Here is a 72,089-nt window from a genome sequence, read left to right on the forward strand (position 1 = left end):
CAAATAAAAGAAATTGAGTGTAAAAATGCACTATATTGCCCCAGAAGAACAGTTAAATTGGAAAGTTTTGCTAAAATATTTTCCTTTATTCACTGAAAGTATTTTCTTGTGAAGTTCTGAGATTCCTCCGCTATCTGTCTCTCCCTTCATATTTACATGAAAGTTTTCTGGCTATATATTGCAAAAGGAAATGTGTCATTAAATGCTTTTCAAAGTGCCACTGCTGAGTGTGTTGGAAGTATTTTCTGTGCTCTTTGTGAATGACAGGCTGCACATCCCAGGCATCAGCTGCAGTTCATTAGTGCTACCACGGCAGCAAACCAGATGACTGTTCCACAGGGCTCTTCAAAGGCAGAGATAATCAGCCAGCTCTCACTGACGAAGGAAAAGATTATTCCTTCAGCTTTTTTTTCAGGAAAACCAGTTGTCAGCCCAGGAAAAGTAGAGTGAAAAATAGATTTCTAAGAAACATGGAAGCACTTACAAGAAACTTCTCTAAAGTGAAGAGTGGGGAATTTTTAGCTGAAAATTACTCTGGAAAAAAAAATCCATATTTTTCCTTGATTCTTTGATTTATAATTGGTGGAGTTTTTTAGGGAAATCTAACATGGGCTCAGGAGCACACAATACCTGGATAGAGGCTCTTTGCTTGCAGGAAGTAATATATATATTCTTCAAGTATACTTCAAGTTTCCTTATAGACTTCAAGTATATAAGGAAATACTTCAAGTATATACTTGAAGTATATACATGAAGTATATACTTCAAGTTTCCTCACAGGTATTCATGTTATGCACTTTATATTTGACTGGTCTGAGTGGGTTCATTATTACTGGAAGCTCAATTTCCTCTAACGGTTTCCTGCTTGACTAGATTTTCATCAACAGAAATTGAAACAGTATATTAAAGTCTTGCATGCACCACAGTATTTTCAGGTATGGATTGGGAAAGATAGGAGCAGAAGCCTCTTAGGTCTTGTTCACCTAGAACCATTCTGGAGATTAGTTATCCTTACACGAAAGAATAGGATATTCCTTATGAAAAAACAAACAAAATAAATCAACAAACAAACCAACCAAAAACCCCAAAACAAACCCCAAACCAAACAACCAAAAACCCTAGAAAAAGACATTTTTAAAAGGTACAGGGGAATGTTTAACCAAATGCTCAATTTGTTCTCTAAAAAAAAAATTGCCAATTTTAACCCTGACATCACAAATAGTTTCAGAAAGCCGTAGAACAGGCATAGAATGATGGAGAGGAGAGAAAACTGCTTCTCTGCCAAATCTCACTGCTAAGAGCTACAGAATGAGATGTGAACAGGTCCCTACAGAAGATATAAGTATAAACATGACTGGTTTCTGTATGCACTGCATAGCATCCCACATCTCCCGAGAGATGTCTGACAATCTGCCCCACAGTCCAGGACACTGGCAGCACCAAAGCAAATTTGTGCAGCCACATGATACCATAAAACTAAATGGACATTGAAAGAACAGGAGCATGCCACTTCTGGTAGCACGCTCCATTGAAAAAACAATAGGAATCCAAACATCTCTGGATCTTTCTGATGGACCTCAAACCTGAGCATCCAGCACTCCTACTATAAAATTCTCACATTTTCTTTGCTTCTTCCTTTCAATTTAGAGAGGTGAGGAATCAGGAATGCTCATAACAAACTATAAACTGCCAAGCAAAAACCTTGAGGCTGGATTGACACTGTCCACATTTCCTTTGTTTCTAAAGTCAGTTCACATAAGCTTGTGACAAGAGATTGCTCAGCTGCAGGAAGATTTGCAATTAGACATAATTAATACACTAAGAAATGCCCAAGACATTCTTGAATGGCTATCAGAGAGTGGCACATTTGACAAGACATCGAGTAAAGATGAACACAGACTCTTTGCAAGAAACCAGGGATCAAATTGGGTCCAAGCCCACAACATTTCTACTACTGGGAGCTTTCATCTCACACACAAAAATATATTTGTCCATACAGAAAGGGTTTCCAGCTCAAAGAATACCAGCACACAGTAAAAGAAAGAACCCCCCACCATAGATGATCACATCTAAAGGTATATCATCTGAAACATGAAAAACAAAGTTGCATTGGATGCTCATTCCTGCTAAGGAAAAATTAACTTCTAGCTGGACTGAGAATTGTCAAATCTCAGGCAAAATCTATTTTGTCCTTGACAAAAGACATTATTTCTTCAAGATGGAAAGCCTCTTTTTGACTATCCTTACTCTATTTACAATTTGAATCATTGTTTCACAGGAGTAGGTAAACTCTTCATTTCTACAGCAAGCAAAACATGGCATGAATAGATCAAACATGAGTTTGACACAATCCAAGTGAGAAGAATGCTTCCTACAATATATGAACAGAATCCTAGAACAGAAAAAAACCCAAACTTTTTAAAAAGTTATTTAAAATTTATATCTAACAAATCACTGCCTGCATTCAAATGACAACCAAGTATTGATTTTTTTTACCTTTTTCTTTTGTTGTTGTTTATCTTCTGTACATATTCCCATACAGTTCACTAGAGAATTGAACAATATATTGCAACAATGCAGAGCACTCAGCTGAAACAGCTGAGACAATGTTAGACTCCCTGTTAGCAAGCAGCTATTTTGCATCTAAAACCCCTGCTTATTACTGAGTTTTTTAGATCTTCCAGTGTTCTGATCCATTGCAAAAAGCAGAGATTCAGGCATCCTTTAGGTTTCTATGGGAGTTCATGCTCTTTGAGGGACTTTGCTGCATGCAATGCGTATGTGTAACCAAGCTAATACTGAAGATAAAGAACAAAATTTCGAGTAAATATAGTTTTGCATATAATTTTCATTTATTTGGCTTATATTTTGCCCTAGTATATTTATATTTATAGCCCTAGTTTTGTACATTTGAACAGAATAAGGTTACAGCTTATATTAATGAATAAAGTAAACAGGGTCAATTACATGCATACAAACCCTTAGCTAGTGTGCTGGTGGGTATGTTTGCAGGGCTTGGTGATGTTTTTTCTATTTATGGTAAGTAGATCTGTTCCAGGGCAGAGGTTTTACCACTTGTTTCTTCTTTTTCTCAGGTCACAGGCCTAAAATGGCACACTGTGGGAGTGCAACACATTTCTTATCGTGCATCACAAACCTTTGTTACTGCTAAGTTAATTTAAATATTTTAAAATAAGTCTCTCTGTTCCCAGAGGTTTCCATTTTCTGTAGGTGTTCCACCTTCTATGGAGGACACAGCCATAATTATCTTTCAAGATCTCCCATTAATACCATGTAAAGCACTGATTAATTGTGCAGCCCCAACCATAAAGAGAAATGCCAAGGTAAAACTTTATTCTTCCTTGTGGAAGGTATGAATCAATGATGATTTCTATGGTAGGTGGTAGATCCCTCACATGTAGCAGCCTGAAGGGGGCTGGTGCCCTCCCAAATGACAACTCTTGACCAAAAAAAAGCACAGGCATCCACTGAAAAAACGTTTCAGTGATTTTCTCAACAGACTTCCCCCCGTTCTCATCCATACTGCAGCATATGTAGTGTCTTCCCAGTGCTATTCCACTCCCTGTACTAGACATTTCCACATTTCTTTCAGCTGTGGACAGCCCCTCGCCAGGTCCCTGGCTCAGACAGGGCAAATTGCACTGCTCAGGACACAGGCAGAATTTCCATAGGAGATTTCCACAGAAGAGGCTCCCTCATGCAGGAGTGCTGGGCAGGGTCTGACTTTAAGCTGTGGGTCAGTGCAGGGACTGTGCCATGTGCTTGGCATGTGGGCCCTTCATGAATGATCAGTGACTCAAACAGTACCCACAGTAACAATGGTTATGATAATCCCATTGTGATTCATCACTTAATGCCAATGTAATCCACAGATGGCTTAACTTTTTAACTAAGGCCTCCAGCACTCAGCTGTTGTGATTGTGAATTGCTCCTTTTCTTTTTCAGGAAAAGTAATTGGGTGCGAGAGGGTGAAATTTTCATTGATCTGAACTTCAGGACAGAGAATTTGAAGGAACATCCCACGGTTTTGTGGTTATAAAACTTACTGCTTAACAGCTTCACTCTTTGAGAAGATTAATTCAATTGTGATCAAATCCAACCCCAAATGCTCTCATTCTCCCATCATTTCCTGCCTTCCATTTTTCACCCTTCTAATAAACTACTGCTTGCTTCCCAGGCTAAAAAAAAAAAAAAAAATAAAAAGCATCAGACAGATCCCTATCAAGGCTATAAAGACAAGAACAATGATTACAAAGTTCTCAGAGATGCTGTAGCTCTTTCCTGAAGACAAACACCTGACTTGGATCATCCTATCCACACACACAGGGTTGGTCAGGAAAACAAGGCATATTTGACCACAATAATTTTAATCAGTTACAATCAGACTAATTTTGATTATAAACAGTTCACAAGAAGGTGTCAGTTTCAAAAGTCTAATTAATTACAAATACACAGTGTAAAATAATAGTAATTTGATAATCCCATGCTGCTGTAATCATTACCCAGTGTTCCTTGTTCATTTTACACTCCCACAAAACAAGCATTTCCAAGCATCCCCTTCTAATGTACAAACATAAGGAGAACAAAAATTACATGTGGGAACCTTAACTAAATGACAGTAGAAGTAATCAAGCTGAAAACCATCTGCCATTACTGGCTGTGCAGTGAAGTTTGCTCTGAATACTACAGTGTGGGAGGCTCATCTTGTGGGCAGATAAAAAGGTATCCTGGCAAGGAGAGCCAGCAAATCCCAAACCTTCAAATGCACATCAGCGTCCTCCACCAACAACTGCATTGTGTGGCCTAAAGCCTGCCATCCCCTATGCTTCAGCTTCCTCAGACATGAAGACATTACCCACTATTTATATCAGCACAGTACCCAGCAGCTTTTTTCTTCAGCCACATGGAGCAGGGAACAGGCACTTCTCAGTTAAGCAGATGATTTTTTTGTCCTCTTGCTGCTGCTTTTTATGCTGCTCAGAAGTCCTGCCAGCACTAGGATCTTTGGAGCTGCTGCACTTTCACCTCTGATGTTTCCAGAAATTCAAGCATCTCAAGGTTCTGCTGTGGCTTTTTAAAGGGAAAGTAAAAACAGAAGTAGAGCTTCTCCTCCCCTGAGAAGTAATGAAAGCAACTCAGCTTTGCACATGCCTACAGGAAAAGGGGGCAAATATTACTGGTGCCAAATTGTCTTGCGAGAGGAAATCTGCCAAATACTGTCTGCTTCCAAAATTCCTCAGAGCTAGTGTCAGTCTCAGCCTGAGATAAGCAAGAAGCTATCTAGATTCAGAGCCTAAAAGCTACTTCACATTCTCTGTAGAATGGGCAGGTAACCCCCCCTCTCTTTTGCTCTTTCATCTGGCTTTCACTGCTGCCTTTCCTTATTCCTTCCCAATAAGAAATCAGGAGGAAAGTAGATCACTGACTTGGTTTGTCCTGCACCAGGACCTAGGGCCAGCTGGGTACGGTCTCATTTAAATAACAAAATGCTTCTTATAGAGAAGTTCTCTTTGTAAAGGCATTTGTCAAGGGAGTTAAGTGACACAAAGCATGTTTTCCAAATGGGTAAACTGAGGCATGGGCTACTGACATGTATGATAACCTACAGACCAGGAAAGGAATCTTCAATTCCCCTCAGATTTCTTGCCTCCCTCTAACAAAGATGGGCTGTTTTCTCAGATCTGCTGTCAGAATTCAAAATTCGTGGTTTGATCCACTAAACAACTTAGATCTCATAGTTTTTAGCATAAGCATTGCATAGCACTCCCTAACTTCTGGGCATCTCACCTACGGATAATAAATGCTCCCATTGCCAGGCAGCATTTAAAGGAAATGTTGGAGACGAGCTCTTTGTTTACAGCTTTGCATTTTCATGGAAATAGACTGGCATCTTCAGAGGAAATTAGTATTGTTCCCTTGGATTACAGCATGGAGCATCTATATTTATTCACAGGCTCCTGTTGTGCCCCATACCAAAGAGTTGATCCAGTGCAGCACTTCTGCCACCTCCAGTCAGCTCTTTTAACAGCAGATTTTAGGGTATGCATGGCAAATGCATGCCCTAAAAACAGCCCCCTCTCCCTCTGTAGGGCCCCCAAATTGAGGCTGGGGCCAAGGGACAGGGGAACTGCAAAGGCTAGGGAGAATACTCAGCTAAAAGGAAATGCTGAAGAAAAGGTGGGACTGGAAGGCCAGTCTGAAATATTACAGTTCCAGGAACAGGGTATTTCATTGTGTCTGACCATTTGTCTTCATTGAAACTGAAAGGGCTGAGCATTCACCTGCTAGAGGCTTGTACTGCTCCTTTCTCATGAAAAAAGTGCAAATGTCAGCACTTTCTTCCCTCAGTAGTTGAATTACAGCAGGAAAAATTTTCTAATGTTGTCTCTGCTCCCCTGAGGGAAATATGCTGTACTAGTGTGAGATGGTGTGGTCACTGTGAGACCCCGGCTAGAGAAGGGCTGGCCAACCTCATAATAAAGCAGGAACTGGCGGCCAAATCAGCACTTGGTGACTGTGAGTTCATCCCAATCCTCTTTTGGGGGCATCCACAGCTCTTCCTTCCCCCTCATCCCTGCATTTTTTACCCCCCCATCTCTTACCTCCCTTCCCCCATCTGCTACCTCTTACCTGTTTGCAGTCAGGAGGCAACAGCAGAGTCCCTACTGACTTGAAGGGAACCAGGAATTCATCTTTTTCAGCTACTTTTAAGTAGACTGCTGCTTTTTGTTCTAGTAAGACTGATGTTATTAGTAAAATCCAGTCAGAAATTTCTATTCTTTTCTACTCTGAGGGAATGTTTCTAAAATATTTACTTGCAGGATGTCAGAGAACAATACAGTGAGAAGCTTACTATTCAGCTATTTTCATTAAAGATTTTATCATCTGATCTTAGCCATACCCCCAAGTTCTAATTAGGAAATGGCTTTGACACAGAGCTTTAAAAATTGTCAAAGCAGCAGAGTTGGTGCTTTTGCCATTCTTGTTTGTGACTAAATACTTTCAATAGCTTTTTCAATCTCTTTTAAATATTGATCCTGAAATCTCCAAAGAGCTTAGCAGCAAAGCAAGGCTGCATCATTAAAGGCAATTGACTTACTATAATCTCTGGAGAGAGGAAAAAAAAAAAAAAAAAGATAAAATTTGAACCTAACACAGCACATGCAAGCAAATGTAAGTTTTGCTCTGTGGAGCCAAGACCATAGTGGGGCTTCTTCCCTTCAGAAGGATTAAATAGATGAACTGAGACCTGGTGTCCTGCGATCCATCCACCAAACATCCAAAATAATTTGTGGGGACAGCACGGGATTCACAACTGCCAGCACAACAGCATGGGAACTAATAGAAACAGCCCCACATATTGAAGCCTAAGAGAGGAAAAGATAGTTGTCATTCACTTCCATAAATACTCCCGGCATGGAATTTAGATTTCTGACCTGTCGTGAGGGAACTTCCATTGAAAATCTTTGTCTTCCTGGTTTTGTGAGAGCACTTGCACCAATACTTTTGTTGTTTACAACAGCTTCATTCACCTTCTCCAAGGCCTACCCCAGCAGGAGTGTTTTGTGCTTTCAGGACAAAGCAAACCAGGTGACAGCTGCTCCATGATCCCTTGCTGGGACTTGGGTGACAATTAAGTTACATTAAACCCCAAAGCAGGAAGGTGGGAATTGGAGAAGATATGGACATACAGTATTTTACTTCAGGTACCTCAAGAGGCAACTGGACACTTGAAAACCATTGTGGACCTTTTCCTATATGATTTATTTATTTTTAAATCTCAAGTTAGTATCACATCATTATCACTACCTTACCCACAAAAACAGAAAAATATTTTAAGAAACAGGATATACTTTTGTGATCAAAGGGAAAATAACCTGCTTTATTTTTAAACCAAATTTCTTGAAGCAAGATAAGGTCCTGGAGTTGAATGTCATAATTAAAAAGATTTGGTCAGAATTAAACCACACCTAAAATCCTGGTTTTTCAATGTGGAGAAGTCACTTAGTGCAGGTACTTAAAATGGTGATGATGTAACAGCTTTCTACAACACATTCACACAATCCAAATTTTGGGGAGTAGAAAAGAAAAGCTGTGGAATGAAGCACTAGAGGTTTTCATAAGGAGATAGCTCATTACCCATTTTCCACACCTCACATGTTGTTCACTGGCATTTTGTGTTATTTAACAAGCCTGACATTTGTGCCCATGCAAATTGCCACTCTGGCCTTTGAACATTCAGTATTCAGTGTGTCCTTCTTCTGCTATTACAATTGCTTAGAAATGTGCTCGCTTTATTATTTTTTTCAAGAAAAGTTGAAACTGCATCTGAGGAAAATTGTTGCTAATGCTCATCTCAGCACTGGCATCATTGGCAAAGCTGAGATCAAGCTGTGGAAACATTATGATAGACATGGTTTATGCCTAAAATATGACACTTGCTTTTTTGGCCACCATTTCATATTTCACCCAAATTACTGAAAGTAAATCAACAACTGCCAGAGACTGTAAACTCTCAGGAATGAAAAGCTGCCAGTTTGCTAGATAGTGAGGTTGGCTGTTGCTGCAAAAGCTGAAGGTAGGGCTGGGATCTGTTTGTGGCACAGCTTGAGTATCTGGAATGGACACAAAAAAGTCTTGCTGGGGCCCTGGGCAGCAGAACAGCAAGCACGGCTCTGAGGCACTTTCCTTCAGGTTACACTTCTTTCTCTGGGAATGTCCTGCAGGGGCCAGGCTACAGTGCCACAGGCTTCAGAACATAGAATGTGGATTTGTTTCACAAGTCAGGCCTCCCAGCCTATGCCTCTGTTCCAGGCAAGAAAGGAGCAGCAGCACTGTGCATCAGGAACAGCAGCTACTGCTTTACACATCTGTAAGTCAGGCACAGGCATGGGGTGTGTCAGCCACAGCAGCCTTCTGCACAGCTTTTCTTTCCTCACATGCCCAGATGCTCAGTTCTCAACATAAGGTCTCAAGTAAGGATTAGGATGAAGTCCAAAGTAACTTTGGCAGTTGAAGACATCGAATACCCAATTACACAGCTAGTCAAACCCCTACTGACCCTTTTACAGCATGGCACCTTGACCGGTTATGATTGAAAAGCTTTATCCACATCATCAATTTTGGAAAGGTCTCAGATTGCATTAAAGCACAACTCAGAAGAAAACCTCACACTATACACTTACACAGGAATTTCAGAAAATTATTTGGAAAAATCATACAGACTCTTCTGCGACTGACCCTGCATTTTACAAAGATGTTTTTAGCTAAGAAAGTTCCTCAAAGAAATATTTGCCTATTAAAAAAAAAAAATCAATGTAGATTTTTTGTCTTTCCTAACAGTTGGCAGCACCTAGCCTTTGTTCCCAAAGACAATGCTGCCCTCTTCTGGCATCCTTGATTACACACAACGTTCTCGATAAAGTTCTTCAGCAAGGTAAAAAAGCATTTTTTAAGGATATGCTACTTTTGACTCTGTGGAAAATAGACACGTCAGGTTTTGAGAAAAACAAACTAAAACAAGCAAAGTGCCACAAATAACAAACTTTGGTTTTCAGGCTGTTGATCTAAAAAGGGCTCTACTGTTAAGAGAGTACTGAAAGTCAATCATATAGAACTTTTTAAACGGGGTGCAAAGAGTACAAAAGGAGTGCTTTACAATGTTGCTTTTATTGACTGCAGCAAAAAATCATACTGTGTCATTCAGTAAAGTGAAAAACTAAAGGCCGAGACAAACAATAAGGTTAGAAAAATTTAAACCAGTTATTTAAAGTGGTTAAAACACAGAGCAGAATCTCCTTACAAGCTAACATATACAAAGCCTATGGATTTTACAGGGAAAAAAATGGTAAATGGCAGAAATTAAAGATTTTTAAAGAGGAATCAAAATTTTCAGCTAATTTTATGATATAAGCTGCTCTGTTTATTTTTTATCACTGTCACTGTTTATTTACCAATAACTTTCCCATACAAATTATTCCTGCTCCTGTTTCAACCCTGAAAAAATGCTTTTTGATCACTGAGTCAAGATATGAGAGCTTGTTTTCATGCTTGTGTAGTTCTGCCTCATATGTCTAGTACTGACATGGCAGGACAAACATGTCAGTCTCTCTGGTTGACCTGTTGTCTATAGGTAAGCATGCACTCATTCATGCTTGTGTGGCCTAAGCCTAGTTTTATATAGGTAAGAGTAACACACCGCTATTGTAAAAAAAAAAAAAAAACAAAAAAAAACAAAAAACAAACAAAAAAAAAAACCCAAAAAAAAAACCACCACTATTTATCATTCTCACATGATGCTGTAGTGCGGAAAATGGAGCCCTGGTCTGAGAGCAGAAATATGGAAAAATGGAGACACAGCAAACAGCAAGGTGTGGACCACCCTTGGTGCTGGAGATTCTAGACCTATGCACAGGTCTAGGTCAGTTTTAAAAATATGCAAACCCAAAACTTGAAACAAAATACAGTATCTAACATATGCAGATTATCACAAAAAGATAATGAATATCCAGCTTGAATACAAGCTAGAGATGCAGAACAACGAATGAAGATGCAAAAAGCACATTATCCAACATACAAATTACTTCTTACCCTGGTCCCAGCAGGGTAAGAAGGAACCATCAATGTGAACAAAACATTCTGTCCATGAAAGACGGCAGAGGTGCAGAACGCTGTGTTACCCTCTCTAGCTGTGGATCTAAAACTCAAAGGAAACACAAAGGGATAAGCATAACTCCAAGAGGAGGAAGAAAAATGAAGAGCATGTGCTACAGTCTTAATTGCATTATTGTAATATCAGGAACTGCAATTTAATCTTCATACCTATTTGCCTGCAAGGAACATTTTTGTTTGTTGTATTTTCTGAGACCCCCAACAAAGGGGAGGAATGATGAATCTGACTCCATGTTCTTAGAGGGCTAATTTATCATTTTATTATCTGTATTATATAAAAGAATACTATAGTAAACTATATGAAAGAATAGAGAAAGGATACGGACAGAAGGCTAAAAGATACTAATGAAAACTCGTGACTTTCTCTTCAGAGTCCAACACAGCTTGGCCCCAACTGGCCATTAAAGTCAAAACAATTCACAGCAGAAACCAATGGAACAATCACCTGTTGGGGAACAATGGCCAAACACATTCCAAAGCAGCAAAATACAGGAGAAGCAAATCAGCTAATTATTGTTTTCATTTTTCTCTGAGGCTTCTCAACTTCCCAGGAGAAGAATCCTGAGCAGAGATTTTTCAGAAAATACGATGGTGACGTTTGTTTGTAGAGATCATCCAAAGAAGCAGTAGAGCAGCAGGAAACCCTAACAAATTATTTTTCAGCCAAGATTAAAAGGCTACCAAAAGGGAAAGGAAATGCATATAAAACAAAAACCACCAGCATTTATTGTGTACTGATACCTATAGTTCTGCTATCTTCTCTTTATGCTAAAATCATGGCCAGTCATGAATGCACGAAAATGTGACAGAAAACAATGCAGTGCCTTTGCTTCTTTCTAGCATGCAAGTATTTTGCAAAATATCCTAGCAAGGTATTACGTAAATTCCTTGCTTGCAGTAGAAGAAGACAGAGCTTTAAAAAGGATGTGCAAGCTCCCTCTGCTCCCCTGACAATTCTCTTTAAAATATCACAGAAAACAAAGGATGACAGAAAACTCTAGCAAGAAAATTTTACCATCACGCTGATAAGCACTGATAAATCAGAGTTAGATTCTTGCTTCCATACTGGCCATAAACGTGGTACAAGCCTTGGGGCTAAACAAGCCAGCTTTACTTGAACATAGTAATTCAACAAGTTGACAAGTACACTGTGAAGCCACAGAAGAGAGACAGACACTGATCAAGCCAGTTATCTAAATTTTACTGAAGTTGTTTTACTAAAACATCACAGAACCCACACACCTTTAAAGCCTCACTGTTCCAGTTACACTCCAATGACCTTCTCAGAACAAGTTTATGGAAAATGCCTCATACATGATTCAAGTGTTGTCAAAGTAAGTAGCAGCTCATTAAAGTGAAGTTTAGTATATACACCTCTAAGAAGAACACAGAACACCACTCCTTCATCTTTTATAATTGAATAGTAAATCACAAAGCCTTCCGTTTTACTCAATTACATGAATGATGGAAGGCGACACTTTTGAGGACATATGGATAAATATTTAATGAGCTAAAAGAGCTTTAATCAGAACATAGCACATTTGATTACATTCCCTATTTGTTTTCAAACTGGCAGGCAAAAATGCATTTTAAAAAGTGCTTTAGAGAAAAAGAATACAGGATTAAAAAAAAAAAAAAAAACACCAAAAAAACCCAAAACCAAAAAACCTCCCGACTTAAGTTGCCTGTAACTGAACAAGCAACAGTGGTCAGCCAAGCACAGCTGTTTAGGCCCACAGCAATGAAAACTACTCATTTCAAGCTTTTGGGAGGCAGCTGCTCAGTTTTTCCTGAATGACATGGGATTAAAAACTCACATCTTTTGAAAAGACTGCACTGGTCTTGGATCCTTGTCCAGACCAAAGAAGATAAACCCCCCTGAAGTTCCAATTCATCACACCTTTCCTTACAGTCATCACAATCATAAGCTGCTCGCCAGCCTACCTGACTTACCTTGAATCTTTCCTCTAACTGGCAATAAAATAAAGCCGCATCAAGGAGTTGCAGAAGGAAGTGTGACTCACTGGTTGCTCACCACCCTTGCAGCTCTTATCTCCAAGTTTTCCTTATTTGTTTTGACCCAGATAATTGCTCAGTTGAGGATTAAAAAAAATTCGGTATTTAGGAAAAAAAACTTGGAAACGTTCTTCAGTATATAGCTCAAGTTTAGCTTCCGGGCTCTCCTGAGGAAACTCTCCACATGAGTAATTCAAAAGTAGTGCTAGGACCAAAACAGCTTTCCCCATTTCATGAATAACATCTCATCTTTCAACCTTGGCAAAAATTCACAATTTAGTGAGAATATATACTTCTGAAATTCAAGAACAGCCTTTATTAAGAGATTACTGACCTAATTATGAAACAACTTGTACCTGAATTTCCAAATAACTGAATATACTTCCACAGAAACACAGAAATTCAAGCAAGCAGAAACCACAAAAAACCATTTTATTGCAACAATGTCCCCATCATCAAGTGAGATGGCAGAAATTAAATTTTAATTAATTTTGCATTTCTACCTTTTTATTTATGTAAATATAAATTCAAGAGTGTAAAATAAATCCACATATAAAACACAGAGGAAACATTCTCTTTCAGTGACTCCAAAAAAAAACTTACATACTGAAGATTCATGACAAGTCATCCACTGTCCACTTTTCCAAGTATACAGGCATGAAAGAATGCAGAAATTTATTCTCAAAAAGCATCCTGTATAAAGTCCTTGAAGTACTTAAGTAATATTTAGTAATTTCATTCTTGAGCTCATGGATGTAGATTCCAAGAAAGAAGACAAACATCTCAAACTTCAGATAATTTAACCTCCATCTAAAATAACCCATTTAAAACAAGATTATGTTCAATTCTTATAGCTGAAGCATCACAATTACTTTATTAGTATCATTATTTTGGAAAACTATTTTTATAAGGTTTTAAAATAAAGTCAGAATATTTATTTTAAATAATTTTGCTTACTTATACGGTAAATATATTGCGGAAAGTAACTCCACATGCTGGTACAACAGGCCTTCATGAAATTCCATTTAAACATTACTATGATGTACCTTAAAAACAGGGACTACAGCATGAAATGCACCAAAAAGAGTCAGTGTCATGGGACTGTCTGACCTTCCTTCTCAGATGCAACAAAATGATAATGTATTTTGAAATAAATATTGGACTGCTAGATGATATGAATACAAGCTGGTTATAAATATTTGGAATAAGAACATTTACTGCTTTAGAAATGTGTGATTATTTTGTTCATTGTTTTACACAAAAAGAAGTGTCACCAGTATTATAAAATGTATCATGGGGGATATTTCAATGGGAATGTTTTTCATTGGGTCTAACAAGCATACATTTCCTATGATTGTGGTTTTTAATATGTATCACATGCCAAGTTCTTAATAAACTTTTTACCCTCATGGTTAGGTTACAACAGAAGGAAGTAATTAAGATGGTAAAAGAAAAGTTAAAAATGAGAACTGCAAATAACTTCACAACTAGAAGAGAAAAAAAAATCACTGAAGGATTTAAATCAGCACTATTGTGGGTCCCCACAGTTGCACTGCTACTCTTAGGTTTCCAAAAGATGCCTATGATTTTATAAATATTTTTGTGCTAAGAGCCATGCTCAGAAACAAAATATAGGCTGGCACAAGTCTACCTTCTTGGAGATGCATGTTAAGTATAAAATTCACTTACTAAAGTGCATTTGCTGAACAAATTCTAAGTTCTACTATTATAGCTATCCCAGTAAGCAATACAAACTAAACTTTGTTGAAATTCTACCTCTACTTAAAAGCAGTAAATATAGATGACTGAAATCTAAATTACAATCTGTAATTACCAAACTCTTTTTGACTCAATGCTGTGAGCCCTAGAAATAAATGTAGTGTCCTATACTTCCCACAAATGAGGAATTGCCTCTAGTTAGAAATACTGACAGTGTAGAATGGAGTTAAGTACAAGCAGAGCTGAAGTAAGCATTGCTTTGCTTCTTATTCAATAGGGTGTTTCTTTAAGGCTCTGAGAGAAGCTGTTAGTTGTCGCAAGATCTTTTGGCAAAAGATAAACGCAGAAGTAGCAGGGTCATCTGACATTTCAGAACTTGTATTTTCATATTTCACTAAAGCCAGCTCATTCAGTGTCTGTGTACATTTATTGCACTTGTGTTGTTGGAATACTCTATACCAACATAGTAATAATGATTGCAACAAAGCCATAGTAAAATAAACTTTTAAAGGGTCTGATTTGGACATTAGAAGGTAAGTGTCTACATGTTTAAAATGTTTCCCTAATACTAATAAATACAGACAAATTGCTCATCAAGTCAGATGCACATGTTTACCAATTATTTAGCATATATAAAATTTCACTCATCCTTTTATCAATACAAATCTGTTAGGGATCAAAAAAAGACTTACCATGCAAAATATTGATTAGTGCTGCATAATGGAATATATATTTCTATCAGAGTTAAAACAGCATTTTCAAAATTTAAAGAAAAATAGACTTTTAAAAAGGGATTCTACTGTCGAATGCAAGTCTTCCTTGTAGCAAAGACAAGATAGACACAAGTTACCATTTATCGCTGTACTTCAGTCTTGATGAAAGACTAATAATAATTTGTCCACCTACTTCTTAATAAATGCTACATTTTCAAGAATAAAGGAACTATCAGTAGGCATTATTTCTACTTAAAACAAGTTATTTTTCTCTGTAATAGGTCAAGTATGCTTTTAAAGATTCGGGTAATGGTAGACTCATAATTTTCTCTCTCAACAGATTTCGAGGAGGCTCTTCTGGCTTCAAGGCCTCACTGTGATCTTTATCCTCCTCCTCTTTGTTATCATCTTCCATTCTTTCATCTTCTTCACTATCTGGAGGCTGAGGAATGAGCTGATTACCAACAAACACATAGGTGTTAATCCTGCGTCTACGACATCTCCTGCGTTTGCGTTTTGGAGGAGCCTTCTGAGCAATACCCTTGGCTTTCATCTCCTCGTTTATGAAGTTTCTAAGAGTGCGTCTGATATATATCCGAGCTAGGTCCTGGAGGTTCCTAACAGCACATGGAGCTAAAATGAAAGAAAAGTAAGTTGTACTAAGTGAAATTTCTCTCTAGCAAAGAAACCCCAAACTAGTTGCAAGACAGTGAGACTAATTTTCAAAGACAATTCAATTGAAATTTTAGTAAATGATACAGTATGCAAATGATAAAAGGTTAGATAGTATCACCTTGACCCTGTGGCACAGTCCAGGAAAGAAAAGGTCTTTTAACATATGTGCAAGAGAAGCAGTAAGCATGAACAGATCACTAATAAATTTTAAAAATTATACAAGTACTGTCATTTTTTTCACCTGGCATGTCTCGGCACCTACTGCTACCACTGTTAAGATCCTGCTGTGGGAAAACAATTTCTAGCCCTGTGCCATATTTGTTCAAGGTCTTCCGCTCTCTTCCTACTGAATATAACTGATGAGGGAGGGACATATCTAATTCACAGGTGACAAACCAGATAAGCCACCTGTATCTTTGTAGCAGAAGAATAATCAAATTATTCAAGTCCTAAAAGGAGAAAAAACAAGTGGAAAAAAAAGCCAAAGGGGGAGAAGAAAAAAAACCTCCCATTTCTTTAGTATAACATCAGTTCAAAATTCAAGAACAAAACCCAATCTAACCATCCAGAACATGTTTATAAGTTCAGGTTAAAAAAAACCGTGATTGCAGATTGTATGCCAATTACAACAAATGCACGCATTTTTTAATGAGAAGAACAGGATGCAAAATTTTAGATATTTACTGCCCATGTATTTCCACTTGTCTACAACCAGGGTACTGCATCCTAACCTCTAACCACATTGATAAAATAAACTTTTTAACACCACCTCTGTAGTTTTCTACCAAAAAAAAAGACTCTGAGAATGGCTGACAGGTATTTTACATATATGAGTTATTTTAGTCTGTTTATGTAACACTACACATGTGTCAGAATGAATGTAAGGGTTGTCCAAAGTATGGCACAGACTCCATGTTTACTTTGTAATGACATCTACAAACTCTGGCTAAAGTTTACAGAAGAAGCATGTTGACTACTTTTAACTTTTAAGATAAATAAAATAAAACACTCCTTTTTATAGCCCCTGCCCCTTCCACGTACACCCAACACACCCAGAAGAACACTTTCTCTTTATTTTTAACTTTTTAAATAAAACCAGATCCACCTGAACAGTGGAAAGAAGCCTATCTCACTAATCTCATTTTACTAATGAGATTCCTAATCTCATTTCTCAGTGCGACTTCAAGCCTCTAACTCTTTTTTCTTTTAAATGTGAACAATAATACATCTGGTTATTTCTTCCTCTTCTCACTGAAATTTCATTTTGAAATTATACCACAGGAAACAGATTTCTTGTACTACCATTCAGCTCTGACTGTCCATGGTCTGCACTCCTCATTCTGAAAATTTAGGAATGTTGATAAAAAATCCGCTTTTATTCCAGGGAATTAGACTGTATAAAATCATTGCAAAGTCAGACTAGCCCCCTCTGAATTTCATTGTTCGATATAACACAACCTATGCATTATGGATGGAACAGAGGAAAAAATAATCTTGAATTAGCAAATTAATTTCAGGAAATGACTTCTGAGGGCTCAAACCAAGAATTAAAACAACAAAAATTATTTATTTATGCATAGGAATAGATTACATAAAGGCAGTGATCTTTATATTTTGCATTAAAAAATTAAAAGTACCTATCATAGCAATCTCACACTCAAAGTTAATAGCCAGATCAGCAGTTACAGGCAATTCAAACTGACACAACATCCTGAACTCCTGAAGGGCTTGTATCAGTTTCACAGTTAAAACATGTTATCTTTTGGGCTCTTTGTTGGGTTTAATCGAATTTCCCACATGCTACCATAGCTCTCTGTCTTCTACTCCTAGCCCTGACACGTCTGACAGAAAATTTCAACCCTACACTTTTCTTTGCCAGCTTTGTCTCCTTTCCTGTTATCATCCTATCTTACCATTTGGCAAGAGGTGTACTTCCAAATATCTAAATACTTCCAAATATCTAAATACTTTCTAAATATCTTTAGTACCTCTGTTTAAAGCACTACAGCTAGAAAGCCAATCCCGGTGACTAATAACAAACAGCTAGGTATGACTATATCCACTGCACACAGACATAAAGCACACTTGGGCTTATTAATATCCTATCATACCACAGTTTAGGATCTCTTCCTTCCATTTCAGGGGGAAGAGGGAAAAAAAAAATTCTGGTAGACCACAAGAAAGTTAGCACTGTGAAGGACATTAATATTAGCTGGTTATTTTATCTATACCACTGTAATAGAGAAGCTGAACTTAAAGGAAAAGGTGACTAGAAAAGAAGCTGGAAGCATTCTATCACTTAAATTATTTACTTAAAATCAGAATATTAACTGTGAAGCAACACAGACCACACACCAGGAGCACAAAAACCTATCAGTGAGCAATTGCTTTGCTAAATGGAATGTTTCTACAGCACAGCCTCTCAGCTTCCAGACCTCCAGCATCAGGCACTGTAACATCCCTGCAAGCCAAAGGGAGGGAGCACAAACTTACGCAGTCCTACAGTGTCATGTTTGCCGTTGTCATTTCTGTTTGGTTGCACTAGTGGAGCAAACGAAACAGCAAGGATATTCTTACTTTCCCATGTGTTCTGTCCTGTTCTCAAGATCTGTGTTAGCTGCAAAACAAAACCGATAGAAGTTAGTGGTTACAATTTTGTCATAGTCAATACTATTCAGGTTGGTTTCAAACACACTGCTATTTTGTTTTGCTTCAAAATTAATGAATTAAGGCTGTTTTATGAAAAAAAGGGACTTTGATAATCCTTGAAATATCACCTGGTCACTAGAGTACTAAATAAGGGTCTTTTGTAATGGGAAGAGATGCAGCTGGAAAACTAAGGCCCTAAGGTAAAAACTAAGGTAAGTTTTGTTTTTTCTCATTTTTCCAAAAGATCAAAGAATACTTTAGATTGGAAGCAACCTCTGGAGTCCTACCCTCCTCCTTGAACAGGGCCAGTTTCTAAGTTAAATCAGAAGATTTTCCGATTAAGTGAAAAAAGATGTAGGACTCAGATTGCCCACCTGTCTAGGTAACCTGCTACAGTGTTCTACCATTCTTAATATGAAAAACCGTCTTCCTTATTTGCAGACAGAAAGCTCCCTTGTTGCCAATTTGTAATGCTCTTTCAATATGCTGTGCACCTGTGAGAACTGGACTCCTGTCTACCAGGTAAATTCTCCACCCCTTCAGGAATGAAACATTTCCTTGGTGTCTTCCCGCAAGGTAAAAATACACAGTTTTAATTTCTCTCTTAATTTGTGTCTACCAAAAGTAGTTGAATTCTATCAATTTCAACTGACAGTATCCTAGCTGAATAAATGATGGAATTATTTATAGAACAGAATCATGCAGGCTATGCTTAAATTCCGTTGGTATTTTAAGAAAGCAGATCAACAACGTGAGAATTCTTTTTTGAAAGTAAAGTAACTAACATGCTTATCAACAAGCATTTTAGTAATTATTTGTCTTTAGGAGGACATCAACTTAAGTCACATGATGTGCCTTTTTCAATTTCCTTATCAGAAAAACAGGGAGAATAATACTTACCATTGAGAAGCCTTTTGAGGTCTAAGAATGAAAAGTGATAAAAGCGCGAAGTATTATTAAAATAATATGCCCCTGTCTGAAAAGCATTACATCTAACATGGAAAAGCAACACTGAAAACTGCTGTGAATACAAACATATTTTTCCTTTGTTTTTTTCCTCCCCTTGCAATGTCTCACTAGTCACAGTTATTTTGTATTCTTTGAAATCAATTCTCCTGGTTTAGAGATGGTTTCTTTGCTTTGAAGTACTGACTGAAAATGTCTGTGTAGCAGGGAGATTTCAAAGCAGTTCTGGTATAACACAAAGGAAATAGCATGAATCAGACTGTTAAAAGCAGGATATTAATGCTTTCCTATAAATTTAAGGGACAAAAAAGTTCAAGACTTTATTAGAAGATTAGTATCTGCTAAACTGCAACAATCCATTGAATCAAGGTATCATTTGTTGAATGTTAACTTAGTCAAATATATATTCAAAAGCATTCTTTAAATTACATATTACTCATACTAGAAGATAAGAAAGGGGAAATTGTCACTAAAGTCACCTGATCTTCTATAGGCATTACTAAAATGCCTCCAACTTTCAATAAAATTTTCATGTAGTTTTCATGGTCTTTCTGGACTCCAGCTCCACAGTAAATCCGGTCATACTGATGACTGTCTGAGGCTATTTCCAAACAATTACCAACCACAAAGGCAGGTTCACAGAACTCAAACCTAAAGGGAAGAAAAAAAGAGAGGACACATTTCAAATTAGGATTTTTAAGAAAAGCCAGTCCAGATAAAGACAGGAAAATATATTTTGTATCTTCCCTTATATCATGAAGAATGATTAGCATACATAATTTAAAAGTTAGTATTAAGACATTACTTTGAAAGTAATCTGTTTTTTTTCTGTCACATCAGGGACCACTGAAGGAAAACTCTTGCAGTTACAGTTATGTATTATGCAAAATAGAGAAAGCTTCAAAACATCACCTTCCTAACTACAAGCAAGTAGATTCATTTGAAGAAATATTAAGCTGACACAATAGCTTAATATTTCTTCAGATGAATAAGCTATATGGTACAACTGCTACTAAAACAGTATGTTCATCAACAATAAGCAATATCCATTTCAATGTTGAATAAACATTAAAAAGTTTCATTTCCTAGGAGCTCCCCTCCATCTTCTATCAGTTAGGGTCTATTTAAAGGCTCTTGTTCCTCTGCCTCCCAATTTTCCACCTTGAGCCCAATCCACTTTTCCCCAAAAAGTAATTCAATAGAAAAGTCTGACTTTTTTTGACAACACTCAAAGCAAAAAATAAAAGATTTTTTTATCTCAGAAACATCTCATTTTCTTCAGTAAATGGAAATAATACAACTGCATTTTAATGGGCCAAAATTTATAACACAAGTTGAAAGGACTGTAGGTGTTCGCTGTCACTGCATAAAATACCAAAGGAAAAATGTACAGGGCAGTACTTTATTGCTAAAGCTGCATATATTTGCCACAACACTTATTTTCTGACATTTTTTAAATCTCTGAAGCATGTTACTGCTTTAGCTGTTAAGACCATAATAAAATCTACCATTTCGCAAAAGAATTCATTGAGCGAATAACTGTACATCTTCCCCAAGCACTTTATATGTAAGAGGAGAGGCTACAAAGTAGGTCATAGAAAGGATTTATGATTTTCTTTGAAAAAAAATATTACATAAAACCTAACACCCTTGTTGCTGCATGAAAAAGTTCATAAACTTCATCTGGCAGTATTAAAGTCCAATGCATCTCAAACAGCATCCAGAAGGAATGAATTTTTCTTGCGACTTCAAATACATGGAGCCATTTTATGAACTTTATGGCTGATTGTCAATGGAAAATAATTTTTCTTTTTGCTCGGCTAGCATTAGCAAATCCCAGTACAATACCTGACAACATTCAAATCAATATTTTTTCAGTTACAGTAAAGTTGGCAGCTTTCACTGCTTAGGGATGAAGCCTGTAAGGCTTGGCTGACTTTCTGATCTAGAGCACTGCCATTAACAAATCAAGAAATTGAAATTTTTGCTGGAAGTATATTTTTCTCTCCAAGATGGGATACACTATCTTGAAAATACTCCAATGCTTCTTTCTTTGACTAGTCCAGACTGACCCCAGACTATTTTTACAACTACTGCATGGTTCTCTGTCATGCACTTCTTGTGGTCAACAGTCCATGTTTTCTCTTCCAAACCCATAGGGAGGGGGAAAAAAAGAAAAGAAAGCTACAAACAACACTGGCCAATTGAAGACAAAAAAGGCAGATGGAAGTGGAGTAGGGATAAATTGCCTTGTTGCACAAGCCGATAAGGTGAAGCTAGACCAGCCAGAACCATGGCTGAAATAATTCCGGATTAACACAGAAAGATCTAGAAATACATTAGATAAGGCAGAAATTGAAATCCAAGACACTGATCAATCTGCTGAAGAAGCAAATCTCATTCCGTAAGCACATGGGCTATCATGTTCCTTCCCACATTTTCTACATTCCACATACAGGTCAAACAGGCAGTTTATGCTATAGTTTTCATTTCAGATTGCCTACACTTTAAATCAAGCATTAAAATATCAATTTAATTTGAAAGTTTGAGCAAAGTACTTTTGTGGGCTTAACAATTAAATGAGGAAGGGGAAGGGGGCAGGTAGAGAGTGATTATGGTACTTTTCCAAAAGGCAGTTTTAAATCTTGACACAGTCCTTGGTTAGTTTTAGAAAAATGAAGATGGCCTCCCTGCCTGCCTGCCCACCTCCATGACTTTCACAGCTTCTTACCTTCTCAGAATGCTCCTTTAAAAACTACCAAATTTATTACCAGATAATCCTGTTTCCTCTACTAGAAACCACCCTAAAAGCTCATGAATACACTTATCACACCCTCTAAAATTAAAGAGGAACACCAAACTATCCAAGGAATACAAGACACAAGAAAACTCCATGAAACATTCCCCAGACACAAAATATACATGACCTGACGACAAAAAGAAAAAGCTAGTCTTTACTACTAAAAGCTGAAGATAATTTGTCATTTCGCTCTGCAGCTTGCAATCAGAAGAGCAGAAAGTCCAAATAAAGACATAGAAGCAACTTAATACACTTGTAAGATGGGTTAAGCACTAGAGACCAACTCTGTCTATAGGCACTTCAGATTGTCTGGACTGTGCTCCAGACAATAATAATAGCTCCTCCACGCTATTAGCAGAGTTTTGTGAAGACACGAAGCCCATGACCACAACAGCTGCTCATTTTTTATTCCATTTACTTCAAAAAATACCTTCTTCCTCCACACAGTTTTTCAGTTAGTTTCAACCCAGTCTGTCAACAGGTGGTCTTCCTGACAGACTCATTTCTTGCAGCAAAACTAAACACTTCAGGGACTAGGTTACATGCAATTTCTTAAGACACCCCTTTAATCCGTGTCTGATGAAAAATGAGATCTAATCAGAATCAGCTCACCTGCTGTGCAATGCTCACCCCCAGCTGGCCTGAACTGGTATGCTAGCTGCTGGTCTGCTGCTAGTTCACAAACTGCCACATGTAATTCCCTGTTACCCAGAAAGGTAAAAGTAGATGGTAGAAGAAATGGGAGGAAAAGGTGATAAACTGTCTCTGGTAACAGCAACATGCCTGCTTAAAAGCCCATCCCTCTTCATTTTGCTTCACACAAAATTATTCAGAAATAACTGTTTCATGTGTTAGGGTACTAACAGTGACTCATACCGGATATACCAGAAATACAAGAAAAGCATACTGCTTTCCTGCTTAGTAGAGCACCACGGACTTTTCATGGACTAGTTGAGTTGTAGAACAGTGAATCTTGCCCCTCCACACTCCCATGAAACATAGAACTCTCTAGTGATACAGCAAGACTCTTTCCCAGATCCCTGAATCTTAAGATGATTTTGATTATATGCACACCTCTGAATCAGAAAGAGCTGATAAAGATATATACCTTTTTCTTGTATTTCCAATCCAGTAATAAGAGATGACCTTTGAACACAGACTGAAGTATAATTCTGAAAATTCTTTCTGCTAAGTTGCCTACATAATTTTTTTAAAAAGTAAAATTTAAGTTGGTTTTACTCAGGTATGAGAGTTGGTTTTACTCAGGTATGGTATATGCGACCCCATCAACTGATCAGGAAATTATTTAAAACTTAAATACAAAGGTTCTACAAATACAAGGAAGTATCTGGTATTTAAAATACCTACCAGGCACATCACAAGCATGTTAGTCTTACAGTGGCAAAGTAGTATCAACCATGTTAGGTCAAGTTCCCTTTTATAACAATCAACCTCCAATTGTTTTACTGCTAATTGTCAATACATCCAGATAGTTTCTTTTATTCCTATCGCATCTGGGGTATCAATACAGAGCAGATACTACACTTCATTCTGTGTTACATGGAGCTATCTTTTATTAATATTGATGAAAATAAAATTGCTTATTGCTTCAACATGCAGTATTGACAAACATGCACTATAACTATCAAGAAGAGCTAATATTTAACTTAAACATTATGTTTATTTCCAAGCTGAAATGCAACAAAAAATTGCCAAATGTTCTTTAATGTTTGCTCACCTCTACCATGTGACCAGGGTGGCTTTACTGAGATTATATTAGTAACATGAAAAAAACTATTTCACACACCAGACAACAAAAAGTAGGGAAAAAAGTGCTGAAACTATCTGGAAAAGTTTAGTCACTTCAGGTTCTTCAGCTGAATCTGCTGTCTTGATTGCAAGAGAACCAACAGAAAAAAACACAGAAATTAAGAGTTCCCATTACAGACAACATGGCAACAGAAAATCTCTGTTTAAATAAACACTTGCCACAGAATCAATTTAAGCACACACATATCACATGTAGTAATGGCCCAAGATAACCAAGCAGTTTCAAGCATGTAAGACTTTTGCATGGAATGGGCATTTCAAGTTTAAGGCAAAGGTACTTTAAAGAAAAAAAAAAAAAAAGCAATCCCGTAGAATTTAAAGTTTTTGCCTTTGCTGTAGAAACTTAAGAAAATTATCAAGTAATAGATTGTAACTGCCCATGTTTTTAAGTTAGATTCCCTATACTTAGCAACACAGCAAAGTATTACTACTGTAATAAAATAAACAACCATTTAAAACCTTTACAGCAAAGATCTAAGTTGGTTGCTCTTGTATCCATATCCACCAATCTAGTATGTGTGTCATAGCAAAATACTAAATAATGAAGCTGGAGAGTGTAACACTTACCTACCATAGTAGCTGGGATTTTTTACAAGGGGATTCACTGGTTGGTCCTAATATGACACCTACCCATGAACCCTACCTTTAATTACTTCCAGCTCTAAATATGTACAGGACACTTCTTGGGCCAAGCTCTTCTACCTATACAACCTCCATGAATGCAGGATGTTATGCTGATGCCTTGTGAAGACGAAACTAGGGTGCAAGAAGCTACGGATTGTCTCCTTTTTTGGTGTTTTAAGGGGTAAAGATACTTGATTTTTGTTAAAAAAAAGAACAATGTCAATAACATTGGAGAAAAATATCAAGTAGTTTGAAGGAAAAAAAAACCACAAACCTGTCAGCATCCACAGATTTGTATCTGAAGGAAACAGTAAAATATATTACAAGATTTAAAAAAGCAATATGGGGGAACCACTTAATTTTTTTTTTCTACAAGAATTATTTAGTTCTTAAAACTAGCACCACTCCATCTACATTTTACACCTCTCAACTACTATATTCACATCAAAATATCATCTGACAGTACATTTCCGCCTATCCCCATAATTACTAACCACACATCTCTCAGCTTACTGTTTACAGCCCTTATAGAAAGAAAATCCATGTCAGCATGAATTTAGTGTGCTTTTTTCCCCATCCATACACATTCCCTTTAGTTGGTCAACTCAAAGCTCTAAAAAGCCTGAATTCATATTCAGTACCATCAATCTGCTTTAAGTAATTCCCCTCCAATGTGAAATTTATTTAAATTTATTTAAATTTAGGGCACAAAGGATTACCATTCAACTTTAATAATGTATAAGAAAAGGTTGGCAAATTGTTAACATTTGTCATGTGAACTACCGTGACACTACATTAGAAGAAAGAATTTCACACAAGTCTTTGTGGGGAAAAAAAAAATCCCAAAACAACATATCTTAATAAATATTTCAAAACAGAATAGACAATCCAGCGTAACAACTCATGGAATTAGCTTTATATCAGACTACCCTTAAACCATTAAAAATATTAATAACCAGACATTGAAATGAATCTGCAAAATGCATAGAGTCTGAAAATTTGTGATAAAACATTAAACAATTTTCCTTACTGTGATGAGGAAGTAACACTTTTTTCCCATATACTAATACACTTTTGCCCTAGTTCCAATATACTGCTGACCATAGATTCCAAAAATGGGAAGTGTGGAAAGAAGAAAACAAAATCTCCACCAGTTTTGGCACATCTGCTGGTGAAGAGAATCAAACCCAAAAACTGGTGTGTAAAGCTACACAACATTTAACCTAGAAAGGTGTGGCTTCTTTGTGCAGTCGCATTAAGAATACAATCTCAGAGCCTCCTTTATATCAAACAACAATTTCCTAAATCAGTAATCTTACTCCAAGCACTCCTAGAACCTAATGTTTAAACACTGATGTATTCACTGAAAGAAACTTTAAAGAAGTTTTAAAATAATTTAGTAAATTTTTCAGGTTTCAAAACTTTTCTTCTTTGAAAACAACAGATGAATAGTCATATGGCTTTATGTGATATACCATGCCACAAGAACATGCAACAGATTAATGAAATACTTTTTGATTTCTATTTGTCTCTCTCATTTCACTTGACTGCAAAAGTGCTTTAGAGCTAACACCAGTCAGATGTAAAGGTAAACAATTTTTAGAGAGTGTTAATTCTTCTCCTATGAAGTGGGGCAGAATCAGGCCAAGATGGCAAGCTCTTTCCACCTTTTCTCAAGCTTTTTCTCCATTGCTCATTCTATCTTATTTAAGTATTTTTCCAAGCTCTCTGAACTAGTCTTTGGTTCCTGCATAAATTCACATTCATGTATTTCTAGCATGTTTTGCTGAAAAGTTACACACATTTCACCCACTAGTATTGTGGATATCTTTTGCATGAATACTAGAAATATTAGAAAACAAACAAATTAAAATATTAAATCTTTGAAAACCTCTCATTGTAGACTTCAATTTAAGTCCTCCACATCCAATTGCAACAGTAACTTTAATCAGCATTACAGTAACAGCCAAAAGTGATGCTGGCAAAATTTCTATTAAATACTTTTGTCCTGGACATTATTTCAGCTTCCAGGCAATGCTATAGGAATAGCGGGAAATCTGTATCTCTACCTCACTTGTCATTTTTCCATCTCTGAATAAAACTGTCTTGCTTCTTAGCTATCTTGTTCATAATTTCTGCTATTTTGATCAGTTTCATTGAGTGGACCAAAGCACATTATTCAATTACTTCTGAAGAAGTCGTCAAACTTCTTAAAGTCAAAGTTCTTAAAAATACTTATGACTCATGACACTCTTCCTTCAACACAGATTTACAAAATTTAACCTTAATAATATAACTTCATTATATTATATCTAAAATTTGGTAGTAAAATGAAAAGTAATACTGAAGGAATACTTTTCAGCAATTCCACAGAGAATATTAGGAAAAGTGAATGGGCATAGGGAAACAAGAAAAAATTTGTCATTTCAGTTTATTGTAAAGGCCCTATGATACCCATGGAAAAAGTCTAGAGAAAGATCTGCCTGTTAAGAAAAACCAGAAAAGTATTTTCTTTCTATTTTTACTGAAGCACAAAATTATTTCATAAGTTGAAAAAATCATATTTTCTACTGTGGATTTTTGTGAAACAACAGCTTTTATAGGAGCCATATACCAAAAATGCGTATTGTCACCACTTGTTTTAACGTAAGAAAAAATATAAGTACTATCAAAACGTAGACATAAGAGATTTCCAAGGGCAGTGTCTACTACAGGATTTATATTTAAAAGGTATTTCATTAGTTGTCAGGGCAAGAATATCTATTTTTGTTACTATCAAATACTTGGAAAATGTAGATTTAGGTCCTTCCCAGGTAAGAGCAGATTCAATTGTCTTTGGAGCCTTCTGGTTTGCAAGGTAAAGAACAAGAAGTAGTATTTCCCTCGCACCTCAAAATAAATAAAATGACTGTGTTTCAAGCCCCTATTTTCCTTCCCTTTTTGTTTAACATAACCTCTGGCATCAAAGAATTCCACTGCCTGTGTTGCTCTGATTAGATTAAATCTCAACAAGAATTCACTCACCACTAAAATAGCATTATTTACACTATCTGAAATTAAGTTAACAGTAAGATTTAAACTGAGAAAGTCATCAGTAAGTTTTGGAGACAGTTTGCTTTTTCCTGCTTAGATTTTTACTGCAATCACTAGCCAGCTAACCAGCAAGAAGGAGCTCTATTTTTCTTTGTGTGTAAACCAGGGAATCACCTTTCAAATCCAATTTAATTTAAAAAGTGAGCCTTTAGAGTCCTACCATTTCAATGAAGTAAGTGAGCCTTACATTTCAATGAAGAAAAACATTCTACTAGAAGATGTTCTTTAATGCCAACACAATCTCCTACAGGACTTCAGGAAGAAGCTTCACCCGTAACAGTTATCCCAGAATTAGTACTAGGGTTCTTGTCACTTACCATTGAAGTGGATTCTTTTGATCCTGAGAAGGGTTGGTGATTTTCTTTCACAGCAGGGACTTCACCAGCTTACCCAGGTTTGGGTTTTGATAGGGTGCTAGAAGATGGGCAACCTAGCCTTGCCCTGTGGCTCTCTCTCCAAGCTGGATATTCTAGGTCTAGAAGTTGAATGGGAGCAGAAAAGACAACACATTCCCCTTCAATAAACAGGTGAAGCGGGGCCTGGTACTTGAACATATGTGTTTTAGATAGAGCCTTCTTAAGGAATGATTCATTTCCCCTTAATTGGCATGCACTCTTTGAAGGCTTAAAGAATGAAAGAGAGCCTTACATGTATTTCAGACACAAAGAATTTTCTTTAGTCTATACCTAAAATCTTTGTACCTCAACCATCATGACACTTTTGGATGTTTTCAAGAAAGAACTTCTCCTTTGTTTTTACGAGCAAACATACATCATCAAGTAAACCAAGGCAGCATTTTATCTTTCAGAACGCACAACTCCACCTCCATTTAGAGGAAAAATGTTTTTATAGATTGGTGGGATATGGATACAGATACAAGCAATTACTGAAATTATTTGAAACAGGTATCTGAGAACTCTTCTTCTGATGAATTATTCCAGAGGCCAAAACTGAGATAAGAACAGCTATCAGAGGCAGATAGCCCTCCCTTTAGGCTGAGTCTCAAATCCTTCTGGACATGCTAATTTTATATACTGTCAGGTTTCTGGTGAAGTAACTTACCTGAATCATAGAAATATAAACTTGTAATTGTACTTAAACAACATTACTATCAGATATCAAAAAACAAGTTAAACTGTATCACACAGCACTGGAACATTCTCCCATATAAATGGCATAAAATAAATATTCCACCTTTTTTTATTAGGCAAGAACCCACCTAAATCATCACGACCCAGCTCCACACAGAAGTCAGATGCAAAACCATCTGCCTATTACTCCAAGCAAAGGAACAAAGTTACAAAGTGTTTATTTATGATCCAAGCTGAAGCTTTCCAAGTACCTACCCAAAAGTTCAAAGTTGTGGTTTGTGTTCCAAAAGTAGAATGCTTAGAACACTCAAATCAGAATGCAGAACTTAAAACACTAAAGAAAGAATCCAGGGAAGTGGCAAAACAAAGCTTAACTGAACTTCCCACTTGCATAACTCCGTAATAGCCAGGAACACACACATCATAGTCTCTGTGCTCTTTACGTCCCCTGGGTACCTTGTTGGAGGCTGCTGGTCAAGTGAAAGTTATTTTTCACACACACATTCACTGAGACAACTAACTTCATTCATACCAGTCTGCCATGTAATCTATTTTTAAACAGTAAGGACTCCTGCTTGGAATACACCAGTGTTCAGCAGCAGACAGATACCACACACCTCTTCCCTGGGTGGTCTTTCAGCCAAATACTAAGCTGACCAAAGTAGTAGTTAAGTTCAGATGGTGCAGTCCCATAACTGGATAAAAATCTTTCACTTATAAACGAAGATGCAGGAAAAAGTTACTGAAACAAGAAGCAAAACCAGACTTACTGAGTCAGAAAACATTACTTTGAGAGTCAGCTTAAAATTCAAGATATGGTATTAATACTTACAAGTAAAAACAAATACAAACAACAGAAAAAAAAGCCCATACATCATCTTCATTAACTACATTAAAATACAGAATATTTACAAAAAAAGCAACCAGCCAGAATCAGATATGCAGACAACTTGGGAATTTCCCCCCAAAACACAAAATCCAACTAGACAACCATTACTGTATCAGTTGAAGTGCAGCTATTACAGGCAGATTACTGTCAAAAAGCACTCTGACAGAGGTATAATTTTTGTTGTGCTGGTGAGGAGAGTCCTATTTCTTTGAAACACATACAACACTGACATTTACTTACATCATGTTTAACAAATTTGTTTCATCTCAAGTTCTTGCACGTTTTGAAGTTAACCAATCCCCCCAGTGTTCTGCTATTCATTTACTAAACTATACCAATCAAATTTCATTTCAATGATGACAAAACTTCATTGCTACCCCAATTTCCTTTAATTTCTGTACATAAACCTATCATCTGATTGGTAAGACATGTCAATCAAAACCAGCTTTTGTATGTCTTGTACAGACACCTACAGTAATGCACAAGTACAGGTATGTGCCAGGATTCATTAGCGAGCAGGTACATCTAACTTACCACAGCCATTAATGCAGTATTAGTAGTGATCACAAATTACAGTATTTCATACACATTTTTTAAAGACACACAAACTGCATCATAAAGCTGCTCACTGAATCAATTTTTATTTGTTCTAGCTTATGTTATAGATTAACCTCAGACAACATAAATGCTTGTTTTAAAACTAAGACAATAGTAATGAAAGATATGCATGTTCTCCTATATGATTTTATTTATATTACTGGGCTAACACAGTACTAAAATAATGTACCCAGTATCAGAATTACAAAATTTACTTCAGATACAGGTAACACTAGGATGATACTCTTCTCTTACTCAGGAGCATGAAGAGAAAAGCTTGTGGTCAGACACGAGTTCCTGAAGTTTGGGGTATGGGAAAAAGTGGATTGAGCTCCAGCCAACATAAACAAGAACGTGGCAGACATAAAGCACATTACACAGGTAAAAGGATAGCAAAAATTTTCTTTGCTGCCTACAGGGGAAGAAAGAGATATAGAATGTGCAATTTTTAGGTTACTCCTACAATTCAAAAAATTTTCTGCATTTCCAGAAGTTACCTTATAATCGCTGTTGGAGAATTTATTGACTGCAAGGAAGAAATCTTTACAAAGAACAGTCCTAGCAAGAACCTTGCTTTCCCTTCAACAGAGGCAGAGACTCCCAGTACTCTTACAGGCCAACTTAAAATAATAAAAAAATTGCTGAGTAGGTAGAAGCAATCAGGTTCAAAGCCCTGGAATCCAGAGTTACACCCTGAAGTAAAAATGAGTAGTGCTACAAGCATAGATGAATACTCTGAAATCCATCTCTTCTTCGGGAAGTAAACATGAAGGCAATCAGAAAAATGACTCATGTCGAGAACAATAGGGGTAGATTAGAAAGAAAGTTAATCCTGTACAGAGATGATGTAAAACTACATAAAAACTGATTTAATGGTTAAAAATTGCTCTATACAAGCAAAGACACTCATATACCATGTCACTCTCCTAAATGCATATATGCATGTACATGCACATACACACATGTACCAGTGTATGTATACACATCGCCAAAATGCAGGGAAATCCACTTTGCTAAGCACTGCAGAGCAGAAATACTCCCATACTTCCAAAGAGTGCTTTCTTAAGCCTCAACTTACCTCATGAAGTAGAGCCACAAACTGGAAGTTTTAGGTTTTGATTCTGTGATGCCATTCTTTTCCCCTCCCTAAGCTCATAAGCAATGACACGCTGAGTTTAAAACCAAAAATGTTATTGCAAAGCAAGCTAGACAAATTAGATACTTACTTATCAAAGCTATCACTGTATTTTATGAAGCTCTCCAACTTTTCCTTGGCATATTCTACCACATCTGAATGAAGCTCTATTCCATGATTAATCCCAAAAGGTCCTGTAAATAAAAATAGCATCGTGTGTTTTTGCAATGTTTCCTTTCTAAGCACAGCAAAACTGCATGGAACAGCACTATAGTGCAGAAACATAAAAAACACATAAAACAGAAGTCTCCAAACACTGCTAGATAAAGTTATTTTTTGCATCTGCATTACTGGTGCTTAAAGAGGAAGGTAAAATGCCAAAGGTTTGATAAAAGAACAGGGACTGAACTACAACAAAACAATTACAGAACAAATTTTCTTTGTAAGCATGCAGAAAGTAAGTTGACTACACTGAAGTCTGAGCAAATTCTTTTTCAAAACATTACTTACTTGGAACACAACAAATAAAAATTATATTTCAGTCTGTATTTTGAAATTTAGATTTTAAAGCTTTCTTACGGCAAAATTTTCATCCTCCGACAATTTAGAGATTGGGAATTATACCCCTTAGCCACATATGTTCTTCTGTTTTGCAGACTGCAATATCAGAAATTTGTTCTTAATTTAATGTAATAATTAATTTGCGCCAAGAACAGTGAAATTACCCACACATTATGTTCACTCATCACAATCCCATCACAACTGCATTGCCTTCCTGTGACCAAATCCAAGTATAATTCCAAGTGAAACTATGTGCCAAAAGTTAATGCTATTATTTCAGGAACAAGAAGAAATCATGAGACAGTATTATGAGGATTATCCACATCAGGAAGGAATCTGAATCAGACAGTCACATTTGCTGTAAGGATTCTAAATTTAACATGCACTCATAGCCCAGGGTCTTTATTCACTGGAGCATAGAATTGGAAAAGGGAGAGGGAAGGGAAAAAGGGAAAGTAAACATCAATAAGATTAGACAAAACTTATATTTATATCCTCTACAGCATTCTAAATCTTTGCTAAATATTTAGCTCCATGATGTTACTCCAGAGAAAAAGAAATCAATTTGTCTTTTCTACGACACAGATTAACAAAACAGACCTAGGGTTAGTAAGAGAGGTTTTGTTTTACTGCAACAAAAATATAGCATATAGCTATTTACCATTAACCTGATCAATAATTGCAACTCAACATAGTTTAGAATATTTTCTGCTGGGTGAAATAAAAGCAATCCACTAGGTTACCACTGGCAGTGCTTTTAAGACCCCATTGATTGCAGGAAAGAGTTCCAAATCATTACAGTCTTTGCTGGGCAGCTGAGCTTCAACCTATCATCCAAGGGATGTTCTTAGAACTTGTGAAAACATTTACCTTCTGCTGACATTCATTTTTACTGTAAATTCATGTTATTATTGGACACTTTAAGAAAAGCATTGGCATAGGCAACCCCTTTCTATCTGCTTAATATTCTCTTGTACCATAATATGCTATGATGTTTCTAACAGCTCTACAGCATACCACAGCATTCAAGGTAAGTCTTCTTTACCTAAAAATTAATAACAATTCCTTTAACCTCATAATTTAAAGTAAATTTAAAATGCATAAACGTAATCCGTCCAAAATATCACATGTACACTCCTTCAAGTACTTAACTTTGAAAGCAACTAAAACATCCTGCAAGTGTCAGTTGCTCTAACAAGCTGAAATTAAAACTATGAATGCAGAACACTACCACATCATCATACACCACAGCATCTGTAATCTAAATGGAAAGATGAGAAATGTGCTCTCTTCTCTCACTGGGAAAGTCACAGCTGGACATGTAAGCAGAGTCAGCTATTCTAAAAATGTGAAACCAATGTCTCCACTACTCTCTGAAATCAACTGGCCTCTTTCAGCACAATGAGATAGCAATTCTACCACCTATCATTTCTATTTTAACAGTTTCAGCAACAGTTAATTTAATCTCTGTGGATTGGTGCGCAGTCTTTTTAGTATGTTGCTACACTTAGAAGTGATCACCAGTTTCAGATTATTTGATAATTTAACCTAATCATTTTGACACTGCCAATGTGGCAGAAACATTACCCACTACATTGTCAAATGGAAAGATACCCAACTACTGTCAAAACCCACATGGTTCTGCTCCTCACTGCAGTGTATGCTGAAATTGGTTTGAAAAAAAAAGTGAGCTTTTAAAAATGAATATGGTTTATTTGTCAGAAAATGGCATCTTTTTATTTTTCTTTGTTAAAGCAACTGTTCCCTGGTTTAAAACAAACAAATATAATTATTATACATAACTAGTTTTATCAGAAGGAGTATAATAAGAAAATAAAGACACATAAATGGCATTTATACCTTCTATGCCTCAGCCTAGAACTCAAAACACATTACAACACTAAGACTTTGGTGACAGGATACAGCACTCCAAAACATGGAAAGTCTACTTCTCTAGGTAGCTGAGCAGTTGCTGCTCCAGGCGCTCAAGCCCTGCTAGGGACCATCAGCACCTGAGCTGCCTTTCTGGGAACATCTGCAGGATAACTGTGCTCCTCAGGGGCTGTCAGCCAACCTCACCCGCTGTCGAAGACAAGTCTTTTCTTGTTTAATTCCCTCAACTCTGCATATGCTATTCTGAAAGATAGGAATTCTGCTTAATACTGAGAGGCCAAACCCAGGAGTGTTCAAGAGCCACTCAAAAATGGTTTAAGTACAGAGATACAAATGCAGTATACAGAATCAAGTGCAATAAACATAAATTTCTTTTTTTTTTAATGTAATAGTTAAGAAAGAATAATGAAGTAACAAAACTTTCCAGAAGACAGAAATAAACAAGTACCATTAGTCACTACCCTGAAAAAACATTTTAGAGAAAAAAATGCTGCAATATTTACTAATTGTTTAAATACTCCACCTAAAATATTAAAATCCAATAAAAAAATATCTACTCAATTAGAAACACTCCCAAACAGAGAAAAGCAACACTCTAAGAGAGAGGATAGCTTCACCTTATTTTTACCTGTGAAAGACCATGATTCCTGTTTCCACAAAACAGTTTTTTATTTTTTAGTATTAATAAATCTTTTATTTATTAGTATTAATTAAAACAAAAGATACTGCAGATACCAACAAATGATGTTTGTTATGCACTATTAGCCATAAGTTCTTTCTTCCAATAAATAAGAACTGATGACAGACAGTAACTAAATTAATTGAAAACAAACAAACTGACCCTTATCACCTTAGTTTTATATATAAATTAATGTAAGCAAAATCTGTGTATTAGCTGTCAGCAAGATTTCTGCAATCAAGGAAAAACTGCATGCAGTATGGTCAAGAAAACTGTATCTGTGAAAAATACACATCAAAATAACTACTGCTGTTTTATGTAATAAAATAATTTGTAAAAAAATTAGTTGTTGGTGCATGTGCTCTGTAATCTAAATGTTGGGCATAAGGAAATTAATGCGTTTTTCCCTCCAGGTTTTGAAATTTAATTTAGGCAACAATATTTAGTTCCATCTTTTTTCATATAGGAAATGTATTTGAATACAAGAAAAAACAGAGTGCTAGTGTGTTAAAATTCTTTCGAAAACCTACACACCTGATTAAAAAGTCTCATCAGTCTACATCCCAAATTTTTTTCATTAAAAACTGTTTAAATATATTTTAAAATAAACTGTTTACCTACTAACACATTTATTTTTCAGTTAAGTTTCTTCAGCCTTTTCAATTTAGATTTTCCCTTCCATAAACTGAAGATCAGAACAGTAACCTACAGTAAAGGCACAAAGAGACTGTAAGTGCAGATGAAAATTTTAGCCTTCAAAAATTGTTCCACTCTCCCTTTCCCTTTTAAACAAAAAAAAGGATGGTTTCCTTTCAAATGAGAATTTTAGACTACAGAATGCAGGAAGAATTGCCTCTTCCAAAACACCTAAGAAATGTCACCAAATTAGAAAAACAGAGAATTGCTTGTAGATAACAAACAATATTTCAACAACACATCTTATAGAGCCAGCTTTATGTATGGTACTGTCATTGTTAAAGAAGGAAAAGTAAGGTTTTACAGGGCTTGCATAATCTTCTAAAATATTCATACCCACTATATTTAAATAAAAACTTTCAGGTTACCTAATATTAATAATTACCTAATATTAATCCCACCATTGTACTCAAGTATCCGGTTCCACTACCCAGATTTAGAAAAGACAATCCAGGCTGAAGTTTCAGTGCTTCCATGACTTCAGAATAAATGCAAGGTGCTGACAAGTGTATATTTCCATGCTTCCAGGCCAAGTCTTTGTAAGCATTGTCCCTGTACCCTTCCAGGTAATAATCACCACGATCAATCGCTCTGAAGGCTTGCTCCACACTCTCGGTACGAATGTACTGAGCTTCTTTCAAGTTATCAATTAAGTCATCGTTGTCTTCTCCAGCACTCACAGCTCCTCCCATGCTGAACTTCTGTGGCAATTCAATTAGTTTGCAAAATACATTAGGAGCAGAGTTTTCCCAAAAGTATATGTTTGCAATGGAGTCTCAGCTGTTTTTCAGAAGGACATCACAAGTGAATCCTGCAAAACAAAGAAATTAACAACTATTAGCAAGTGGAGAAATATTGTTAGTAGTGGATAACTTTACCGAGCAGAACAAAGAGGCAGGACAGCTGGTACTCAATCAAAATTCTGCCCCTCAGATTTTTAACTCAGAGCTGAAAAAAACGGGCTTAATACGTCAGCATGGGCTGTCCACATTATGCAAACCCTTATGCTTGCTAGACACTGCAAACCTTACAGTGCTAACTAAGAACTCTTCACCCATGTTACACATTTGAGGGGGCACCTACAGGACAGCAACTACCTTTGGGTGAGCTCTAGTCCCATCCTGAGAGCTAAGTGTCCAACAGAAGCTGGAGCATGTACCAACTTAGCTAATTTTGAAAGGAACTTGGTTTCCATGTGCTAAGATCACCCTATGGGGGAAACAAAGCCCTGTAAGGGATGATGTCCAGGAGATACTTTTCAGATGTTCACTTTTGAGCTGAAACAGAAAACCAGTGCAGATACAATGTCACATTGCTTTCTTCTGGAATCAAAACAGGAAAGCCCTCCAAGTATCTGAGCCCCTCCCAATGCTTGCCATATTCACTAGAGGAATAAAAACTCCTTAAGTACCTAGAAATTTTTAACAGCTTACCAGCTCGTAAGTGTGATTCCACACAGCACACTGCAATAAGTCGTATTCACTTCAAAATAATTCCTTCAGATTTTTATTTTAACTGCAGTTATTTCATTATGAATAACTAAACTCAAAATCCAGATATTAACATTTTTAATGTTGCATGAATTACCAGTAAAACAGCAACAGAAGACTAGGAGACAGGAGAACAGGAAGTTTAACACCACACTTTTAGGTGAATAGAGTACACAGTGAGTATCAGAATAATGTTGATAACACACTGAAGTTTTAGTTGTTGTTCAGTAGTGCTTACCCTAAGCCAAAGAAGCATTTTTCCTACATTCTGCAGTGTGCAGCACATAAAAAGCCAGGAGGGAGCACGGCCAGGAGAGCTGACCTGAACTGGCCAAAGGGATATTCCATACCATAGGGTGTCATGACCAGTATATAACTGGGGGGAGTTACTGGGGTGGAATATCGAGGGCTATTAAAGCTCTGGCCAAACAGAGGTGAAATGATGGCTGCTCACCATTCAGCTGTGTGCTTCCCTCCAAGGCAAAACTAATTCCCACTGACATTCTAGAATGGAAAGAGGTAAAAAGTCACCATGTGCAATTATCCAGCAAAAAACCCCCTTTGATTAAAGTAGAAAAAACAGATGTTGGAACACCCTAGTGCTCCACAGCAGAATAAGGAGGACTGTGTATGTTCAACTACACAGGAATATTTCTTTCTACTTGTGAAAAAACTACAGGACAACTTAGATAGAAAATGTGAAACCTGAGAGATTTTTTTACCTGCAGTTTATAAAAATATTCCAGCTCTATTTGTTTGTCTGCACCTACACCACACACCTGAAGGTTCAAGGAATCCAGTGATGATACTTATGTTTAATAATCTACAGAGACTAAAGCAATAGTTTTTGCCATCTTTCATACTAAAAAGTTCATTATTATCTTGAGATATGTTTGGAAAGAAATTTAATTAAAAACACAAAGATAAGAATGAGTTTTGTAAAGACTAAATTCAGCTGCTCCGTTTGAGAAATGGGAATGCCGCTTTCAGCTCTTCCTTGCGGGGTGCATCCACCACCTCGCACCAGCAGATGGAGAACTCGGCTAGCCATCAGCACTGTGCCAGCAAACATGCAGAGCCCACGGATGGGAAAACCTAAAGCTTTAGCATTTCCATCAACAAGTGTCTTCACTGCTTTCATATACCATTCAGATCCTCAAAGTAACATTTTTCTAATTTTCAATACTCATGACAGAGCAACAGACTTTTTTAAGGTATTTGGTAATATTGTATTCTTGGCATTATATGATGGCTCAGGTTATTGCAGAATCACAAGACTTTCCACTGATGACACCCACCAAGTGCCTCAGCTTCAATAATGGTTATCACACAAAATCTCAAAGCCAAGAACAGAAAAAGTGTGGTCAACAGCATGACATTGAGGGAAGTAGGGGAGAAGAGAAATAGAGCCTCCTCTCAAGAATGAGACACAGCAAAACAGCGCAGCTATTTGGCAGTGCAGCTGAAGGCTACATATCATTCTGGACACACTACTCCCATCTGAAGAAGGTGACATTAAGCAGATGACAGTGATGGTGTTTAGGCTAGATACCTAGCTTTTTAGCTATCTTGGTTTGGTTTGCATCCATTACTCATCTACAGTGCTCTACTCTGCACTCTACAGCTACAGGTAGGCAAAAATGCCGCTCAATGGAAAATATTTTTGTTCAAAACAAAAAAATGCCCTAGGAAGTGAAAGAAATAGATCTTTTCGTGAGAAGTGCCCTCTTGTGCTGCAGAGAAATACTTTTTGATAGTTTACTTCCCCCCAATGCTTTTGAACACACAAAAGAAAACATCTCAGAAGCCATTTTAGCAAAGCTGGAAAAAAGGGGCAAGTGAATCAAATCTTCCTTGTGACAGCTGACCCAGGACCATGATAAAAACAGCAGAGCATACTATGATGAAACTTTCTACACAGCTGAATGCTCACCAAAAAAATCCTCTGAAAATCCCTAATATTAAAACTGAAACACATGCAATTCACAAAGAGCACAAGCAGCATTCTGATGCCTATTACACCAAGAGGTATAGCACCTTCACAAGAAATATGAAAGTTTGTCAAGTTATGAAAATGCAGCTATTGCTTTTAGCCTTAGGAATCTCTGGAATACACAAGCCAACAGAAATTATAGTGAAGGAGTTAAAATTTCAATATAGTATTGATAAAAAGTTAATTAACTTAGTAAAACCAACTGCAATTAAAACAATCTTCATCTTCCATTCTGTACTATTCGTGAATTTATTTTCAGAAGCTGGAACCCTATCTTGAAGTTTCTTATTTTCACAATAGAAATTAAATGGAAACACACTTTCCAATTTCTCTAACAATCCACACAATTGTGTAAAACCACCACTGACCTGTTTCTGACCTAACTTGTAACCAATTTCAGTGAAATACATTAAATAATTTGTGTGGTTTTTTTGATGGTTTTCCTTTTTTTTAATACTGTCACGTTAATTTAACATGTATTTTTTGGCTCTGTGGCTAAGAAGCCATGAAATTTGAGTGCATTTTAATTCTTCACTATTTTATAAGATATGCAAAACTCTTAGCTGAAAAGTTAGTAATGAGGTATAAGGTTAGCCAAGTTTTTCTGCCAGCTTTTAAAGGGACACAAGTTTTGCATGTTTCAGAATTTCTACAAATGTATTTGCACTTCAAGTTAATTTTCTGGGCCACTAAGGACTTGCACACTCTCTTAAAGATGGTTTAAATACCATGCTAGTAAGGTATCCAGTTAATTTACCAGACAAAACCTCTTTGACATTGCTAAATCCATATGATGCCAAGTATCTTAAAATTAACTATCTTGTAAAACTGACACAAGATGACTCCATATAGACAATTACTCAGAAATACATGCTACTTGAGCTGACTTACTTGATCCTTACTTTGTTTCAAAGAAAACAGAATAACAGAATAATAAATTGAATCAGCCATATTTGAAGTCTCCTCCTCACAACTAACACAATTTTCGCTAACACATGAGCTTGGAGAAAGTTGACACTGAATCAGGAATGTGATACACTACTTTAAACTCATACACAGAATACAGCCTTGCTTGGTGAATCCTCCCTCTTTCCTGTAAGAGGGAGAAGACACCAGTAAGTCACTGAGCTGCACATTAATATTAGGATTCAGCTGTTCAGTTTCCCAAAAAGGAATATTCTGTGACTGGCAATAGAAGGAAATTAGCCATGAATGCACACACGGGCCTGAAATACTTCAATCAAGTTAACAGTTTCAGTTTACTCATAGAAAATATCAGCAACATTGCTCTAATCAGCAGAGATTTAAAATTCCCCAGGCTACTAATCAAGTATCAGACTTACTCCTTTCTGTCCAGACTCAATACATTATACCCTTGCAGCAGTTATGAACTCAAGATCATGTTTTGCCTGTCCTCATTCCATCCAATGACTCCTACAAGCACAGGACTCCACTTTAAGTTTAGCTTCCCTTTTTCTCCCTAGTATAATAGTGACTCACTCAAGGAAATTCAACCTCAAACTGCAGAGCTGAGCTTAGGATTTCAGCAAGAGCTTTCAAACAAACAGTATGATTGATCATGATCTGAAAGGAAAAGAATAATTCTAATATTACTTTCACCCAGCAAAGACCAAAGAAAACCAAAATATATGTATGTGCTGGCAGTAACTGTAGTAGGTGACTACAAAATTAAGAATAAAATGTGGGACACAGAGGTATCTTACAATGAAGTCTTTATGAACATTTTTTAAAGATTTTTACACCTATACTTGCTACTAAATTGATACTAAAGGCAGCAAAAGGCTTAAGTGCTTTGGAAATCCAACTATTAGAACTATATTCTCTTCCACAGCTATTTTTTTTTGTCATTTTAAGCAGCTAGGAAAGAAGAAAACCTATTGCTTTTAGGATATACGATGCTACTTGGTACATTAAGGAAAATGTTATAGAGAGAACACTGCACATTTTTTAAGTCTATATGCTAGACTAATCTTACTTAAAAACATTCACTCCTAAACTGCTGTTCAGTGGGTCACTTCAAGAAGCTCCTCAAGTTAAACAGAAACAAGTACAAAACCAAGTAGAGTCAGCTCTACAGTGCAATGCACTCCACAGAGCATACTTCCAAGGTTCTTTGCAATATGGCAATGGAACAAAAAATAGACCACAGGATTAGCGTTAAGTCAAATGAATGTAAACAGCTACAACTACTGACTTAACCTGAATTGCATTGACCTACTTGGGCAGAAAATGTTTGTCAAGTCTGATGTAAGCTTAAGCCCTGATCTTCCTGTTTGAGCTTTCAACAGCTGTTTATACAAGATTCCAGGTATGTGCCTGCTTTCACTCTTACTCCACCTACAGTCACCTGAACATGCTGAACAGCAGACATGGTACTGCATTTCTCCCAAAAGAGGTACTGAAACTTATGGAAGAGCACAAATGTATGAGCAGTGACAAGCATATAAGCACATGATCAAATGAATTTAACCTTGGCAGCTACACACACAAGGGCATAATTTTGGAGTAACTTGCTGAGTAGCTACTGAACTTTTATTTTTTTCAATATTAAGACAGTTCACAGAAACTTGAGTAAAAAAATAATAATAAAATAACAGAATTTTGTTAGTTCCTTTTATGTTTGTTTTTCACTGCTCTTTGAACTAGGAGACATTCCTTTACTGGTGTATACTGTCACTTGTACTTAATTTGTTCTTTCATCTGAAATTCTATCTACCCTCTTCACACCATACTAATGGTATGAATGCTGAAAGGAACATTTTTCTATACATGCCAGACCTGTTTTCAGGTATGCTGATAAAGGCTTGAAAATTCAGTACCTTTTATTACAAAGCAAAGCAAACAATCCTACATACTTCCTGGACTAAAACTGTAATGTTCAGCTTAACCCCACATCCTGACTTAGCTCTCTTTATTACTTAAAATCTGGGCAACCAAAAACTCCTTGCAAAGCTAAGCCTCTCAGGCTTCAGGAGCAGTTTCTTCTTCAAATACAGACTTCAAATTCTTCAAATATAGACAACAGGTTAAAGGCATACCTTTATGACTGAATGAACACTACCTGCACCCTGAGTACCATATAGTGTACCATCAATCACAGACTTCAAAATAATTAATATTGCTTCTCTACCCACAACAGCCCAAAACAATTCCTGATGCTTAATTGTAAGACAATGCACCAAAGTGCTCTTGTCTCTGGGGAGCCCAAGATGACTTAATGACCTTTTAAAGTTCCCCTTTTAAAGTTCCCCTGAAGATCTAAGCAAAAGATACCAGTTTAACCCAATGTCTAATATGCAGAAAGATCCCCTCTCCTTCTTCTGATACCAGTGTCTATGACACAGCCTGGCAGTCCTCTTCTAGCACATTTTGTAAAGGTCTCAGCTCCTGAGAGGTGTGCCTACAGCTCTGTCTATTCCTAGGCCACAACTATTTTTAGTTTGTCCAGTATAAACGAGCCAAAGAGCTTTATCATAGACTGGGTGAGAGAAAGGGGAAAGATGAAAAGCTTCTCTGGAGGGCCTAACAGACCCACAGAAACAGGAGGTACCAGGTAATAGCAGATTTTTTACTGCCTAAAATATCAGGACTTCACCAGAGAGATGAATTGATGATGTTTAATACATACAGATGTCTGATTTTCACTGAGCCTGTCTCATGCACCTGTTTTGCATATCAGAAACTGCTGTCTCTGCACATATTTCACAAATTAGTGAGCTACAGAGTGACCAGGCTGCAAAACTCATTGTCACAATACGCAGCTTTGTAGAAGGATATTTAATAGAGACTATTCATTTCAAGCAGGTTCATAAAAGCCATAACAGGCAAATGTTAAGAATCAGAAGAGCTGTAGAGTGATGTGAACTGGTTCTGGTATATCTAATTCTGTTTGGCCTGAAAAGGCAAAGGCATAAAAGTGACACAACATTTCAGCAAATTTTAATATTGTGATTGCTTTCCATCTAAGACACCTTGATATATATATATATATATATATATATATATATATATAACAATAGTGAGAGAGCCAACATTTTTAAAACAAAACTTGTTTCTTTTCATAACAGATAGTTAATAATTTAGTTTGGTTGACCAGAACATAAAAAATTATGCTCCTTGGAGTAATCATCAGAGTCCCTAGAAACAAGTGGGGGATGGGGAGGGAGAATCCTCTTTTATAATTAAATACAAAGCAGATTTTGTACAAGAACTGAAACATATTTTCCTAACCTTTTACCATAAAAGTTATAGTTCTTAGGCAGATCAAGTCACACTTCATATAACTTTGACTAGGCAAAATATGGCCCATGACAAAATTTTCACTATTTCAGCCAGTACTAAAGTTCAGAAACTTACTGCACATAAACATTTCAAGTTATTTAAATAACTCACTTCTAGCAGCAACAGAACAACATACGCCTGTTGCCTTTAGCAAAAGAAAACAGAAATGAGGTCAAGTGTAAAAATAGAAGATAGTTGCATTCCTGACACTTGAAACCTCATCTTGGAGCTATGCATTTACTTCAGTCTCTACCAAAAAAAAAAAAAAAAAAAAAAAAAAGAAAAAAAAAAAAAAAAAAAAAGCCCCACAAACCAGGCTAAATTAAAAACAGAAATATCAATCAACTTTACTAACCTCCAAGGACACTAAAATTTTTTTTTGGTTTCTAGTCTTCAGAAATGTACCTAAAAGCTTCAAAATAGCACACAATAATCACAGCATAAACAACTTAAATACTGTATTATCATGATGTTTACTTTCACAGCCTGAGAATCTCAACTTTTATTTATTATGCACCCTCTTCTTACGAGATGCTAAACAAATACAACTTAAGGAAAAAATATATCCCAATTCTTCTGTGCTTAATTCTTAAAACAGTACAGTGCAATACAACTGTATCTTTTGAGAAGTTATTTTATTACTTAGTCCTGTAATTCTCAAGAGGGAACAATGAGTAAAGCCTACTCCTGTTTCCTGCTTCTCTTCCTCAGAACCACAAAACAAAATTCTTTCACTGATGCAATCTTCCAGAAGCATCACACTGGAATCACCATTTTTTTCAAATGTAACTTGTTTGCTAACACTTGCACACTGAGTTAGTTTTATCTTGTCAAAGAAAGCAACAGACATCTACCTCACTTTATTCTTTTTAATCCCCAAATCCTGCATACCCAAAAGCTTTAGACTTTAAGGATTCATATAATAATTTGTCTTGGTCTCCACGCATACCATAAATCCATACACAGCACAACCTCTAATGATGCGACTTTGTCCATAAATCTTTACTACTTAAGATTTTCAATGCTTACTTTTTATATAAAACAGAGATCAACTTCCCTTTCATGGTTCTAACCAAAAGAAAGTGATGATTTATCCAAACTTTCAAAACCTACTAATCAAGTATGAACTAAATCTATATTTTACCAAAGTCTCTAGTCATCCAAGAAAAAAAAAAAATCAACACTTTAGTTTACAACGCAAAAGGCTACATCATTAATACTGTGATCAGATTCTGTTTCACACAGGTTCATAGAAATACTTTATTGCTCTCCCTAGTTTCAGGTAACATTTTAAAGTATTGCTTTTGTAACAGTATCATTTTAATTTACACCTCTGTGGCCAGTCAGTACCTTCCACCTTAAATTTTCCACAGGGCTTGCAAATGATTAAACAGATTATCTGCCTGCACATATCAAAGTTATCTTTGTTGGGTTATGTGACAGAAACCTGTTCTGCACACAAAGGAGCAGGGGCGCATATAAAAGTGGGGAAACACACATGAATATCCCTGACCCAGCCTACCATCAGCTCTCTCCACACTCCCACCACCATCGTGTCTCTCCAAGGCACTTCCCGGATCCAAAGGTGTGACTTCTACAGTGCTGCAAAAGCAGCACTGTAAAAGCTCCCATGGAGTGCAGGTATTTGGGGATGGCACAAGTCCTGTGAGTGGACTTGGAACAAGAGGTAGGGAAAAGGAAAAATCACAGTGACTAGGGGAGAAAGAAGCATGGAAAAGCCACAGCTATAGTGACAAGAGGGACAGGTCATCTGTCAGCAGGCTGCAGATCAGTATGCATGTACAGCTATGCCCTCCCTATCCTGCTGGACTGTCAATCTCCTTTTGCAACTCTCTCTTGAGCCGCTGTTTGGTGCCCATGTGCACCTCCAAGACATGGAGTCAGACCACGGGTCACAAGGGCTGATGAGTCTGTGGTGCCAGCAAAGCAGGGCGTGAGCTTCTGCAGGTCCAGGTGCAATCACACGGAGTACCAAGCTGGACTGGCCAGCAAACTGGCAGAGTGGCCTTGGGACTGGGATGGGACACACTGGCCGAGTGAGGCAGCTGAGGCAGCTGGGTGCTGCAGGAACAAAGAAGGGTCCAAGGTGAGCTGCTGGAGAATCTGTGGTGTTTGGGATTGGCAGCTGAGCATGTGCATATGTTTAAGAGGCAATGGGGCATAAACAGACCAAAGAGTTCCAGGGTAGAACGAGTGCCTAAACCCAGTAACTGGAAAGATTTGTAATACATACCCATATGTTTGCACACATTAAGCTTGGCCATCCAGAAAAAGTAACAGGATGAGGCCATTTGTGCTGTTTGTGCTCGCCTTAGTGCCATCTCCTGTGTTGGTGCGGTGGCAAATTATAGATCTAGATGCTGAATACATGTGTTTGTTTGCCACTGAGAATACGTGCTTAGCCTCACAACTCACTGGACCTGAGGCCTTGGACACCTAAACTAAAAACTAGAAATACTTGAACAAAACTCCTTATAGCCCTTCTTTAAAAGCACAACCCAAAATATAAACACATTATAAACTTGAAAACATTTCTGAATTACTGGTTTTCTTTTTCTTCAGGTATGAATCAAGTACTACTGTAAATGTGGCTCCAAAGTTATAATTTACTTACAGTACCAACAATGGCAGATGTCATCTGGAAAGGATTTGAAGCATTTGTGAAAGCTCCAGTAACCATTCCAAGATATTCATGCAAACTCTTCAGCAAGAAATGGAAGTTGAGAACCTTTTATCATTGCCTATATAGCAGCTGTGCACTTGCACAGCTCACAATAATCATCATTCCCACAATCTTACTGTATCAGGTTTTTTGCAGTCATACAAAGCACATGGCTTTCACCTTACATAAGTGTAGTTTACAGATATAACACAAGAGGTTGCTACACTCACACAACCTGATGTAGTTATATCATGGACAACTCCAGTTTATCCAGAGTATGCCAGAATGGAGAAGGCAAATTTTACACTGACTTTTTCTGACAACTGAGTTACTTCAGAAAACATCACAGAATCTCAGGAAACTTGGCAGTAATGAGTCTTAGTCATGATGAATGCATAATTAACTGAAGCAAATAACAAGAGACTAAGGCCTATGGGATTTTATAATACTGCAGATGTCAGCTCAGCAGAAGTTAAAGAAACTCAGCAGCTTGACTTTTCTATGTCCTTCCAATTTCACTGACCTTCTGACCGCAATAATGACAAATTTAGAATTTCTTGAAGGAAGAACACAGCAAAGCTTAACAAACTGGACTACGTGGAATGGAAGGAAAACCACAGTTCATTCTCAAAAGGGTAGAAGAAACAGTTTTGCAAATAAAGAGCAGGATCACATGCCCAGCAGAAGAAGAGCCCGCAAAACCCACCCACTGAATCCAACAAGAACTACAACAATAAACAAGAATTTCATGAGTCTCAGACAAAGATTTTCAAATGACAATCAAATCCTGTAATGGCAAACTGATGTACCAGTAGAAATACAGCATTCCTGATTATTTGAAGTTATTTATACTACAGAAATATTAACCATTTATCAAAATTCAGCATCTCCTTTAGCAACTGCTTTGTAGTTCAGTCTTTCAGCAATGCTGACTTGCATTCATTTCAGTCATACCTATCAAGCAAATACAACGGTTCTGAAAATATGATTAAGAGGATAGTGGCTCCCACAATAATTTCTTTTTTTAACTTTGATATACACACCATGAAATAACAGCACAGTCATCCTGACTGGGTTGAATAGTATTACTTGCCTTTTTCTTTTATATGTCAAGAAAACCACATGGTTATTCCCAAATATCTGCTATAAACACTTCTTATAGAAATAAAAAAACCTCAAAATAGTAATCACTTCTCATTTTCTGCCAACCACATGGTCCTAATTCCTCTTTTAATGTTAAAACAACTTCTTATGGGAATCAAGCTTTTCGTCTGGGATGGGGATGCCACAAGCATATCAACTGCCGACTGTGACTCACTACCTGACTATCACTAAAAACAATTCCAATTACTATCACTTCACATTCAAACACCACACATTGATACAGAAATCTCCTTCTAGAGAGGCAGATTCATCTTTTTTTAAGTATGAACAAATAATTAGGACATGTCACCTCTGAGATTATCTCTTTAAAATCTAGTTACCTTTAAGTAGTGAAGACTACTAATAACAAATTATATTTGTTTTCCTTGAAGGATGGCAGTAATACATGCTTTTAATAGTTACATTCCTTTTGTGTCTACAGTATTACTGCATACTGCCTTTCACTACATCTTAAACAAGTATTTTATAACAACTCTAATTTGACTCTCTTACCACTAAATCTAAAATGACATTTGTAGACATCAGCTGGAAAAAAAAAAAATCTTCCCAGTGACAGATGCCTCCTGGAGGAACATTACCCAGGATTACAAAGCAGTCACTGTTCATCCTGAAAATAGTTTTCAAGATTGCTTAATTTGCTATTAGAAATACGCACCTATCACTTAAAACTTTAACAAGACAGTTGTTAAAAAAAAGGAAGAAATAATTATGATTACTGACAGCTTTAATAAGACTTATGTGTTTAGAAATCATGCAAAGAAAAGGTTTTGTAATAAAACAGCAAGCTTCTGGTACTTGAGATGTGACTCAAGTTCTCAAACACAGACCTCTAGTGCTATTTTAGGTGCTCATGCTAACTGTTGGCTACTTGGCTGGTGCAAAAGCAACAATTAGTGCTAAACAACAAAACAGAAAACTCTTCTGCCCACATCCTGTCTTTGCTTCTCTGCAACTTAAGTCAGAGGAGCTGCTCTTTCTGTGCCACTTAAGACTGCTTTGAAAGGAACCTAACAGTTGGGACTGGAGAAGCAGCCAGATAAAAGGCATTATTGACAAAAGAGACCGGAAGAGCCAACCTGGAGACACTGACTTGCTACCAGTCTGTCATCACCAGGTTCTAAAAACATTCAGAACAGAGATCCTATTTACAGTCTCTGCCACAGAATTGGTTGGTTGTCCATACAGTCTCTGTGCACATGTCTCTAAACATATACCATCTCCAGTAAAGCACACATGTCATCAGTCAAGACAAGAGCTCTATTCTCTAACTGCTGACCTACCTCTAATTCAGATTTATCCTGCCATCTTTTTTGTTGTTGTTTTTCATACTTCAAATAATGTAGGCCTTCAGTAAATCCTCTCATATCTAACAGCTCCATGCTGACAACTCTGATGCCCTGCAGCACCTCCATATAAATGTCTTTCATTCAGGATTAAAAACATCTCATGTCACTATCAAAGCACTCAATGAAAGCCTGTTATCTTTTAAACCTGATTTTAAGGTTTTGTTGTCAAATTCTGAATTGTTTCCTCAAACAAGTTTTTCAACATTAATTCATATTGTACTCTTTTACACCCTAGAAACACAGCAAATCCAAGTCTGCTTTGCAATTGTATGCTGACCAAATACTACTGTGAGAAAATCAAGTGAAATGCTATACTTGAGAAGCATTCCAAACCTCACCTGTTATACCACCTTAACAACACTCACAGTATCTTAAACTTCCAACTGCATGCTACTCATAGAGCTCAATACTCTGCACTTGTAAAAGCAAGACATTTACATCCTTTCTTTGCTAAACAAAACAAAGCTTGAGGTCCAAAACTAGCCTTATTAAAATGCATTTTCTAAGCAGCAGGCTCCAACTATTTTTCTGCCCCAGGACAGTTCCTCTAAAAAGAGAAGTTTCACAGTAATTCCCCACTCAAGAACTTCACTGTATGAGAATACACAGAACCTGTAGCCTGTGAGTTCCCATGGTGACTCCGAATGTCACACCTAATCTCTTTTAGGGCTGTGGAGTTTGTCTTTCTTTGCTTATTTTATTTGTTCTGTGATGACCTCTAAACCAGTGTCTTTTCCTCACAATAAAAGACAATTTATACTTTTGTGCTTCAATTTAAAGGACTGATGAAATTAATTGAGAAGTATGTCACATATTCATTGTAGTCACAATGCGTAAGTGATAAACACCCTAGCTGTTCTCCACACCTGTTTCCAACCCTATAGAATCAAATCCTTTTCTTTTTTTCAAAAATAAGTTTCTCTGGACTAACTGCCATTTTTCAAGACATTTTTGCTTACAGTTTACTTTTACTTCCTACTTCCAACATTTCCAGTAAGCTTCTGATCAGAAGTAGATTCAGCAAGAACCCACATATATACATTCCATCAGTATTTCAAGCTCCTTGAGTTAACATCACTGTTGACTTTTCAACACTTTCTCTGAAACATGAAGTAGGCATGACATACCAGGACAAAAAGGACAGAAAACCAACACTCCTCTTCTGAATGCCAGCCAGCTATCCTTCAGTTCTACAAAATATTATATTCAGCATCCTGAGCTGCTATAAATTCTATCCTTTCTTCAAGGACCAGAAGTCCAGTGGAAAATTTCTTAAGTAACACACCAGCAGAAACTGCTTTAAGAGCTTGCATGAAGGAGGCCTGAAGGCTATCATTAACATCCAGTGCACACAAATAAGGCCCAACAGAACTGGAGCACAGAAGCTATTTCCTGATGCTCTCATGTAATTATATCCATAATATTTGATATAACTACCACACTTCAGTCCATATAACTCCATAAATGATGAAGCAGAACACTGTGAAGAGAGTTCTGCAAAGCAGAATGATTAAACAAATTCTCCATCCAAAAAATCCACACTTGTTGGAGAGGATGAAGTATGCAGATCCACTTCTGACCCTAGTGGAAGATTCCTGGAGTGCCTTAGGCCAGTCACATACCTGATTATTCATTTGCAAAACAAAATTGCATCTACATTCTACCCACTTTTGCTTTGAGGAGTTTACATTCTAAGTAGGTAAAACAAATGAGATTATATAAACGATGTCTGCATTCAAGAGTGCCAAGTGCTGGAGACTTGAAGGCACTTTTCTTACACAGAGAGCTAATTAATCATCAGCTACAGAACCTCACTTTCAGTTCAGCAGGATAGAATAGCAGATCTCTGTGACATTCCTACTGAAAACGGGAACAAAGCAGTAAATTACAAGAACAGGTACATGTAAAGACACCTCTAATCCATAAAAAAAATTACTGTATTCTTAGCTGTTTCTCTCCATGCACCTAAGACTGAGATGAGCACTACCATAATGCTCAGTATTTCAAAATTGCTTTTAATGTATTTGTTCTAGGGAACTTTTGAAACACTCTGAGACACTGCATGGGGAAATTTTATTTCCTGGTTCTGGGGGGAAAAACAAGAACAATGCACTACAATGTCTCACAGTAGGAATTTTATACTAATGTCTTCTAAGTTTGCCTTGAAACTTACACCTGCACTGGTATCATGCCTAAGAAGCCTATCTTTAGTTTCAGAATACACACTTCCATCTCAAAGTGCTTCAAGTTTACAGAAACACAGCCAAGTGACTGCTCTGGTACAGTCCACCACAGGCATGGAAAACTACAATACATGCCTGACACAGAGGTCCTATTTTTAAGTCTCCTATTAGGCAGAAGCCTCTTCAAAAGGAGCTGTAGGTTGGGGCAGTCACTGACAGGCAAGCAGAAGACTAAACAATAAAAACCACCAAACTGCCAAGATTATGATTATAAAAATGGCAAGATTTCGTAATTTATCAATAGAATACTGCAAAATTGAAACTGGCCAGTCACACACCTAAAGCAAGTAATGACACAGATTAGATGAAGCAAATCCAGAAAGAAGGCCAATTAGAGAGGCTGGGAGATTTTCACAAAAATTCTGGAGTGAAGATCAGAGATGATGCAGGGAAGGAACCTAACCCTGCACAGACAAAGTGATAAAATTTGGCCATCCAGGACTGTTCAGTATGATATACTTTTTTTCTGTTTCTGCAATTTCATTATATTCTCCTCACTGCAGACCTCCCAACAACATCCAATTGTATTTTCTAGCACTTCTTTACAACACTGACTGTTGTAAAGAACATCTGGCTAAGTGTCCATTTCCAAAGCCCTCATTGTGGCTCTCTGACCTCACTCACATACTTCTAACATTCCTATCATTATATTTATTCACCCAGAGTCAGCTAAAACACCAATCGATCTGCCACATATTTTTCCACCTACAAATCCAAAACACTTTTCAAACTCTCCCAGCAAATCAGGCAGGAGTTCTGCAGAAGACAGCTCCATTTATCCAAGCCTGATCCCTTCCAGAGATCCTCTGCCCAGAGTAAGGTAATGGTCCTGTTGAGGGAAAAAGAGCATATCACACATTATAACTCATTTGCAAGCAGAATGGATTAAGGTTAAAGACATTCTCACCACACATTATTGCAATTTACTAACTCTAAGCACAGAATTTTTTGTGCCTTCCATCTAGAAAAGCATTCTCTGTAACACAGAGGTCATATGGTCAAGAGGAACTGGGTATCTTCATTAATTTGCTGAAGTGCTGACTAGCCTTTTTCTGTGTATTTTTTGTGTGGATCTCAACCTTTGCTGCTCTTTATGAAAAGAAACCTTACATTCTTGATAAAGCCTAGAGTTCTACTGTGCTTGACTTATTACCTGACAGGAGTGAAAAAAAAATACTCCCTAGGACAACACCAACTATGTTGGCACTGGCAAGTACTGCAAGGACACAGTGTGCATTTTCCACACACTGGAGCAGTTTAGTACTTTCATAAAGAATTTGTTTTCAAATAGATACCCCCTCACCCTTTCAAGTTAGTTGTTTCTATTTTGGTTTTTTGGTGGGGTTTTTTTTTTTGGTGTTTTTCTCTGTTTTTTTGTGTGGATTTTTTTTTTTTTTTTTTTTTTTTTTTTAATGACAGAGTTGTATAAAGGAGGCCCAGGCTGCTGACCGAGTATCAAATAAATGCCAAGATTCCTTCTCCCTCTGCCCCCCTTTTCCCTTCCTGCAACTTCAGAGCGAGCCGCGGACAACTGCCGAGGCAGGGGGGAGGAGGGCGCACGGAGGTCAGACGAGACCCGCACATGCACTGCAGAGGCGGCCCGAGGTTTCGGACCCAAGAGGAATCCCATTAACACCGCAGACCGCAGCTCGGCTACCGACGTGACCCCAGGACGCCTCCTCGAGCTGATAACAACAAAGAAAACAGACGGGAGGAGGTGGAAGCCCCGGAGCCAGTTCCTGCTCCTCCCCTTAGTCTTCTCCCAGCCAAAACAGAGACCACAACATAAACAGAAACAAAATGTGCGTTTATGGCAGAGCGGGGGGCAGAGGCTGCCTTCTCCTTTTCCTCCGGCGGCTGCCGCCAGGAATGCTTACCGACCGATTCACCCTGGATTGCGGGCGAAAAGCGAAGTTATCGCGCATTTCACACACTTTATTTATGTAAACAAAGTATCTTACGCCAGCTGCAGCCGGACCACCTCCTCCACTCTCAGAAATACCCTGCATTAGCCCACGGGTTTTTATTGAAACAAAACAAAATGTTGTCTCACGCACCCCTCAACGATGCCTCGGCCGGGAAGACGCCGGCCCCACAAGCCCGTGAGGTTGTAAAGACTCGACAGTGAAAAAAACCCCAAAAAACAGAACAAACAAATCAAGCCAAAAGAAATCCCCAAAACCGCAGGCTTCCCTTCTCACCGCATTTCCTCAAAGGCAAAAAGCAAACGCACAGCCGTCACAGGGGGGAGGCAAGGCGCTGAGCCGCAGCGGGGGACAAGCGCTGCCCTCACCTTGCCTGCACCATCACACCCCCGCCGGGATCTCGAGGCTGGAACCTTCTCTCTTGTCCCCATCACAAGGGGACAAGAGCTCACAGCTCCCAGGCCCACGGCAGCTACACCAACCACCTCTCCTCCTACCAATCCGTTTTGGGCCAGAGATTATACATTACGCAGACGCCGCAAGGGGTGGCAAGGGTCGGGCAAAGGAGGAGGAGGAGAAGAAGGGGCTGCCGAGGGCGTACGCACAGAGCCGGTCCTGTCCCTCCCTAGGGCGAGCCCTCGCCCTGTCCCGGCTGCGCGAAAACAACTGCCTCCCCCTCATCCCCCCTCCCCCGCGCCTGCGTGCGGGGCCCGCGGACAATGGGGAGCGGAGCGCCCGGGGAGCCAGCGAAGGGCAGGGGCCGCAGGGCAGGGGCCGCGGGGCCGCAATCTCCCCTCCCCCGCCGAACCCACCGTCCCGGCCGTCCGACGGGGCCTCCGCGCCGCACAGCGCGGCCGGAGCGCAGTTCTGCCCAACCCCCCACGATGCGGGACACTCACTCCTTCCGCAGCGGGCCCCGGACCCTGCGCTGGGCGGCACCGGCGACACCCGCCTCGGGGGTGGGGGCGAGAATTGCAGACAGGAGAGCGCTCCGGCAGGCCGCGGGCAAACGGCAGAGCGAGCGGAGGGCAGCGCTGGGCGGGGGTGCGCGGGTCGGTTCCGCGGCCGGTGCCGGTGCGAGGGACGGGACGGGACGGGACGGGACAGGGGAGGCGGGGCCCGACAGCTGAGAGGATGTAAACAGAGCGTCACGTGACCCCGCCCCCCGCGCGCGGGGCCGCCGGGCGGGGCGGGGCGAGGCGAGGCGAGGGCGAGCGCTGCGCCGCTCCGAGCCGGGCTCTGATTGGCCGATGGCCCCCCGCGACACAGCCAATGGGCGGCCGGCGCTAGCGGCTCTCGTCATCAGTCGCCCTGGGGTCGCGGGGGGCCCGCGCGCTGTATCCCCTCCGCCCTTCGTGTCCCCTCCCCGCCGGCCGTGGCGCGCTCCTGGCAATCCCGTGTCCCCTCCCCGGCCTTCTGGTCTCCCGTGGGCCTCCGAGGATGGATCGCAGCACCGTGTTGTCGTGCGGAAGCGCCGAGCGGCCGCGGCACCGCGGGTGGGCGGCGGGGGTCAGGCAGCCTCCCCGCAGGCCCGGGTTTAAAAACGTGCGCAAGGTGCCCCCGGTGCCCGCCGAAAGAGCCCCGCTTTGCCTTGTCATCTTCCTCAGGGGACGCGGCGGCTCTGCGGGACCCTTCCGTGGGGCCTCTCGCAAAGGCGGCCGGAAGGTTCCCCCCACGCCCTGAGCTAAAGGCACTCGGGCTTTGTTGTCGAAGCTCCCAAAGGTAGTTTGAAAACCTACAGGAAGTAAGAGAGATCACGGGGAAAGCTCAGAGAAATCATTAGAAATATGTCAGAAAATGTCTAAAAGGGGGCTGTAGAGATGGTAAAAAGAACTAGAGAGGATGCTGCATGAAAAAACAGCTGAGGTAATTAGGCTTGTTTTGCCTGAAGAAGAGACCAGGGGGTGGAGACCTCACGGCAGGCGGCAGCTTCCCTGGGAAGTGGAGGGGGGCACTTGATTTCTTCCTGGTGACCAGCAAAGGGCCTGCGGGAACGGCGTGGAGATGTTGTGGAGGTTTTGGTTAGATATTAGGAAAAGATTCTTCGCCCTGAGGGTTGTTGAGAACTGGCACAGACTCCATGGAGAAGTGGTTAGGGCACTAAATCTGACGTAAGTGTTTGGACAACACTCTCAATCCTATGGTTTGATTCTTGGTGTGGTCCTTTGCAGGGCCGGGAGTTTGACTTTGGTAATCCTTATGTAACCCTTTCAACTGAGGGTATTCTATGATTCTCTGAATTTGGGAAAGGAAGAAGTACTCTGGAAGGAATAAGACATAAAAAAGTGGGAAGTCAGGGAAGCCCGGGGCCCCAGTGCAGACTTTGAAGCCCAAGGTGATGAAGAGTGTTGGGTCATTCTGAGCCCTGGTCTCAAGTGGTGTTTCTGAGGCATTGTCTCACGTTTGATTTGGGAAGGAGGAATGACGTGGGATTTGGAGAGTCAGTGGAGAAAGTGGGCTTGGCTGGTGTTTGGGAAAATTAGGAGTTACACAGGTGTCAGGACTTGCAGCAACTTGGCTAGTCTGTTTTTGTTGTGGAAAGGAATGAGAAAAGCCTGAGGTCAGTGTCAGAAAAGGGATGACTTCAGGAACAGTAAGTTCATGTTCATCAAACATTCGGGCAAAAGGTGTAGTATTTAAGGATTTCAGGCTAACAGATATGAAAACCTGAAGTTGAGTGGGTGTTATAATATAACTAACGTAGATAACTTGTAGACATTTACAATGATAATTTAATCTGGAGTGTTGTAAGCACTGAGTGCTTTGTGAAATGCAGCCGAAAGGCACAAAGATTTGAGCTTTAGCCAAAGTTTGAGTAGTGGTGGAACAGGATTTCTAGCTAAAAGTCCTGAGAATTGAAGGACATAAAAATGTAGCTGGTAGGAGGCCGGGAGTATTACTCTGTTGGGGGGCAGGATTAGTTAATACCTGGAGCACACAATAGTTGTAGATGGCAACGACTGAGGTGAAGATAATTGGCAAAATAAGGGGGAGAGTTTCTGTTAGGCCAGGACTCAGAAAGAAATAAGTCTCCTGTCAGTTGGAATGAGTGATTCAAATAGTGCTACAAATTGCCATCCTATTAGTGATGTAACTGAATTAGAAATAAAAGGGAGAATAAACACACAAATTCAATTTTTACATTGAAATATGCCTTGCATCATTGCATCAGTAAATGAATAATTTTTTCTGCCTTTGAGTATTGTAAGTTTGTTTCTATTGAGAATTTTTACTTAGATGTAATAAGTGTTTATAATTTTCTGCCTATTGTACGTGTGAAGGTTTCCTGGCTTTGTTTCCTTCTCTTGCCATCACATCCTAGATATTCCTGTGCCTGAGCAGCATGTAGGCATTGCCTGTCAGACAAGGTGCACTTGATCAGTATTCAGTGAGGACAGAAGTAATGGCCATGTTTTGCTCATTCAGTTTTAAGAGAATTTTTAAGATAGCTTTTTTTCCGCTGTATATTACCATACTTGAACTATTTTTTCTATTTGCAGTGAACATAGTCATACAATTAGGAAGGCCATTCTGCCATCTTCTTTCAGAGCTGAAAAGAAGCTGCAACATTCAGGTCTAGCAGGAAATTCTACTCAAGCATGTGTAGTTCTCCAAATCTGTTCTAACTGCTGTCCATCCATTGTCAAAAAAGAAGTAAGGTGTGTATTTTCTGATGCAGTATGTAACTTCTGCATCTTGGTGTGAAAGATATTTATTGTCCCATTATTTTAAATTCGAGATGTGCATCATTTGGGCAACCTTTGTTTTCATTTGAATCTAAGTTAATAGTCTCAAAAAAAGCTAAAGTATTATGTGATGGGCCCATCAAAACTCTGTTTAAACTTGCTGAGTTCAAAACCCTCATTTCTCACTTCTTAACTGAATGAAATTGAAATAACAAAACCCACTTCTTAACTGAAGTACAGTGAACATCCTTTCACCCTTATAAAACAATGAGCTAGGCTAAAGTGGCCCCCAGCTTCATTATTCTGCGCAAGTTTAGGGTTGTTTTATGTGCAGATTTAAGCATAATTTACTTTTTCAGTATTTTGTCCTGCTGCTTTGTTATTTTTTTCATGATCATGCAGATAAAGTCTGAACTATGTGGAAGACTCCACTTTATCTTCATCCTGTGCTTCTGGTGAAGGTTATAACATTTAGATATCTAATAGAGAAGTACTCAAGACTGCTATTTTTTAGATAAATTGGAAATTTGTTACCAGGGGTCATTAAGGTTAAGTATTTAGACTTAACTGTTATTATAATAAACAGAAAATTTGATATACACAGCAATTTATAATGAAGACTGTTTCAAATAAAGATTATGTCACAAATACTGAGTAGGTGTATTATTTGGCATATTTAATTTTTATTTATATAGAAAAAAGTTGTGCTTTAGACATATTGGCCTTCCTAACAGTGGCAATAGCTTAAAAGTAGAGTGGTGCAAATTACATTCCCTGAATACAATCCTGTTGGCATAAAGCTGACAAGTAATGCATTATTTGCACTACTTATATTTTTTGCACATCTCTAAATAATGGAAACCATTTTTAGATCATTGCATTTAAGGTACTTTGATTTGAATCAGTTTCAACTCTATGTTCTGTTATTGAATAAGCATTATAAAATATTTTTAAATGCTACAGAAAACATACAAAACAAGTATCAAAGTGTTTTTCTTTAACATGTATTTTTAGATATATATGTCATTTTCTTAATCTAATAAAGCTTAAATTTTTTAAATTTTTGGTGGAGCTTAAGCTGATACTGTTTAAAATATTTTTTGTATACTGCAATGAAACCTAATTTAAATAAAGTTGTGACAGTATAATTTTTTGTAGGATTTCTTAAGGCTTGGATTATTCTTACCAAGTAAAGAACTTCTTTACTTTGTTATTTAGCTCTGGAAAGTCATTGCAAGGTTAAGGATATTAGAGACTTTAGATCTCTTTGTAATTAGTTATTTCTGCACATTGTTGTGCATACATGTTGACACAGCTTTTTAGAAAATATTTGTAACTCACTGTCATTTTGAAGCAACTGTTTTCTGATTCTGCTTTTTTTCCCTCATTCATTTTGCATGTAACTATTTTTTTTCTCTAGTTTCCACAATATTATTAGATTTTCTTTCCCCAGATAAATTTCATTCTGTACTTTTTTTTCATCTTTAATTACCAAGCATTTTAAAATTATAGTTGATTTCCTATATCTATTTAATATACTCTCTCATATTCATAACTTCCTGAGACTTACCTTTCATCCACTGAGCTCTAGCTTTGTCTTTTTATTTTTTCTTTTGGTTGCCTTCTTTCTTTTCCTTTATTTTTCATAGATTTTCTTTCCTGACAGACATCAGCTGGTTGGTTTTAGAGCTGTAGAACAGGAAAGATGTGCTACAGAAGTAGCAGCTCCAGTTTTCAGACGTTGTCCTCTGCTCTCTACAACAGATACCACTTCTGGCAATTGGATACAGTGAGCACATACTTCATGCTGTGTCACACATTCCATTGGCGTAGCTTGTTTCAGGAAGAGGCCCTGAAATGGAGACCTGGTGCAGTGGCTTCCCCTGTCCTGCAGCCTTGGTCTGCCTGCATTACTGTATTGTCTCAGAGAGTAAAAGTACTGCGTTAGTAAAAACAACACAAGTAATGCAAAGGAAAAAAAATGAAATAACTTCTAGAGAGCAGTTTAATTTGTCCTGAATTTTTAGCCTACCTTTCATATTTTTAAAATGTTCTATTTTTTCATTCTTCGCTGCCAGATGTTTGAATGTACCTTCTGTGGCTCTCATCTGACCCCAGCAGTCATCATGCCATTTCCAAAGGTTTGTGGTAAGTCATGTTCCAGTTCCCAGGAATGGAACTGGGTCATCCCCCAGAGAGTGCCAAGCCTAAGCTGAGTCCCATCAGGTTGCATGTACAGGATGAGCACACCCATAGCTAAGCTGTAATGGACTGGTCAGGGTGTAAGCTGCCATCCCCATGAGTGGCCAGACACCAACCTGGCAAACCATCATCCATAGGCTGTTGATGTGGGCCTCTGGAACCAGCAGCTGTGCAGCTGAGGTGTGGCCTGGCTCTGAAAGCTGTTTAGTCACATTTGTACAATGTTGCTTTGACAGGTGTGACTTGAAAGATTTCACCTGTAAAACTGGTAAGATCTACATACACAGTGTATTGTGTCTCTGCATCTTTGACCTTGTTAATCTGCAGTTTGGATAAACAAACCCAGCATTACTGTCTTGGATAAAAGTAGTTGTATGCTAGTCAAGTTTTAGATAATTACAAGGTTTCCCAAAGCTCCAGAGCTAGGTGATTGAAAAGAGTGCCTTTAAAGGGAGTAAATCAACCTTTACTACAGGCCTTGTCTATGTGCCAGATTCCTTCACTGAATATTCCTACTGGTCTTTAAGACTTGCCACTTATTTTTTTGAGATCTGCACATCCTTCATCCTCTCCAGCCCACTTCAGAGAGGCAGTTTGTTACTGTAACTTGCTAAGGCCTTTTGATGTTTTTAGGGATAGAGATTTTCATTGCTGTAAATTTTGATATGCCCTCTTTGCAAATATGAAGTGTATTAAGGAATTGTCCAATGTTTTTAATGCTGTGCATCACAGTCATACTCCTCTGAATCATTCCAAATAAAATGCATTGGGTTTGAGTTACATATATTTATTTGGGATGTCTATAATCTTATCTGTGCATCCCACCTCTCACACCCTATTTAAGTGGTCACAAATTTATCGACTTTGATGAAAGAAATGTCATACAATGGTAGCAAAACCATCTTCTTTTGATGGCCCAAGTAGGCAGGAGTAGCAGTGATAATCTTCAAAAGTGATGAGCCTGCATACTACTGGTTAGGAGAGTGCATGAGGCTTTTTTTCCTTGCCATGAAGTGCTCTGCTAGGGTAGTATTATCACTCACAGCCCCTCTGGAGCAATTTTTGGGAGAGCTTCTGACAGTGGGCAAAGCATGGCGCAAAGCTAGAAGTATCTTGGTTGTCAAAGCTCAGCTCTGTTCAGATATTAAGGCATTGAAAGCACATACTAGAAAAAGAAAAATTCCAGAAAAATGAAACCCATATTTTACCCTCAAGATGCAAATGAGTGAATAAAATGAAGAAATAAATTAAATGGAGTGTGTAGCCACAGACATTGTTCTTAAGGATGTGTCTCTCATGATCAGCTCTTTGGCCTTCCTCAAATTAGCTCTTACCATTTCTTCTGTGCCATTTCTTGGTTTTTTTCTCTGTTAAGAACAAGCCTGAGGTTGTAGCAACAAAAGGGTTCCAGTGGCCTGTAGTCACTGCCAAATGCTCAACCAAATGTTGCTCATAAATACAACAAACTGAGCACATCTAGGTAATGACTGAGGTACTACGAAATCTAGTCACACAATCAAATATTAAAAAAATCTTTTAGAATTTGGTACCAAGGCAAGTGCCAGTTGTTTAGATTTCATGTGTGTTACTTTTTAGTTTTTCTATGACCCTTGATGGAAAAAGAAATTTCTTCCTTCAGTATTTCTGCATTAAACCATTTGTGACTTGTCTCAGAGGTATATTAGGATACAAAATGAATATGTAAGCAGAAAGTGTCATATATTATCACTTCTGTCCTCCTTATTGATTGTAAACTGCAAGCACAAGACATTCTCCATGGAAATATGTTGATTTGTCTCTAGATGTAGCTGACAGTGAGTCAACAACATACTCTTCATGTCATCCTTTTCTTAAATCAATAGGGTGTTTTTCTAAATTTATAGCATTCTTTTTTTAGAAGGAACACAGTCCTTCAAACCAAGAAAAAATATATGCCACCATGGTTAATACTTTAAAGAGTCTCTGAGCTTCCCTTGAATGAGTCATATTTAAAGGAAGTTGCTGTATTTATAGCAAATAAACAGCACATATATTATTCTGAAAATAATGTTTTAACTTTATTTTTGCCTGTTTTTTTTAAATCAAATATGGAACAATATGTAATTTAATTTAAATGAATTAAAATTTAACTTGTGGAGCCTCTCTTCTATATTTGGGCTGATAATACCCTGTAGTGTATTAGTGTATACAGTGTACAGTAGTAAAGTTACTGATAGTCAGCTGGCCTATGTTCCATAATTTTGGAGACTTTTAAGATCAACTGATTACCAGCTACCTAATAATCTCCAAGTACTCTATTTCTTACATGCAACTTTTATCTTTAAGTAGGAAAGATGATGAAAGCTATCTGCATGTTGAAAATGTGTCAAAAATGCTTCTAGTTCCATTTCTAACTCATTTAATATTTTTGACAAAGTGAGAAGGTTATGTTTATATAATTTTTTTCCCTTAAAAGAATTTAAATCTCTTAATCAGTAGGATTGAGTTGTTAGAGATATAAATTTGGTCTTCTTTTTATTGTCTAAAAGCATCCTTTATCAACAGACTACCAAAAAGGCATGGAAAATTTAATTTATTTTTTACATATTAAAAATATATTAGTATCAATTCAGTTCATATTATATCATGTCCTCCAGTTTAAGTAATTTTTGTGAGACATGGACAAATATTATATTATCTCCAACAGGCTTACCCAAAGGTTTGTGTTTAAAATGCAGCCTCAGGTTGCTCTCAGAAGTTTTCTAACAGATCATAATCTTTTCTTGTAGCCTCCTCCAAACTCCTGATGCTTTAAAAAAATTGAATTTATATTTTTCTCATAATTTTGCAGAGGTTTAGCACTTTTTTTTGTCTCTTTTTTTTTGCCTTTGTGGATGTTGCAGTTGGCTATTATTAAGTCTTTGATATATGTGTAGATGGCAAAGGCACTAAAAGTGAAACTTCATACTGTATCTGAGGAGCACATTATTTAGTAAGTTAGATACAACTTCATTGTTAGGAGAGCTGCAAAGTATCTCTACAGCAGATCTCAACCAATGAATTAGAGTGTTGTCTTAGAGTCCCTCATCTGCAGTTGTACACCACAGGCTTAGGTATGCAGTAAAAAGAGTTAAATGGCCTGACCTTTTATCTCCTGGCTCCTGGAGCAATTCTGAAAAAGGTTAAAATTTTGAGATGTTAGCTAGGTAAGATACCATCACTGAAGTCATTTGGCTGTGGCTATGGGGAGCAATATGCATTTCTCTTTTTGGCTACGTGAGTCTCTCTTTGGCCATTTCTCCAGCTGTTTCTCCTTGCACTAATAGCAAGATCTTTTCTGCCTTCAGCTGTTCTCATGCAAAGCCATATAGATTGAAGCACAGCTAGACTTGCTGTTGTGGGCAGGGGGAGCTTCATACAAACTTTATTAAAGAAGCCCTCCTGTTGAGTCACAGGGTGCAGAAACGGCCCCTTTGCTCTCTGAACTTGTTCTCAGAGTAGCCTGGGTGTGGCTGGATCCAATCTTAGTCCCAGATTTTCAACAGTCTATGTCTAAAGGATTATACATGTGTAATTGAACTTTGTTCTTCAGGATTAAGGATGGCAAACCAGATTTATTTATATAAATATACATTATTTATTATGATAACAATTAGACAAGAAGATATTTATCAGAATTATTTATTACACAGTATAGGAGCTATAGCAACTATTATAATATAGTGTATTATAAAACAATGTTGAAGCAATTTTATTAAAGCACTTGTATTAATAATTAAGTAGGGAGTGGTGTTATTCACCCACACCAGTGACTGTGGGCAAATCTCTTGCTCTGCCTGAAGAGGTAGCATTGAGGGACATCTCTCATGGGAGGAACCTCCACACATACACTCCTAGAAGGAATGTGTTAGAAGACTCTGTTTCTAAAATTTGGGCTTTTATGGTAGAGAGTGACTGACTGTCAGTCATATGTCTCCAGGCCAGCTGTGTCAGTTCAGCAGCTTTAGATAAGTTTTGGTAGTATCACTTGTTTATTACTTTATCTGGGTACTTTACCAGTCCTACCACATCTTCATATCACTATCAGAATGCTTAATTTTGGGATTGATGAGTCAGACTGGTTTCATCTTTATTCAACACCAAAAGCAGTGTGATTCCCCCTTCTTCATTTACCACTGGTAAATGGGGCATTGTTCAAGATTTTTTACCCCATTCCAGGAAGAGCATCCTGCAAGTGCACGTGCACATTGGAGGAAGAGTTACTAGCACATTTTGGAAAGGAGTGTCTGCAGTTGGAGAAGAATGCAAGATACTGAAGGCAAATCTTGTAACTGAGTATTCTCATAGTAAGTGGTAGATTTGAGCTGCTCCATGCACAGCTGTTTGCATTGTATTAATACTTTCAGAGGCTTCACTTCTAAGAGAGATTCATTTTGACAGGAATAGTGGCCACCAAGTACCAGCCAGCAGCAAGAGAAGGACTTCAAAACTAAAGGGGAAAGAAGAGCTGAGAGCAGCCACAGCAGAGGATGAGTAGAGCTTTCATTGCCAGGGCACAGTCTGATCTGAGAGCGGGATAAGCAAAGGAGAGTGGTAATAGCAACAGAGTTTGTAGAGAGATCATAGAGCAAAAGCAAGGCAACAAGCCAGAACACCAATGTGGGGGTGGGGGTAACACCTATAGGATAGAGCAGCCTGAGGCTAAATGAATCATCTCAAGCCATAGGCAGGGCTTGTGAGTGGGCTCTTACCACTAGTGCACATCATGGTCTAGTGCACCATTACAGCCTTTTGGTGCACTAGACCATGACATTGAGCTGTTAACCTGATCAAGCCCAAATGGAGCTCTTAAAGGACATAACTTGGCAGGCCAAACTTTGCAGTGAATATCTAATTACAGGGTTTAATAACGAGATGAATATTGTTCTGATTTGTCATGTTTAAGGTATGCCAAGTTAAAAAGCTTCTGATAGTTTCAGCAGCCTTAGGTAGGCATTTGGTCTCTTGTAAATATTATGTCTTACTGTCATGATAAGAAATATGTTTGTGATCTCTCTCATTTTTTTAAATTTGGCCTAATGCATCTATCTTCATGCGCAAGACAAGGATGAGTAAGCTTGTGTTAAGCCTTGAGCAAATGCTGAAGGCCAATATTTCCCCCTTAGTGCATACTGGTAATAGTGGAAGATACTGTTAAAGCCGACTCGTTCTTGCATGCAACTACGGGACTGAACGTTCTGTACTCCAAAACATCTGCATGAGTGCCTAAATCTCCGCCCTTTAAGTCATGTGAAAGATTGTATCATGGTGAGACTTTGGAAGATGTTGCCCAGAGAAGCTGCAGATGCCCTGAACTGTTCAGAGCTGTGGTGGATGGTCTTAGTGGGAAGCGTGCCTGCCCATGGCAGGGAAGTTGGACTAAGTCATCTCTAAATTCCCTTCCAGCCCAAACTGTTATATGGTTCTATGTTTGTTTCATCTTGATTCTTGGAAATTCTCAATTTTCTACTAACCTAAAGAAATCAAAAACCTAAATAATCAACTATTTGCCAATAAACTATAAATCTTCATAGGGGTTATATGCTTTTAACTATATTACCCAATCTCTAATTTTTCATACAATTACATGAAATGAAAAAAAAGCATTGAAAAACACAGGCATGAAAGAGTTTGAAAATTACTCTGCTAAAGTCTGTGACTTCTCATGTAAAATAACAGCCAGAAATCAATGGGGCAACAGACAAGTGTGAGGGTATACTTTACATAGCCTTTTGTCTTGAGTGCATGTTGAAACTTTCAGTGGCAAGAAAGTGTTCAGGGGACTCTAAGTGAGAAAAGTATAAATGTTTTCTGCTAACAGTATGCTATACATTATAATAGTGGCAGAATCTGGTCCTCGAACAATTAAACTCTCAGTATATTAAAGAAAAAGAAAGCAATTCTTTGTTTTACATGCTAAGTTTACCTCTGTATGATTTGATAGCCTGCTACTAAAGGAGGTGAAAAGACAGTGATGGTACAAACCTCATTTTCTGCCCCCAAGGTATGAACCATATTTAACTGATGTGCTTCTTTTTGCATTTTCTAGCATGTAATTGGAATTTGCACTCATGAAAGTGTCTTACAGTGTTTAGGGAGCAATATATTACTGTTAGAGAATGCTCACTAATTATCTCTATTGGACTTCCTGTTTTGAAGTCTGTATCTAGGTCATTTTTGAGTGCTTCAGTGCTTCACATAACCATTTCCTATTGAAAAAGTGGAACTCAAAGCATACTCTAGATCACAGGTAAATTTAGCAGTGGCAGGTAAACATGCCTATTTAGATTGTGCCAGCATCAGCTTAAGTCAATGAAAGTTTACACTTTAGTCTCACTTTGGCTTCTAAGTAGTTGTAATTGCACAACTCTACTAATTTCATACTTCTCTGAAGAGAACGTTGATGCTGTAGAATAGAAAATGAAGCTCAAGAACTTTCCTTTCTGTGAAAAAGTGTAGAGAGGAAGAGGCTGTCCAGAGAGGTTGTGGGGTCACCTTGTGTGGACATATTCAAAAGCTCTCTGGACACAAGCCCAAGTAACATGCTCTAACTAAATGACTCCAGTGGTCTGCTCTAACCTTATCTGTTTGGTGAAAATAAATGGTGCTTTCTCTTGTTTTGTTTTTACCTGAATAAAGCTACTTGTATTTCTGGCATATAGTAGAGAACTGAACCCATAATGTACACAAAGTTAGTAATTAAGACCTATGAATAGAATTATATCCAAATAATTTAAGTCTCTAGAGCAGTAGTCTTTAGGCAGTACCCAGCATGTAAGTAGCCACATAGGTCAAACTTGTATGACAAATGAAATTATTTGGTATCCAACTGAGTTCATAGGGATTCTTCAAATAATCTGCATTAAGAGTAAAATTCCATAGATATATTAAAAAAATAGGTATACAGTATATACAATGGCAAAACAAAAACACTCCACAGAATTCAGGTTATTTATTCTTGCTCCATTTTGTTCATACATATATTTTAACATTAAAAAATTAAATGAACGCTACTGCATAGCTCTTCATATTGTTTATGATAGTAGTCTGTCTTATAAAATTTGCTAGAAACTTTAGAGGAAGTTTTAGAATACTAAAAAAAAAAAGAAATAACAATGGATTCCTGAATCTCAGCTGTAAAGAGGAAAGAGTAAAGCATCTTATTTTCTGGAATAATTCACAAATAACAGATTTTAGAAAGCCACAATGGAAAATGCATCCTAGATACCTCAGAGTTGTTCTGAATAATTTTACAAATGTTACACTTACTTGGATTCTAGTTTAAGGTTTTTTTCTTCTCTTTTATGCCACAGAAGCAGCTTTTTACTGTTTAATCCTACTTTATCTCAGATACTTAAAAATTTCTGTGAAATTTTCTGCTTGGAAATTTTAGGTACTTTAGACCTTGACTGTCAGAGTAGCTTCAGTTTCCTGTGTAATGTGGGTATGTTTCTGTTAAAAGTTCATTTAGCCAAATGACCCTGAGGCTTTTTTCATTGCCTTTCATTTGGTACCATCTGCACTATCACTGACATTAATTATTAAGTCAATGTAGTACCTTTCTTTATTCTGACTTTCCACCTGCAGTCAAGAAGGGTCATTTCAGACAATAACTGTAACTCATCTTTATTCAGGTGTTTAAACGTAAGACATATATTAAGACTCCTCATTTAATTCATTCATTGACCTCCTTCAAACATGAGAATTTATTTTGTCACATGTTAATTAGTTTTTCACAACAAAGACAAACTAAGATATGGTTATAGTGTTTGTGTGGCTATTTAAAACTAATTTAGCTGTTGCAGAAGAGTGACACCATTCACTGCAATCAGAACTGGGGAATCAAAATTGGATACTGAGAATCCAGGCTGTAATAAATATTTATCTTGTGACTCAGAGCTGCAGGTGACTGTAATGTCTGAAGACTTTTATAGTTAGAGGATGAAATACGCTTTTCATTTCATAGGGAAAAAAAAAAAAAAGACATGGAAACACATAAAGGTAAAGACCTGGCATTTGAATAATGTTGCCTTCTTAGTGAGTTGTGATGTAAACCTCTCAGCATGCTGAGATGTGACCTGCTATAACCAGTTTCAAAAATTTCAAACCAACTTACTCAATACCTACATTTTATTCAAAACCTTAAAAACTTTAAATATCAATTCAAAAATAATAACTCGGATAATTTTTTTTCTTGATGGTTACTATTTAAAGAACTATAAACATTCTTAGGGTTGTTGTAGCACCCTTTTTTTTTTTTTTTTTTTTTTCCAATAGTCACGGGATCAGCAACACCCAAAGATGGTGTTACTGCAAAATACAATAACATCCAAAATATCTTCACTATTTTCTCTACCTAAAACAGAGTGTAAATTCTTTGGGAACTGGGGATGTCTTTACATGGGTTTATTACTGCATCTCACCTACATAGCTCAACTATCAGAACGTTCCCTTTTAATAGATCAGTAAACTTCTGACGTCACTATCTAGTCTCCTTTCTCCTGATAACTCTTCTGATTTTGTAAGAGTTGTTTTCAGAAGCACAGTCTTTGGTTAGTACAAAGGAAGGAGGAAGTGGCATTAATAATTGTTACTAATTTTCAGTGAGCCCTTAGATCTGATTTCTGTTTTACAGGAAATTCTCTGAAATACCTTATTTTAGTCAGCATAGTGTTGAGAAAAAGTTTTTAAAATTCTATATAGAGATTTGATTTCTGTTTAGTCAGCTTCCTACTGTTGTTCTCTTCTCATCTGAGGTGTTAACACCAGAGAGTTTGATTTCTTTAGATAACTTTAGATAGTATTTCTTTGCAGTGTGATTACTAGAGCAGCACTGTGATGTTCACAGAACCCACAAGCTCCCAGACCTGAAACACTAAAAAATCACTGTGGAGAACCTAAACTAAGCTGGTGATACGAGTTTGAAAGGGGTTCTTCCTCCTTTAGATAGAAATTAGGCTCTGTTTCCTCTGAAAAGACTTGGTTTTGCCAGTTAATTCATATAAATACCTTTACCCATAGAGAAAATAAGGGACTGTGGTGTTCATTATTTCTGCTCTCTCTTGTTATGTTAAATACCGAAGACTTTAATGGAAGTTTAAGGATAATTTTTAATACAATTAAATAACAGTGAAATAATGATACTTTTCATTCCCACAGCTTTGAAATGTAAAGATAATTATTTTCCCAGTTCTCTGTAGAATAGGCATGCATCATTAGCCTTCGAGTACAGTGAAGTACAGCAAGGTTAAACAAATTTTTCAGAACTAGGAAAAAAATAAGGAAAACCAAGAATAGCACTCTAATTTCTTGTCATCTTGTTCTGTTCTGTTTTCACAAGATCATCCTTTATTAAGTTGTCATCTAAAGCACCTTTAACAGGTTATACCCATGAAGAATTTAAATTAGAGGCTTTGAAAGTTTATTTAGAAAATTAACTACCAAGATAGGGGATATAAAAAGCATTGCACTGATGATGAGTGTTGTCAAGTATACACAATTTAAAGTCCCTGTCATGCTGCTTGCTTGGATGCAAATTTCCTATGGGTTTCTTTTTCATGGTTGGAATGCTTACCAAAACAAAATCCAAAATCATTATATAAGAGAAATACATAGGCTGTGGTACTTCTGGGTTCCCTTAAGCAGAACAAATTTCCTGCTGCTGTAGGGAACCCAAAATACTGGTTGTGTCCTCTGGTAGCTTTTGCACTACAAGCCTTACATTTTTCTCAAGGCGAAGGAGAGTGATCTCTGATTTTTGGCATGCAGGGACAAAGCTCTTGGCTTTTCTTAGGGCCCTCTTTTACTTGCTCGTGTCTGATTTTGGGGAGTTGGACAAAACAGGGACAAACAACATTTATGGTTTTTTATTCTCTGATAGATTTTATCAGATTTTGTAGAGTTCAAGGTGAAATTGCTAGAAGCAAAACAGTCTCCTGGCAAAATTGTATGATAGATATCCAGTCTAGGCAGCTTTACAAGAAAAATAAGTCTTACAGTGTTTTGTTTTGGTTTTTTTTTCCTATGGGGAAAAAAATCCAACCAAATCAAAAGCAGCTTTAATATTAAGCTGTATAGCCAGTATACCAAATAGGGTTCCTGAACTGAGTTAAAAACTACAATCCTGACTAATCTATTTAGATTTTTCTTTAGGGAGATCACTTTTGGATGAGTTCAAAAGCTGTTTTCATGAGTTTTTTGCAATTTTCTTCTACAGCAAAATTTAGCTGTTTTCACCAGGCATCACTACAAGTTGCCAGGAAAGTGTCAGAATTCTTCTCAGTAAATCAGTTTCTACAAATTTGTCTCAGGTAGAAAAAACATTTGCAAAGAAAATTAGTCTTATGACTAAAGGAAAGAAAAGTAACAAATCTAGTGATGGGGAAAGAAAAGTAGTGTTCTTGCTAAAGGCTATTTAATTGTATCTTTGCTATTTCTTAAAGACTAATATTTATTTATATCCTTGTAGTAAGCTCTCCTGTCTACTAATGTAATAATTGGTAGTATAAAATGCTTTACAACCTTCAAAATATTTCTGTGATAGAAGAGCATAAAAAGGTTTCTCTACTCTATAAAAGATAATTTCTTGTGTAATAAAATGTTTTGCTCCCATATTCTTACTGCGTATTTGTCATCTTGTAGGTTAACAAGCTCTCTAGTTTGTGCTTAAATAAGTCTGTCCAGTGGCACCTTGAACCCTGAAAACAATTGGACAAAATCAGTTCTTCCTTTAAGCCCCAAATGCCACTAGTGAGGCACACACTGCCAGAGTGGACCTCACCTTCCCATGGTGGAAGAAAGGGTCAGTGCTGCCTCCCTACAGAGCTTCATTCCTACACTGGCTCCACAAAGTGGCAACACTAAGGAATATTCTGATTAAATACCAGAGTAATTCAGGTAAGACTTGAAATTAAAATCTTTTTCCAACTTATTTTTTCAAAGAGACTGTCATGGTTGTTCAATTTAAGGGCTGTAAACAAGTAGTGCTGTTCTGGCACTGGCTCCAGATATATTAGAGTTTTGTTACCAGACTATACATCTTATTTGCTGGAGGTCTTAACACTCTACTGTTAGAATCCTTGGCACTGCAAGGAGAGGAATGCCTGGTACTTAATGCCTACTCCTTAAATATGTAGACTGTGCTTGAAACATCTCCAAGATGTAGTCTGTGGTTCAAAGCAAATGCTGCATTCTTAATCAATCAAGGATTGTGATGCTGCATTTGCATCTCTCTCTTTGTTGAATAAAGCACTCTTGGGAGGATTCTTATTTTGGGAAAGAGATGTTGTGAGAGATTTAGGAGAAATCTTGGTACAGACAAAGAAAAGAATTACAGGGTTAGACATTGCTTGGAAAGGATGCATTCTATAAGAACACAAATTATTAAAAGAAAAAATTGTGCTTTAATTTGGGATTTGTTATATCTACATCTAACATAACAGACCTGAATCCAGAGTGTTGCAAAACCTCTGCTGCTGGACTGTCTTCTGTCAGAATTGATGCTGGGGTTTTCTGCAAACTTATGTGGTAACCTTTCCATTTTCCATTAATGCACAAGCCTACACTCAGAACTTGCGATTCTAGAGCTAGTCAGGCTTCTTGTCCAGGGACTTAATGAAGGTCACTCAGGATCTCTGTCTGTAAGGCACACTAAAATGTGTCACAGATGAGAAGAAATATGTAGACATTTCTGTTCATTTAGAAAAGGATTGTGTCTGCAAGCATAATGCCATTTGTTTTCTTTCTGAGATGTTTTCTTAGAGAAATGTCAAAAGGCAAAACACTGAGGGAACCATTGTGCTATGATTTCTTTTATATTTAAAGATAGTGTTCAAGAGAAGCAGTGCACTTGTTAAAAAGGGTAGGTGTTTTAATCTGAAGTGAAAAATTGAAGGCATTCTGTAAAAGACTTGAAAACAAATTCATCACTTCACACATTAGGCTATCTAGAGATGAAATTTTGGCACAGTGTTTGAGGATAAATGGCATGTCTTTTTGATCAAAGTTTTTGGAGATTAGCTGAATATTAAAAATGTAAATATACTCGCCTCTAACAGGTATGTAATTGGCAAGAATGATCAAAGTATCCCTTCAAATCTCTAGACAGATACTAAGTATGTATTCTCCTGTGTTCAGAATTTTACTTTTTTTTTTCTTTTCTTTTTATAAGAGCTTCTTCAGGAAAAAAAAAAATCATTCTGACATAGAAGACTTCTTTTGAAAAGCTTAAAGAGGAGCATTTGCTATGACTTACTGATCCTTTGGAAGCAGCTGATAGTGGCAAAGCCCACTCCATCACTTAGGAGTCTGACAGCCCTGGAAACAGGCTGGCCAAACTGCATGAATCTGATTTTTGCATTGCTTACATCCCTGTGCTAGCAGCTGTTGTCATAGTATTAGCCTTCTGTAGTCCTCATGTAACCTCTTGAAACTTATATGGGCTTCATGCTCTGAGATTACCTGCCAAATATTTAAAAAAAGAATCATCATCACCTCTCTCTTTCTTTTCATTTTCCACCTGGGGAGAAAATAGCTTGATTAGTTTGGGTGATGATAGGAAGCTGGAGGAAATCCAATCATGATTTTTCAATCTGAAGGGTTTATTTCCTTTCATTTCATTCATTTCCATTCAGATGAAGGTAATGAGGTTATGCAGGTCTGATTTCAAAGGGCACAATTTTGAAATTATGGGTTTTGCTTAGGTACATTATAGCTTTAAATTGGTGGTTTTGATGACGTTGCATAAACTAGAGTATAATGCAGCGTCTTTCTCCCCCCACCACCCCCCCAGAGATATGGTGGCTCAGCAGTGAAGACATGCAGTGGTTTGTTTTTTGGTTTGTTGGGTTTTTTTTCTCTCTCCCTACTCAGGCATACAAGAACAGATCTGCTGAGTAGGAAGTGCTATTTTTACATAATCACTTTTCAAACCAGAGCCTCCCTGTAGACATTTTGAAGACACCAAACTAAGCATTCTAGCAGTCACTTCTCCTCCAGCTGCAAAACTGCATGTAAGAAGCTGTAGTGTAGGTAATTTAATAATTTAGTAGTCTCCTCTTTATCTGTTCTGCTGTCAGCTAGCTGAAGTATTTCCCTATAAGTGTTCTTCACATTTCTGGGGTTAGCCATCCAGAATTTCCTTGCTTACATACAAACAGTTTATGATTTCCATAATTTTTTTTTTTTTAAATCATGGTATCTAAAAATAATGTAAATGTGGTTATTTTGTTTTGAAAATTCTTTTTAATTTACTGGGATTCTTTGCTATAACATCTGAGCATCTAATTTATTTTCATAACCAGCCCTTTGAGACAGAGAAATGTTATTGTTATCCTCATAATTCAGATGGGGATTTGTTCTGCTTAAAGCTGTCCAGGCCCTGCATAAAGGAGAAGGGAAATAAAACCATCTTTCATATTTCAATCTGAATTGTTCAAATGCTGATGAAATAGCAAACATGATTAAAGTGCTTGTTTACAAGTTGTTGCAGAGGCGTCCCTTCCTTGACCATGAGACTTCCATTCTCTCACTCTTTTTTTGTCTCCCTCCAGCTGCTGCCATTGACCTGCACTTTTTATTCTTTGCACCCGTGATAGGGGCAACATATTTTCCCCCTTTTGACTGAGGCTAAATTTCTCTTTTTTTCAGGCTTTGCTATAATCTGGGATGATTTTTAGCAACTCCCTACAAAAACCTCCCTAGATTGTTTTTGAAAACAAT

At 37.7% G+C, this 72,089-nt stretch overlaps 1 protein-coding gene across 2 annotated transcripts; it reads right to left on the reverse strand.

The window, feature by feature from the left end:
- Window positions 1-13,109: 13,109 nt before the first annotated feature.
- On the reverse strand, window positions 13,110-53,589 carry PCMTD1 (protein-L-isoaspartate (D-aspartate) O-methyltransferase domain containing 1). Of its 2 annotated transcripts, XM_059860494.1 has the most exons (6): window positions 53,364-53,589; window positions 35,704-36,129; window positions 31,581-31,683; window positions 19,910-20,081; window positions 18,309-18,432; window positions 13,110-15,773 (listed from the first exon to the last, which is right to left on the reverse strand). In XM_059860494.1, the coding sequence occupies exons 2-6, from the start codon at window positions 36,008-36,010 to the stop codon at window positions 15,403-15,405; spliced, it is 1,077 nt and encodes a 358-aa protein (XP_059716477.1). In that variant the 5' UTR covers window positions 36,011-36,129; window positions 53,364-53,589; the 3' UTR covers window positions 13,110-15,402. The 2 variants fall into 2 exon arrangements, with proteins under 2 accessions (XP_059716477.1, XP_059716485.1); XM_059860502.1 differs by lacking the exons at window positions 31,581-31,683; window positions 35,704-36,129; window positions 53,364-53,589 and adding an exon at window positions 28,095-28,227.
- Between the last annotated feature and the right edge of the window lie 18,500 nt (window positions 53,590-72,089).

The sequence above is a fragment of the Haemorhous mexicanus genome, chromosome 1, assembly GCF_027477595.1.
Source record: "Haemorhous mexicanus isolate bHaeMex1 chromosome 1, bHaeMex1.pri, whole genome shotgun sequence".
NCBI lineage: Eukaryota > Metazoa > Chordata > Aves > Passeriformes > Fringillidae > Haemorhous > Haemorhous mexicanus.

Excerpts from the sequence above, each read along its gene's own strand:
- PCMTD1 (XM_059860494.1), bottom strand. The coding sequence starts at position 36,010 with ATGGGAGGAGCTGTGAGTGCTGGAGAAGACAACGATGACTTAATTGAT. Across the intron at positions 20,082-31,580 it reads TACAGTGATAGCTTTGATAA|GTTTGAGTTCTGTGAACCTG; the intron begins GTAAGTATCTAA and ends TCTTCCCTTTAG. Across the intron at positions 18,433-19,909 it reads TAATGCCTATAGAAGATCAG|CTAACACAGATCTTGAGAAC; the intron begins GTGACTTTAGTG and ends TTTGTTTTGCAG.